Below are 72,089 nucleotides of genomic sequence, written 5' to 3'. Positions count from 1 at the left end.
GGTATACATGCAAAATCCTCATTTAAATAATTGTCAATTGCACACACAGTGTTAGTAGATAACAAGCAACACGCCCACTCATATTACACATTATTTAATTTTTTGCACACGTTGTTTAGGACCTTAGTGCATGTAAAAGCTGTGTGGAGGGCTTATAAAGACTTTAGATGGTCATATTATGATTTAAACCACTTCCTTGTGGTAATGGTGATTCCTTGGTCAAAATTTTGCATAGATAATGTTTTACAGAGCATCTTCAAGCCACATTCTGACCGTCTCTTCAGGATGCGGTGTTTTGTGGGCAGTCTTATTTACGTGCCTCCACTTCAACTGCGTCTTCTCCCTGTCAGCCATGTTGTAGTTTTTAGCGCTTCCATTGGGAGTCTATTGACAGATATATATAATGGCGAACTCGCGTAAAGCTCTTCGGTTAAAACTTTACTAAATATGGTGATATCCACTGACGTCACCAAATAGGAAAAACGTCACAAATTGGGCAAATTCCAAACGGCTCATTCGAAGGAAGTATGAAGGAAGGCAAGATTGTTTTATAAATATCTGCGCCATAGCTCCATGGTCTGCGATGAGGTGGCGACTTGTCCAGGGTGTACCCCGCCTTCTGCCCGATTGTAGCTGAGATAGGCTCCAGCACCCCCCGCGACCCCGAAGGGAATAAGCGGTAGAAAATGGATGGATGGATGGATGGATAGCTCCATGATTTGATTTGAAATTTTTGGGACTTGTAACCTAAATTGACAAAAACAGGTACCAAAAGGTAAGAAAATAGTTTTTTTTGCATAATAGGTCTCCTTTAAAATGCAAATAATATTCATAAAAACTCTTAACTCTTAAAATAAATAGCATAATGTGTGTCCTCAGGAGTTACATACACAGTTTGAGAAACAGCCCAAGTCTTGCTTGTAGGTTTCTCCTTAAATAGGAATTATTTTTAAGTATAAATAACAATGTCACGTTTCATAATTGATGTCACTTTGTGTCAAGGAAAATAAGGGTGAATATCATTTAACAATGATCTTTTCCAACAAGTGCTGTCTTTTCCACCACGCAATGTCATCTCTGTCACAACACATATTTTTCACATAAATTAATTATAATAAGTTAACTGTACATATGAATACATCGATGTGTAATCATATGTGTAACCAAATGTTTCCGAAACATTTTGCTTTTGTAGTCATTTAATTTGAATGATGTTATGGTAATGATACTTTCCTCTACATATTGGACTGAAATGACGAAAAATATACATTATTTTAGTAATTCCAACACAGCCACTATTAAAAAGTGAATCTACACGTGATGTGAAGCAAAACATTTAAAAATAGATCTAAAAGAAGTATGACTGTATTTATACAGCCTGTTTGCCACTGTACTGTATTACAAAACCATGGTCAATTAAACCTTGTGATGCAAGTATTTTGGTGAATACGTTAATAATTTAGGTGTTCTGATTTCTCAATTCTAATAAAACGCTACACACCACTACTGTAAGTCAGAGGTATAAGCGAGGGTTGAATGCAGAAAAATTAAATGATGCGATTGGCAACTTTGATACATTTCGTACATTAAAAATGCCATCCATCCATTTTCTACCGCTTGTGCCTCTCGGGGTCGCGGGGGTGCTGGAGCCTATCCCAGCTGCATTTGGGCGGAATGCGGGGTACACCCTGGACAAGTCGCCACCTCATCGCAGGGCCAACTCAGACAGACAGATAACATTCACACTCACATTCCCACACTAGGACCAATTTTTAGTGTTGCCAATCAACCTAGCATGTCTTCGGAGGTGGGAGGTGGGAGGAGGCCGGAGTACCTGGAGGGAACCCACGCAGTCACAGGAATTATATTAATTCAATATAAGCTATCTAAAAAAAACATTCACGCTTACATTTGCATTATAGTTGAAAAAATTGTCTAATTACTCATCCATCCATCCATTTTTACCGCTTGTCCCTTTTGGGGTCGCGGGGGTGCTGGAGCCTATCTTAGCTGCATTCGGCCGGAAGGCGGGGTACACCCTGGACAAGTCGCCACCTCATCGCAGGGCCAACTCAGACAGACAGATAACATTCACACTCACATTCCCACACTAGGGACCATTTAGTTTTGCAATCAACCTATCCCCAGGTGCAGTCACGGGGGGAACATGCAAACTCCACACAGAAAGATCCCGAGCCCGGGATTGAACTCAGGACTACTCAGGACCTTCGTATTGTGAGGCACATGCACTAACCCCTGTTCCACCGTGCTGCCCCTAATTAATCATAATTTAAGTTATTTAAAAAAACGAGCTGGGTTCCAAAAATGACCCCTGTGCCACACTTTGGACAACAAAGCTGTACACAACCTGACAATGTCAATGATAACTGTTTATTTCTTTTAATACAACTATACAAAGTTATTAAAAAACTATAAATTCCGAATAAATACTGGAAAATAACATTTAGGTTCAAAAGTTCGACAAAACAGTCAAATTTACTCACCTTAGAGTGCGCATGCGTACAGTCTCGGCAACATCTTTGTTTTGTGTCTTGTACATTTTCTAAACTGTTGCCTGGTCGAACGAAAAACCTTCACCTCGTTTGCCCAAAACCCACAGTTTGCGGCTTGAATCCCACCGTCGTTATAATATTCTGCCGGCAATTAAATGACGGCTAAAGTTTCCATAGTGGACGATGTGCTCCTGTGACGTCCGCTTGGGTCTTAAAGCGAATACATGTGATTTTGTATCGCTGTGGCCAATGCTCGTCTGTGCCACTCAGGACAAAATAAACAGGATTATGTGTCCTTCTCAAACCTACTGCTGTATTTCCATCTGTGACAGCAGGACCGTCCTCTTCTTCCTCCTCCTCTTCCACCTCCTCCTCCTCCTCCGCCCGGCACCAACTTGCTTTTCTGCCACACAGAATTTTGACAAGAGAGAGAGCATTTACCATAAACAGAATTCATTTACCTGATTATTGTTTCTAAAGTTGTAACATGTATCTTTTATCCTTCCATTAAACCAGGGGTCCCCAAGCTACGGCCCGCGGGCCGAATACGGCCCGCCAGCATCCAAAATCCGGCCCGCGGGAAGTCCCAAGGACAGATTTCAAAAAGTAATAAGTAAAAAACTTAATTATTATTTTTTTTAATCTGTCCTTTCTAATCCATTTTCTACCGCTTGTTACTCTCTGTGTCTTTGGCGTAGTGTGGTCATGTGACTATCCCAGGATATGGCTTACCCAAAATGGCAGCATGTCAGGTAAGATAGCTCATTTCCAAAATCTTTTTGTTATGATCCGTTGCCCGGATCATAGTTTATTTACGTTTTCATTCACTTGTTGTTTAAGTTCTGTTTCAGCACCCCGGTTTTGTGTCTCCTTGGTTGATATGGCTATTCATTGTTTTCACCTGCCTCTGATTAGTCTTCGTGACGCTCACCTGTTCCCGGGCACTAATCAGAGAGCTATTTAGTCCTGCCTTTTCCCGTCACTCCGTCTGGTGCTTTTGTTTGCTGTCATGCAACTGTTACGTGTATCCCTTGTGTTTCTTGCGCTAAGTTCCGCCTTAGCTTTCCTTGTGAGTTATCCTGTTAGCTTCCCTTGTGTCAGGCACGCTTGTTTTGTTTGTTTCCTGTCTTTTTGTTTGATTTATATAAATAAATCATTCCCTGTCATTCCGCAGCATCCTGGAAGGACGACCTCCGGCATCAACATGCCACGACCACGTCACACTTTTTTTTGCCACTAATGCAAATTTTTAAGTCATTCAACAATTGTATATTTTTAATTCCTTGTCAAATATTACAATTTAACTGTTCTTAATGTAATTAATAATAATATAACCATCACCTAATTTATATCAAATAAGAGTAGGCTAAGAAAATAGGGCTATCTGGCTTTTACTCTTAAAGCAGTCGTGTCAAAATCGTTTTCATTGAGGGTCATATCACAGTTATTGTTGCCCTCAGAGGGCCGCTTGTCACAGTGAATAATGAATATTCATTTGTATACACAAAACATATATTTAATTGCCATTTGATCATTACATACTTTTTTACGTATGCTGTAAAAAAGAAATCTATAGATTTTACTGTGAAAATAACTGTCTCATAAAATGTGCTGTGTTATTTTTTTACAGCATACAATACTGCTGTAAATCAGAGGTGTCCAACTAATTTTAGCTCAGGGGCCACATGGAGGAAAATCTATTCCCAAGTGGGTCGCACCGATAATATCATGTCATAATAACTTAAAAAGAAAGACAACTTCAGATAGTTTTCTTTGTTTTACTTTGGACACAAATAGAACAAGCACATTCTGAAAATGTACATCCATCCATCCATTTTCTGCCGCTTGTCCCGTCGGGGTCGCGGGGGGTGCTGGAGCCTATCTCAGCTGCATATTAAAAAAAAATCATCCTGGCAAAACACTTGAAGTTAGTTTAAAATTCTGAGGAGAAAAAAATTGGTGCAGTTTCAAAAACACAATAAAAAAATAGAATGAACATAGATTTTGTGTCTAAGTGTATCTACAAAGCCGTACCCTTAACTCACAGCCTATCTGGGATTGAGGAAAATACAAAATAAATCATAAGTAATTAAAAACTCTTTTAAGTATCAAATACTTCATTTGCCATTTCCACATATTAATAATGTGCTAACTCAACAAACCATACAAATGGAGGTAGAAATTATTCAACATGGTTGAGTTACAATCAGCGTCCACTTTTCTCATTTTTGACAGAGACATTTTGAGAAAATGAGGGTGCCAAAGCACGATTTGATTGAAGTAGACAATGTAAAATGGCTGGTTTTATGTTTCATTTGGGTCGAGGATGAGGAGACACATTTACAGTTTACTGTGTACCTCTTGCTTGGCATTCTTGCTTTGCCCCGCTTGAAACCGTATGCTTGCCTAACAGCATTGCTATTGCGACATTCAGTGGACACATTTAGAAGAGCAGTTTCTTAAAATAAAAAAAGTGCAGTTCCTTTTTATTATTATTGTTTGCTAAACAGCAAACTCATCTCGCCAGCAACAGCCGTGATTAAACCTGTTCGGGCCGTACGTTTGACACCCCTGCTGTAAATGGAATTGAAAACCACAGTTTTTTTACAATAAAATTCATGCAACGAAGCTACCAGTTTCTACCGTAAAATCTACGATTGTTGTTTTTTTAGTGTATTACTGTATATGGGAAAAGGTATGAAGGTTGTCTTTACAGTAAAAAACTGGCAGCTGAGTTGCCAGAATTTCATCGTAAAGTCACTTTTACAGTGTACAATTTGATGGATAACTGGCTTTTAAATCATAAGTCATGCAGATATTAGAAGTTTTAGTTTTTTTTAACAAAAAATGTTTGGGAAAAATGTTTTGGAAAGATATGCAATTGAATGCAGTACATGTTGTTTTTTGACATCAAAATGGAAAGAAGAAATATATTTAGTAAGAAAAGATAAAGTACTCTAATAACGCATATTAAGTCAAGGCTTAAAATGATGTGTCGGGCCAGATCTAGCCGCCGGACCTTGAGTTTGACACGTGCCTTAAAGGAACTGCACTTTTTGGGGGAATTTTACCGATCATTCACAATCCCTATGTGAGACAAGAACACACATGTGTTTCTCTTTTTGTGCATTCTAAATTAACGCTAGCAAGAGGTGGCTAACAGTATAGCTAACTGGAATCCTCTATTCCGCCCATGAACACCTCTAAAAAACATCTAAAAACCGCCAACAATGCTCCAGTGCTTCAATGCTAAGTTACAAGTATTAACGACATTGTTATTATATTAGCTAACGCAGACAAACTATTTTTAGATTACGGAGGTACTGCAACTATAAACCTACTGAGCTGCTGCATCGCCATTGAGTTGGTGGAAGTATTTGCTAGATTATAAATCATGCCTTGCACTTGTATGGTAGAAGGTTGTGGTCATGAGAAAAGAAGTTGGTCAATTTTAAAATTCTACTTACAATTAAAGACATTGCTAGGAAAACGCAACAAGATGCTCGTTTTCTTCCTGTGTTTTTTTTACCTGAGGAGTGAGGATTATGATAAATTCATCTTCTACAAGTCTTGTGCTGAAAGATACAAACATCCCATCAGTCCTGGTGAGAGCAGACATTGTACAGTAAGTGTTTTTGTTTTTAATGTTCGTGGTTTGTATTTCTTGTTTAGCACTTAGCAATATTGCTACATGATGCTTAGTATTTAAATTGAGATGGATCTGCTTATCATCTAGCTTCTAAAACTTGTAGACTAGCTCATCCTCCTTATATTCCAGCTCAAAAAGACATGGTTTTGTATCATCATTTGTCCCAATGTAGTCAGTGTTATCTCTCATTAAGTCTGTCATGTTTAGTAGTAACTGTTATTGTTGAAAGAAATAATGAACTTTGCGATGCATCTGTGAAACTACTGCGCCCAAAAATAAAAGTCCTAACAATGCTCAAAATGACTAAAATACAGTAAATATTAAATGTTATGAATGTGCCTTCTACTACATTATATACATACTTACAGCATGAATATAAAACGTTGTTGGAAGTTTTTGGATGTTTTTAAAAGGCATTATAGTAATTATTTTGAATTACTGTATGTTTTTTCCTTTGCTTCAAAGTATATTTATATATACACAGTATATTTTTATATACAAACCCCGTTTCCATATGAGTTGGGAAATTGTGTTAGATGTAAATATAAACGGAATACAATGATTTTCAAATCCTTTTCAACCCATATTCAATTGAATGCACTACAAAGACAAGATATTTGATGTTCAAACTCATAAACTTTATTTTTTTTTTGCAAATAATAATTAACTTAGAATTTCATGGCTGCAACACGTGCCAAAGTAGTTGGGAAAGGGCATGTTCACCACTGTGTTACATCATCTTTTCTTTTAACAACACTCAATAAACAATTGGGAACTGAGGAAACTAATTGTTGAAGCTTTGAAAGTGGAATTCTTTCCCATTCTTGTTTTATGTAGAGCTTCAGTCGTTCAACAGTCCGGGGTCTCCGCTGTCGTATTTGCGGCACACATTTTCGATGGGAGACAGGTCTGGACTGCAGACGGGCCAGGAAAGTACCCGCACTCTTTTTTTACGAAGCCACGCTGTTGTAACACGCGCTGAATGTGGCTTGGCATTGTCTTGCTGAAATAAGCAGGGGCGTCCATGAAAAAGACGGCGCTTAGATGGCAGCATATGTTGTTCCAAAACCTGTATGTACCTTTCAGCATTAATGGTGCCTTCACAGATGTGTAAGTTACCCATGCCTTGGGCACTAATGCACCCCCATACCATCACAGATGCTGGCTTTTGAACTTTGCGTCGATAACAGTCTGGATGGTTCGCTTCCCCTTTGGTCCGGATGACACGATGTCGAATATTTCCAAAAACAATTTGAAATGTGGACTTGTCAGACCACATAACACTTTTCCACTTTGCATGAGTCCATCTTAGATGATCTCGGGCCCAGAGAAGCCGTCGGCGTTTCTGGATGTTGTTGATAAATGGCTTTCGCTTTGCATAGTAGAGCTTTAACTTGCACTTACAGATGTAGCGACCAACTGTATTTAGTGAGAGTGATTTTCTGAAGTGTTCCTGAGCCCATGTGGTGATATCCTTTCAAGATTGATGTCGGTTTTTGATACAGTGCCGTCTGAGAGATTGAAGGTCACGGTCATTCAATGTTGGTTTCCGGCCATGCCGCTTACATGGAGTGATTTCTCCAGATTCTCTGAACCTTTTGATGATATTATGGACCCTAAATTTCTTTTAATTGCACTTTGAGAAACGTTGTTCTTAAACTGTTTGACTATTTGCTCACGCAGTTGTGGACAAAGGGGTGTACCTCGCCCCATCCTTTCTTGTGAAAGACTGAGCATTTTTTGAGAAGCTTTTTTTATAGACAATCATGGCACCCACCTGTTCCCAATTAGCCTGCACACCTGTGGAATGTTCCAAATAAGTGTTTGATGAGCATTCCTCAACTTTGTCAGTATTTATTGCCACCTTTCCCAACTTCTTTGTCACGTGTTGCTGGCATCAAATTCTAAAGTTAATGACTATTTGCACAAAAAAAAAAGTTTATCAGTTTAAACATCAAATATGCTGTCTTTGTAGCATATTCAACTGAATATGGGTTGAAAATGACTTGCAAATCATTGTATTCCGTTTATATTTACATCTAACACAATTTCCCAACTCATATGGAAACGGGGTTTGTATATATATATATATATATATATATATATATATATATATATATACAATGTATATTCATACTCTTATTAGAAACTGTGTAACCCTTGTTTTGATGGCTACTGACAAGGAGTGCAGGTGGACATCTACACACATAAAGTGCACACACACATTTTCAGTCCAGACACACATACACGATTAATATCAACGAAATAAAATAAAATAAGAGCCTGTGTGTCAATCCAACACACACAAGCGCACATTACGCACGCATGCACACACATCACTTGTGATTTGCATTGCTGCTTTACAAGAAGCAGGTGGTTGTTTTGGTCCATGTCTAATAAGCAGCACAACAGCTGCAGTAAAGGTGACCTCCACCCACACTGTGTCAAATAAACGTCGGGAACATTTTGTGAAATGACGTAGTAATGTTCATGTTCTGGAAAAATTCTCTTCATTTTTGCATTTACATTCTACTGATGTAAGATGAAAAATGAGCTTTCAGAAATGAGCTATCTTACCTGACATGCTGTCATTCTGGGTAACCCATATCCTCGGATAGGAATGGATATTATTTACATTTTACCCGATACTAGTATCAAACTACTACACCGTCGGTGCTTAATCAGTGCCCAAACAAGTAATGCCTTTTTATATTTATGGAATGTTTTGACATTCCAGTTGAACAGACTGTACTTCAGTTAAATTAATTAAATCATAACCAAGTAATACATTAAAAAAGAAGAAATACAGTCTACAACAAATTGGCATCATTATTGTAACAATACAGAACATACTACCTACTTCTATTGTAATGTTGATGCTCAGAATTCCGGGTGTTTGTGAATGCAACCTCGCTTGATTTATTCGCCATTGGTGCATAATGAGGAAGTGCTGTGTTGTTGTTGAGGCTACTGGCTAGCGGTGTAGTGAACTCCATTAGCTGTTCAAATTGGCAATAAAGTTTAAAAACAGCATCAGACTCTGTGTGCTTCTGTCGAGACGCTACATTACATTCACGATGCTACTTGCACAATACTATTGTGAAACCGATTGTGATACAATGGGTTTTGTGTTAACATATTTGCATGTCTGCAAGGTATTAATTGTATTCACGTGATTCCTTACTGGAAACAATAACTTGGGTTTTATTCATCAAATTATTATGTGGAGGATAATCAGTAAATGAACAAATACTACTAATATTGAATGAGTAGTCGTAAATAATTTTCAGAGTACAGAACGTCGAACTAAACAGATCATCCTTTTGTTGTGAAACTCCTTGCCCAGCTTAGTGTCTCTACACTGAGAGCATTATTTGTAGCATTATAAGAAAATGACCTCTAATCTTTTGGTTTGATGAATACCAGGGATTACATGGTAATCCCAAAGCACAAAGGGTGTAAAGGGCACTGAGAACGTGTCGGGACACTGCAGCACCATAATCATTGTTGCAAAGCAGTTTTGATATGGAAAGTTTAAATACTTACTTCACATTCACAATCTCATAAAATCCTGAAGATTATGTTTCACTAAACTACAAATTTGCAGTCCCAAAGTATTCGGACAATGACAAAAGCGCTGTCACTGTCACAGTACAGAAGAATCAGAGATGAATGGAGCCAGTTTATCAAATAACTGATTGGTGATGGGATGTTTACTATTTACAAGATACATTACGGGCTTCAATTATGTGGGCAGTTCATGATTAAACTTTCAGGAAAGGTCGGAAATGGGATAAAAAACAAGTGATTTCATTTTGAGGGTGATCCAGATCACTGTCTGGAGTCAGAACTTGTTTACTAACTCCGAGTGCTTTTTGAGTTTTAAAAGTCCTTGAAATGAGCAGCGTCATCATTACTGTTTGCGTAGTTTTGCAAATGCAGATTTGTGTTTACGTCAAAATGGATAAAAGCAAAACAGTATAAGAAACACAAGGAAAGGAACTGCCACTTAGCTTTAAAGCAGGGGTGCCAAACAAATTTTAGCTCAGGGTCTGCACGGAGGAAAGTCTATTCCAGAGTGGGCCGGACTGGTAAAATCATGGCATGATAACTTAAAAACAAAGACAATTTCAGATTGTTTTCTTCGTTTTACTCTGGCCGAAAATAGAACTATTCCATTCTGAAAATGTATAAATCACAAATAATACTCTTGACAAAAAATTTCAAGTTAGCTGACAATTCTGAGGGAAAGAATTGGTGCATTTTCAAAAACACAATAAAGAACACAATGAACTCAGACTTCGTCTCAGTGTATCTACAAAGCCATCAAACTTTAAGTCACAGCCTATCTAAGATTGAACGAAATACAAAATAAATAAATAAAAAGTCTTCTAAATATCAAATAACTCATTTGTCATGTCCACGTTTTAATCCTGTGTTAACTCAAAAACACATAAGCAATTCAAGAGGGTTTAGTAATTTTTCACAAAGACTTTTTGGGCAGGAACGGCTTCAGGATTTTTTCTCAACCGAGCTAAGGGGCGGGCTTGACTGACTTGGGTGCTAAGAAAATAATCGATTCTCATGACTTCAGTTCTCATTTTTTCAATAAAACCCTCTCAATGAACCCTTGCATTGTCATTTTGTTCACAAAATAAATCCATAGAAAGTGGATCAAATTAGAGTGAGATTTTGGGGAAAGGAAACATTGTTGTCAGCAGACCATATAAGCGCTATATCAAGCCTCTGCGCATCTGCTCAGCGCAGACGTAATCACATGGACACATCATCTGAGCTGCTACCAAAACAACTAGCCAGTCACTTCCTATTTAATTTCAACAACTAAAGATATCAACTTCATAGTAAACAAACCCACCCTCTATGTTGTGCTCATTCATGTCGTATTTTAATGTTTAGGGGACGTGCTGTAATGAAATAAGCAAACATACTCTGTTGGTGGTGATGAAAAATGGTGTAGCGGCTGGCTACCGGTTCTAGCCAATGGCTTTGACTGAGGGGTTGGACTTCCGGGACAAGGATGTGAAGTGATGTGTGTTGTGGGGTGAAAGGTAGTTTGAGAGTTGCCCGAAAAATTAGAGCCACAGACTTGGTAGGGTGAAACGCTGCATTTTAGTGAAATTAAGAAAGACAAACTGGGAATCTGTCCAAGCCTCCAGTTCTTGGAATGTTACAATACTTTGAATTGTAGTCTCTGTTTTTGTGTTTGTGCTCAAGAAACGGTTGGCAATTCTTGTCACATTGGACTGCTCAGCTAGGCTAACCCAGCAGACGACTAAATAAAAGACTCACCCCCTGCTCCCCTCCACACACGCAACTCAGCACAAACACTCAAGTGGGGATTAGATCGGAACAGAATTACTATTTGTGAACTGTTGAGTGTTTTTTTAACTGAAATAGATACAAATATTTAAAAATCTAAAATAACATTTTGCTGGGGCTTAAGTAGGACTATACAGATTTTTGACAGGTTGTAGTGCTGTCCCTATGAGCACCAAATGAGGGTGCTAAAGAACGATGTGTTCAAAGCAGAGGACGTACAAGGTTTTACGACCTATTTGGGTCTATGGGGAGGAGCCGTAGCCAAGCTTTACTGTGTACCTTTGCTTGGCCCCGGTATAAACCGTTTGCTTGCCCAACAGAATCTAATGTGAATCCAGTGGACACATTAGTTTCTGTCATTCAAAAATGTTAGCTCATTTTTATACTTGGCAAACTCATCTCGCGGCCCAGCCCAGATAAAACCTGTCCGTGGCCCTGATCCAGCCCGCCGGACATACGTTTGACACCCCTGCTTGAAAGCTTTAGCGTTCTTTGATGATTTCTCAGCCATTCTTTTATTCACCTTTTCACCAAAAAAAAAAAGCGTCGATTAAATTTTGCACAATTGGGCGTAAACAATTTCACCAAATTATTTCAAAAATCATTTGTTATTGCAGGTTCTTTTGACATATCTGGCAAAAGTCACCAGTAAATGTGCAAGAAATGGCTAGTTTGGGAATGTTAACATGAGTCAGCCTATGAGCCTAAACAGGTTCCACTGTATAAGTCAGTCGACCATGAAAATGAATACCTAACTGTGTTCTTTAAAGGAGCGTTTTTACCAGTTGCTTTCAGCAGATTGAATAGAATGAAATGTTCCTGATACAGCTGGAGGTTACCATGGTTCAGTCGAATGAGTCTGTCGGAAGAAATTAAACCAAATTCCTAGGGAATAGCTTTCATCTCTCAATTTGTGCCGAATCACCAAGGGAGCTGTGCAGCGAGGCAACTGATAATTCACCCTTGATTCAGCATAATAATTCTTCTCAAACATTGGTTAATTAACTCCTGCTTCAAATCCCAGTCTTATCAGCTGACTGGGAGTCGGCTGCCACAGGCTGCCCTTGCTTTAAAATGTTGTTGTGAACTATACTTCATTAATATGCAGAGCTTTACTTAAGCATGCTGGCGTTGTTGGAGCAGTTATCCTGCTGTCTCCTCTTTCTCGTAATGTAACAAGAAGAGGGAAGTAATAGGAGAAGGAAACACTCAGAAAGGAATCAGATTAATTAAATCTGGAATCGTTTTACAATTATTGATGTTCAGGTCTTTGGACTCATCTTACAAACTGTTTAACAGATACTGCAAACACATGGTGTTGTCCGTTTTGGTTACTCAGATTAGTAGACAATTTTACTGCCAACAGAAATACATAAATTTACTTTTTTAATGTTTTATTAAAGCTCTTTGATATATTTTTTCAAAGTAGGATCAGATGAACAAAATTACATTTTTGGTAGGGGTTTGCGAATTTTAGCATCCATCCAATACCATGTAAATATAGGACCAATATTAACGATACAGAGACTGTACTTTTTATGAGAAAATGTAAGGTCATAAATTATTTTGTGATCAAATGAAAAGGACAGAACAAGATTTAAGTTAAAAATTATCAACAAACCTATTTGTGAATCAATATTAGTTCTCTTCCATATTTATTTTTCACAAACATTTGTGTTTTTGTTATGTTTTCACCTTGTTAGATTGTTGATATAAGGAATACATTTTTGGAATCAAGAAAGTTTTGGGAACAAAAAGAAAAAAATATTTGAATTAGGGCCAGTAGTAGTTTTTACTTTTCACATGTTAATTTTGCACTATTGACTTGATTTTGCTCAAATATTAGTGCAATTGTAACAAAGTTAGTTATTAAAGAATATATTTTGGTTAATCTAATGTCTCACTATGCTGTGTTTTATTCTAGTTATTTACATGATCAACAAATGTAAGGCAAAATCCCTTAAAGATCTTGAAAAATGTAAAGTATTAGCATCAGTGCCGGTATCAAGTCTCAACAATACTGGAACTGTATTTACTTGGTCTCTGATCATTTCAAAATGTTTAGTATCATAGGGACAGCGGTGGAAAATGTATATATATATATATATATATATATATATATATATATATATATATATATATATATATATATATATATATATATATATATATATATATATATATATATATATATATATATATATATATATATTCTGAGTGTTATCGATGGGAAAATGCAGGTTTTGCCTGAGCAGCTATGAGACACAAGCGGTAGAAAATGGATTAGGAAGGACAGATTTTTAAAAAATTGTAATTTAAAAATTTAAAATAAATTAAAAAAAAATTTTTTTTTAAATTAGGACTTCCTGTGGGCCGAATTTTGGACGGTGGCGGGCCGGATCTGGCCCGTGGGCCGTAGTTTGGGGACCCCTAGTATAAGCCGTTTCAATGATAATAGGTTAATTATTCAACGACATTCAGCATCAAAAGACAAATATTGAAGAGGAAGGTTGAAAAGCTATTTTCTAAATTTGAGTCTGGTTTACAACAGATTGCCTTTCAGGCTATTTGGCAGAAACAACAAGTACAAGTCAACAGGGAATGTCAACATTCCTCAGCATGGCACACAAACAGACAGCTCAACAAAGCACACACATGGCATCAGTGATGTGTGTTTGTGTTGTGATGTGGAAGTTTCAAATGTTTTCTATTGGATTATCCAACCACATTTTTTTCATTATATTTTGAACTGAAAGCGACATTTTTTGTTATAGGATTGTTTCCAGTCGTAATTAATCATAGCAAAGTGATTAAAACGATGACTACAAATAATTTGTCGACCAATATGTTACGTGTTATACACCTTCATTCCACGGTCTAGAAGGTATGGTTCTTAAATGTACAACACATTCAAATGTACCCCATGAGGTTGATTGTTATCTCAAAGTACCACTGTGTACCTTTTCCAGGGCATGTCCCTGTGTAATAACTAGGGTTGTCTTTGACTGAGGATTTTTATCATCAAATCTGATTCGTTAGATTTTGTCGACTAATTGACTATGGCAAAACATCAATCAATGTTTACTTATATAGCCCAAAATCACGAGTGTCTAAAAGGGCTGCACAAGCCACAACGACATCCTCGGCTCAGATCCCACATCGGGGCAAGGAAAAACTCAACCCAATGGGACAATGAGAAACCTTGGAGGGGACCGCAGATGTGGGGGACCCCCCAGGCCCCCTGGGCGACCGGTGCAATGGACGTCGAGTGGATCTAGCATAATATTGTGAGTGTCCAGTCCATAGTGGATCCAGCATAATATTGTGAGAGTCCAGTCCATAGTGGATCTAACATAAAATAGTGAGAGTCCAGTCCATAGTGGATCTAACATAATATTGTGAGAGTCCAGTCAATAGTGGATCTAACATAATAGTGAGAGTCCAGTCCATAGTGGGGCCAGCAGGAGACCATCTCGAGCGGAGACAGGTCAGCAGTGCAGAGACGACATGTTTTGTATGCTTGTATGTATGCTACATACAGTGTATATGCTAGCAAGAAAACAGCTAATTGGGATCCCAACCAATAAACAGATCTCACTGGTGACTTTTTCCACCTCCAAAAAGCTTTAACTCTCAAATCAACAAAGAAAAATGGTAGAGATTGGTTAGTTTAGTGAGGTCCCTGGATCAGCCCCACTGGGGTTCAATTTCCAGTAAGTTCCACCAAGGGCCCCCCCACCCCCAGAACGTCCTACCAACCCACAGGGGCTTGCCACCCTCTCCCAGAAGCAGGAGTAGGGTTCAATGTCTGACAATTGAGCTGTGAGGTCGATAGTCGAATCAGACTCCTCCGAATCTGATCTTCTAACAGTTGACATATTACTACCAGTGACGTGCAGTCAGTAGAGGCAGGGGAGGCGGGGCCTCACCTGCCATCATGGAAAGAAAAAAAATGTAAAAAGAAAAAAAAAATTATTAAATTGTTATATGTATCCAGTGATTATACTAAAGTTATTTTCCATTTAACTTCACCAGTTTTAGATTATTTTTATTTTTATTTTCGCATTTGCCGTTCAAATACTGAGAAGAGACGGTGCGGTGATCAGCAGCCAGTTGAGGCACGTCACTCAGTTGAGCCTCAACATGGATTGTGCGCAATGACTCGGCTAACTGCTGGCCTGCTGTGCAGTGAGACCGTATTGCTATATGAATTATATCAGCTAACTAAACTATGGCATAGTTTAGTTAGCTGAGGTATATAATGTACAGTGTATTTTGTCAACAACTGTATGTGTGTCATGTATTTTTTGTGCTGAGCATTCATAAAACTGCTGCAAAAGACGTACTGGCTGAGGCTCGCAGTAATCCGGCCTCCTGGTGGTAGAGGGCGGTAGTGATCCCAGAGATCATTCCTCGGCCGCAGAAGAAAAAAAAAAGAAAAAAAAGTTAAGAAGTCAAGTGCAGCGATTGTTTATTTCCTCTCGCCTGAACTTTTATTAAAAACATGGAGGATTACATATGTAAAATAAAACAGTTTTCTAAACTGGACTTTCAATCGAAGCAGGAGGTAATAATTAAAGGTAGACCAACGCCGGAGCTAAAAGGTTTGCTTTTGACTTCGGGACAGAAGACCCGTTCTTTTCAAACGGCGTGGTACACACGCAAAGGCTGGCTGGGTGGATGTCCAGCAAGAAAGGTAAGACCATATTAATGTTTTTTTTATTAAATGTGCTTTTTTGTGTGCTACAGTTTGTATGTGTAAAGAATGCTGGTATGAGCTTTTAAACATAACCCGTTAACTGCTGCAAATCAAATGGTGAATAAGATACTCTTTAGGGTTCATATGTTTGTAAATCTGACTGTGATGAAGTCAGTGCCTCACCAGCCATGGACCTCACCGCATGTCACTGATTACTACTGTATGTAATAATATATCTCTCATTAATAATTATTTCATTTTATTTTTAGAATATAACAAGGGCCAAATAAAATACGAGCTGCGGGGCAAAATGGCCCCCGGATGCACTTCGGTCACCCCTGATTTAGGATAATAGCAGAAAAAGTTTGTTTATGTCTTTTTTTTTTATCACTCAAATTGGTACTTTCAGTTCATTTTCATGAAAATGTTAGTACAAAACCGAAGTTTGTCATTTGCTCTCGTGTATTGGCATCTTCTAGAACAGAGGTTCTCAAACTTTTTTCACCAAGTACCACCTCAGAAAACACTTGGCTGTCCAAGAACCACCATATAAATGATAAATGGGTTATACTTGTATAGCGCTTTTCTACCTTCAAGGTACTCAAAGCGCTTTGACAGTATTTCCACATTCACCCATTCACACACACATTCACACACTGATGGCGGGAGCTGCCATGCAAGGCGCTAACCAGCAGCCATCAGGAGCAAGGGTGAAGTGTCTTGCCCAAGGACACAACGTACGTGACCAGAAGGTGGGGATTGAACCCCAGTAACCAGCAACCCTCCGATTGCTGGCACGGCCACTCTACCAACTTCGCCACGCCATCCCCATAATGACCAACATTAAAATACAGTAACATAGCAAGCCTAGGTATTCATCAAAAACAAGGCAGACGTTTTATTTACAAGTATATTTAATATTTTTGGCCACTGTAACATTACACACAGTCTGAACGTTAACACTGTGTTTGAAGTTAGGAAAATAAAACTGTACTTTAATCAATTGATTCGTTGGCGTACCACTAGATGGAGCCCACAGTTTGAGAATCACTGTTCTTGTGGCCTTTTATTCTATCATTATACCTGAAATATATTGACTCATTTCTGCTTCTGTATCATGAATTTGTCTCCTTTATGTTGTAAACAAGGAACTCTCCAGCGTTGTCTTCTTCTGTTAAATTGGATGTTGTTGAAGGCTGCACTATTAGTCCTCGCAGCAGACTGGCAGAGAATTATTGCTCTGATGATAAAAGTGTATACTGTACTAGCAAGATAAATCTGGTTTCTGGAATAGTCTGCTTGTGTTAATTTGAATTTTTCACACTGCCGGATTAACTTCCTGCCACCCAGTAATGCATGTTTGTCCTCTTTGCAAGAGACAGGCATTTTTGACAACCTTATTTTGAATGCAAAATACCATATTGTGCTGGTAAGAAGACTTCAGAGGCTTTCCGCCGATGTGTGGTGTGTTGGGGTTTGTCCAATGAAATAGAACATCTCTCTTGCGGAAAATGTTTTATTTATCTTGTGCAGGATATATATATATATATATATATATATATATATATATATATATATATATATATATATATATATATATATATATATATATATATATATATATATATATATATATATATATATATAACAGCAGAATATTTCTGTGTAGCAGAGGAGTGACTGACTGATAACTGTGTGACAATATTCACCAGTTTTATTCTTCTATTTCTGATTGTTAACATGACACAGCGGGTTTGTATGTGTCAAATGTTTTTTGACACAATATTTTAGCTGTAAAAATGTTATGCATTCTGCTGAAGGTGTACTTAGTTCCTTTTTTAAAGAACACTTTAAACATTTGTGTGTTGTTTAGCATTAATGAAAGAAATCCCTAAAATGCTGTAGAAAAGGGTCAAAACTAAACACGCATTACAAACACTCACAATATGACTTATTGAATGCAAAAAATATTGTAACTGACCACCTCTTGAAACTGAATGGAATTTTACAGAATGTTCACTGAATAAAAGAATGTACATGAAACTAAATAATGTGAGGTTTGTAATATTGACTATGAACGATAAATCACTGAATGTTAAGAACATATGAATGTATTTCCTCTCTACTTCTCAAACAACTGTCTCGAGATCAATCTTTTACAAAAAAACTAAATGTAACAAATATACAACAAACACTGGGAAACAAGAACGCAAAGGACAAAAATCACACACAAAACTATATAACATTAATCCATATAATATCATATATATATACAGATATACTGTGTAACAGCAAGAAAAAATTATTGCAGAAAAAAAAACAAAAGACTGAAAAAGGGTTGCATGAAACCAAAATTCTAAGAGCAAGTAAAGTTTGGGATCAAACGACTTTAAAATAACTGTAACATTTGTAATTAAACATATAAAGCAAGTTGTACCATACATTACAGTACATTTATATATACAGTATATATATATATATATATATATATATATATATATATATATATATATATATATATATATATATATATATATATATATATATATATATATATATATATATATATATATATATATATATATACACTACCGTTCAAAAGTTTGGGGTCAACCAAACAATTTTGTGGAATAGCCTTAATTTCTAAGAACAAGAATAGACTGTCGAGTTTCAGATGAAAGTTCTCTTTTTCTGGCCATTTTGAGCGTTTAATTGACCCCACAAATGTGATGCTCCAGAAACTCAATCTGCTCAAAGGAAGGTCAGTTTTGTAGCTTCTGTAACGAGCTAAACGGTTTTCAGATGTGTGAACATGATTGCACAAGGGTTTTCTAATCATCAATTAGCCTTCTGAGCCAATGAGCAAACACATTGTACCATTAGAACACTGGAGTGATAGTTTCTGGAAATGGGCCTCTATAGACCTATGTAGATATTGCACCAAAAACCAGACATTTGCAACTAGAATAGTCATTTACCACATTAGCAATGTATAGAGTGTATTTCTTTAAAGTTAAGACTAGTTTAAAGTTATCTTCATTGAAAAGTACAGTGCTTTTCCTTCAAAAATAAGGACATTTCAATGTGACCCCAAACTTTTGAACGGTAGTGTATATATATATACAGTTTGTATATATATATATATATATATATATATATATATATATATATATATATATATATAATATACACTTCTCAAATGACTGTCTCGAGATCAATCTTTTACAACAAAAACTAAATGTAACAAAAATACAACAAGCACTGGGAAACAAGAACGCAAAGGACAAAAATCACACACAGAATAAATGATAATAAATGGGTTATACTTGTATAGCGCTTTTCTACCTTCAAGGTACTCAAAGCGCTTTGACAGTATTTCCACATTTACCCATTCACACACACATTCACACACTGATGGCGGGAGCTGCCATGCAAGGCGCTAACCAGCAGCCATCAGAGGCAAAGGGTGAAGTGTCTTGCCCAAGGACACAACGGACGTGACTAGGAAGGTAGAAGGTGGGAATTGAACCCCGATTGCTGGCACAGCCACTCTACCAACTTCGCCACGCCGTCCCATATAACATTAATCCATATAATATCATATATATATATATATATATATATATATATATATATATATATATATATATATATATATATATATATATATATATATATATATATATATATATATATATATATATATATTTATATATATATATATATATATATATATATATATATATATATATATATATATATATATATATATATATATATATATGTATATATACTGTGTAACAGGAAGAAAAAATTATTGCAGAAAAAAAAAACAAGACTGAAAAAATGTTGCATGAAACCAATATTCTAAGAGCAAGTAAAGTTTGCGATCAAGCGATTTTAAAATAACTGTAAAAATTGTATATAAACATATAAAGCAAGTTGTACCATACATTACAGTACATTTTTAATACATTGTTGAAAAAAGGTCTTGCTCATCTCAGCAGTATTAGAAAAGAGTATTGACAAGATACAGTTGTCCACTGCAAAGGACATTGCATAAAACACATTTTATGACCCAAAAGCTATTGTGGTGTAATGTTTTCACCCAAAACAACAAATATGCAACTATTAGTTTTCTGAGTCTTTGGTGCATGTAAGTCCACTGACTGTAATTTACTTGGCACTGTGCAAACAAAAACAAAACAAATGAAAAGCCTTGTCCTAGGAAAATAGTGATCAAAATGTTTCAGAATGTAACTTAAAGTCCATGAACTGTCCTAGAAAATGGTGCATGTAATCCCCTGGAGATTTTATTGCCACGGATGGATTGCACTAAATGAGGAGCAGCTTGAACACTGACATCCTTCTTGCAAGTCCAATCACAGCCAAATGAGTCGGGGCAGCCTGATCAATTTGTAATCATTGATGAACTATGGTTGATTGGCAGAAAACAACACAAAAAACATTTTCTTTCCTTCTTTTGAAGCAGGGATTCTCTGAACATAACATTCATGCTTGCAAGAAGAGAAAATACATAAAACAAGACTCACTGTCTTAGCTTCAGGCTCTCACTTTATGCAAAATGAAAGTCTGACACATTCGTCTCCATGTTGTTTTGCGCTTGTAAACACAGTAGAAGCAGGGAATGTAAATTTAATTGCATCTCATGCTGCCCTTTCCTCTGCAGAAATGAAACCGGACCCTTTAATGTTGGTGTAGCACAACAATACAGGGATTTAACACAATAAAGCTGATGTATGACAGACTCTTTATATGGTACTCAAACTTATCCACTTTATCCGCTTTGCTTGTGTTCCTTTTTCTGAGGGATGCGTACCGAAACTATACCATAAAGGCGATGTAAACGGTAGTTAACTGACCAAATAACTAAGTAGATATCTGTGTCTCATTTTGGTGATAAGGGTGCTACAACTATTAAAAGAAAGAGGTATCGTTTACACATAACGTTAGTTTTTGTGAGCATCTAGGGCTGCACATTCCCTGTATTGCTCCTGGTTTTCCTGAGAAAGATGTAACAATTTGTTATGAATTGTATTTCATATGGAAGCACAGTGAAACAGGGGTTAGTGCGTGTGCCTGACAATAAGAAGGTCCTGGGTTCAATCCCTGGGCTCGGGGTCTTTCTGTGTGGAGTTTGTATGTTCTCCCTGTGACTGCGTGGGTTCCCTCCGGGTACTCCAGCTTTCTCCCACCTCCAGAGACATGCACCTGGGGATAGGTTGATTGGCAACACTAACTTGGCTCTAATATGAGTGTGAATGTTGTCTGTCTATCTGTGTTGGCCCTGCGATATGGTGGCAACTTGTCCAGGGTGTACCCCGCCTTCCGCCCGAATGCAGCTGGGATAGGTTCCAGCATCCCAGAGAGGGACAATCGATAGAAAATGGATGGATATATTTAGTATTAGTGAATATATTACTTAGTTATCATTTTATTAACAATACTGAGGTAATTAAATAACTTATGTTCAACTCGCATGTTACAAAATTCCGTAATTTTTGGACAAAATGTGTATGTTTTCCTTTTTTGTAAGTAAGTTTTACCACAGACTACGTTTCAAAAGTACCGATTCTGTAACAAGTATTGCATAATATATGACACAGACCCAACCATACTGTTTCCAAGGACAACCATCTCTTTAACAATCTTCCTGCACAATGGAAGACTAAAACCAGGAAACAAATAATACAATAAAACTAATATATGCATACAGAACAATAACCAATCATCATCTGAAAGGAGAGAGCTTCTGTGGAACCAATATAAGTCAATAAAGAGATGACATACACATACAGTAATTTAATTTTTCAGAGTCACCTCAAAAAAGAAAAAAGTAAAATCCTCACCTTTTTATTCCTTTATGCAATGTTTGTTCTAATCATGTTCTTATTGGTCTTCCTGTGGTATATAATTCAGATAGTATTAAGAGGGCAATTACTAATCGAAATATACATATCACTATTAAGGCCAAGCTTTCGCAATATTGACCTTTCCAATCAATGCATAAAAAAAAACACACGCACACTTTTCTTTCATAATGCAAGATGTGAATTTCTGATCATTGGTGATTTTCATGGTGCATATTAAACAGCTCAACAGTGATGATCTCTGCTTCTCATCCACTTACTCCCTCTTGTGTTATGTTGCTATTCCTGTGGACAAGCACTGAGTCAAAGAGTCAGAAAGGATGAAAAACACACTTTATATGCATTCCATTCAAACATGTATGCGAGGACAACAATAAAATGCTATTCCTTGCGGTTTTGTACACCGCAATCCTGATGCGATGTTGGCCTTCTACTGCTAGGGAGAATGTTCATCCACTTAACACCCACATGCACCACTCTGCTCTTTTTAAGAAGAAACACACAAAAAAGATCATTCTATGCTCAGCTTCCATTCAGCCCAATTCAACACACGAAAAACTCCAGGCTTGATCAGTTCATGCATGTTAAATGTTTCAGAAAATACAAATCACTATCTTTTTGGTGTCTGATTGTTGTTTTGTGTCAAAAAGATAGAAAGTAACCACAGTTTGAATCAAAACACCAGTGTATTTGTAATGCGACAGTTGCATTTGAATTATTTACAAAACACCGTAATACAAAAAGTTATGTTGAACAATATTGTTAGAATTTGCCACATTTGCATTTGAAAATAAGGCACATTTTCCAGAAAATTGGGGAATGTAGCTGAGATAGGCTCCAGCGTCCCCCGCGACCCCGAAGGGAATAAGCGGTAGAAAATGGATGGATGGATGGATGGGGAAAATAAGGGGAATACACACCCTACCCACAGTTGATTTAAAGGTAAACTTGCATTGTAAGCTATCATGTACACCAGGGGTCCCCAAACTACAGCCCGCCAGCATCCACAATCTGACCAGCGGGACTTCCCAAGTTTAAAAAAAAAAATATATATATATATTTATATCAGTGACGTGCAGTCAGTGGAGGCAGGTGAGGCGGGGCCTCACGTGCCATCATGGAAAGAAAAAAATGTAAAAAGAAAAAAAAAAATTAAATTGTTATATGTATCCAGTGATTATACTATTAAGTTATTTTCCATTTAACTTCACCAGTTTTAGATTATTTTTATTCAAAATCGCTGAATTTTCACATTTGCCGTTCAAATACTGAGATCAGCAGCCAGTTGAGGCACGTCACTGCGTTGTGCCTCAACATGGATTGCGGACTCGGCTAACTGCTAGCCTGCTGTGCAGTGAGACCGTATTGCTATATGAACTATATTATACATTTCCATAGTTTAGTTAGCTGAGGTATACAATGTACAGTGTATTTTGTCAACAACTGTATGTGTGTAAGTATTTCTTGTGCTGAGCAATCATAAAACGGCTGCAAAAGACGCACTGGCTGAGGCTCGCAGTAATTCCGCCTCCTGGTGGTAGAGAATGCACCCCCGCCGTAGAATGCACCTCTGACGGGAGTGGTATATCAACTAAAGCCCACACTTAAACTTTCCACGTGCAAGATTGAATCTATTTAAAAAAGTTATTTAATAAGAAGCCAAAAAGTGCAAAACCAATAATTAATAATTATTAATTATTAATTACTATTATTATATTATATAATAAATAAATTATATAATTATATGATTAAATAATAAAAATAAATATCATTATTAATTAATTATTAATTAATTAATAACAATTAATTCAGCACAACAGCGGCGCATGGATTTCATTTATAAGTAAAGGTAAGACCATAATAACGTTTTTTTTTATTAAATGTGCTTTTTTGTGTGCTACAGTTTGTATGTGTACAGTTAAAGCTAAGTTAAAGTACCAATGATTGTCACACACACACTAGGTGTAATGAAATTTGTCCTCTGCATTTGACCCATCCCCTTGTTCACCCCCTGGGAGGTGAGGGGAGCAGTGGGCAGCAGCGGCACCGCGCCCGGGAATAATTTTTTGTGATTTAACCCCCAATTCCAACCCTTGATGCTGAGTGCCAAGCAGGGAAGAATGCTGGTATGAGCTTTTAAACATAACCCGTTAACTGCTGCCAATCAAATGGTGAATAAGATACTCTTTAGGGTTCATATGTTTGTAAGTCTGACTGTGATGAAGTCAGTGCCTCACCAGCCATGAACCTCACCGCACGTCACTGATATATATATATATATATATATATATATATATATATATATATATATATATATATATATATATATATATATATATATATATATATATATATATATATATCCAAATATATATACACATTGTATATATATATATATATATTTGTATATATATATATATATATATATATATATATATATATATATATATATATATATATATATATACACACATACATACATATACATACTGTATATATATTTGCAACATACATATACATACTGTATGCATATATGCATATATATTAGGGCTGTCAACGTTAACGCGATGCCATTCATGTCCCCAATTAACGTCTAGACTTGAGGTAGTTTGTACAAAAAAGAGATCAGCACTGTAATCTGAAAAAGTAAATAAGTTTGTTTGTGTAACCCAGTAGAAAAGACAGACCAAAACAAGGGAATCGAGAGGCATGTTCTTTGTTGACAACCATCACGTCTCTGGTCAAGGCACTTTCTCTCACATACACGCACTTCCAGCACATCAGGTCCAACTGTGCCAAAAAAATTATAATCGGTTTACATTTGTTTAAACAACTGGTTAAACTAAGCAAGAGAAAATACTGATGTAAATGGTGCACTATGTAACGTTGTTTATGGGTGTCTTTATTACATTATCTTAATTAATATAATATAATTATTAATATAATGTACATCTGTATCTAGTGTTCTATATTATTGCAGAGACTTTCAAAATGTGCACTTAATTCTTACTAGGCCTGGGCTGATATTCAATAGGTCAATTAACTGACAATAAATGAAAATTAAGTCGGTAAGTTTTCCAACGTCAATAAATCGCCATGTGCATGTTTCAAGAGCATTCACTCTTTACGTCAGTTTTAGCAGCTGCGCACATTTGTGCCATAGCGAAATGAAAAGAAAGGGGTGACTCCTCTTGTCATCATTAATGCTGCGTTCCATTTACCTCGGAAGTTGGAATGATGTCACAGCCGAGTTGTGAGCATTCCTGTTATGTTCTTTGCTCGCCCGCTTTCCCTATTATTTTGTCCCTGCTGTTTGTCTTTTTGTTTGTCCTCCTTAGTGCTTCCTTTCTCGACAGGGGACGGCCAAATTGTACACACCTGATCCTAGATGAGCGTATCATCACCGAGGATCCAGTTTGACAAATGCGCTCCAACACGACCATAGCTAAACATGTCAAACCTGCACGCCCACTTGAAACACAACCACCTGGCACACTCGCTGAGGCATTTGGTGAACAAGCCAGGACAGTGAAAACAACACAGCGCAAAAAGGGTGTGTGCTCACTGAAATTGTGGTTTGAATCACCACTACATAGCCAAAGACAAGCTGCCATTTAATACTGTTGAAAAGGCAGAATTTCTAAAATCCTGCAAACGTTTGAAAGACGTTTGTCATGTCATGTTGGCGTTTCTCACTCAGAATATGCCAGACTTAAGTTTTGTTTTTGCATATAACCTGTTAATACATCTGCGTATACTGTCGTGTTTATATTGTTACTCTGCACTTTTGTTTAAAAAGGTCCTAACTTGATTGTCAGTTAAGTAACGTACAACTCTACCTCTGCCTAGATGTTCAATAGTGAAGTGTCAATACTTTATAATTTTGCCATTTAATTTATTGATTTTATTTGGTATATTTGAGGGCCTCCAACCCCTCCTCCTCCCCCCAACATATTTTGTTGCTTTTTGTTGTGAAATGCAAAATTTTGCTAACAAAGTAAATGTTAGTTATTGTTTCTTTTATTTAACTTGGAGATTTAAGTTTACATTACAATTACAATGTTAAAATATACGAGAAACACACGTTTATTGCATTTGAAAGGATATATATGCAATATTGTAATGTTTTATCATTACATCAATGGTTAATTTGGTCTCATAAAAATTAAGGCAATAATATTGTTTATCGACATTAATTAGTAGGTCAATATACCAATGTGTTAGCGACCCAGGCATGATTCTTACTATACTTACTGTCATCAAGTTTTGAGCAAATCGATGACCTGCAGTTCAATAAAACATTTTTTAAAAATCTAAATTTATGACATTCTGACTACCAAATTGCATGTGTATCCAGATATTGAGGTATTTTCTTCAATTTCATTTCTGAAACCAAAAAAATAACCTGTGATTAATATGCAAATAAATAATTAAGTCATATTGAAATTAGTCATGTGCCTGAGATCTGCACACCCTGAACGACCACCTCTGTGTGTTGCCAAAGTATCCACTGCATGTAGAAATGTGTGTACATTAAGCATAAAGTTGGTGCGAGGCACCGCACGTTCCCACCTCCAATTCACTACAGACACACATAGACATCTTATAAGTAGACGCAGCATCGACCACTACTGCCTACTGGCGCTGACGAGACGCGGGGTGACCATCTTGGAGTGGTGATCCGCTCCACTCAGTGCAATTTATTTGGCAGGAGCAATGAACTGTCAGCGCATTTAATTCATCTTACCTCACTGAATACCACTGATTTTCACACGCTTTTTTTGTCATACGTGTAGCTATGATAAAGGACACATGTTTTGGCGTGTTTTATTATCCATAGTTTGCTTAACAGTAATAGAATATTCTTATATGCTATAAAACGTCTGAGATCAAAACTGGGAATATAATCCCAGAGAAGGGGGAACAAAAATGGTCAGCTATTTTTAAATTGAAGAAACAATATGATTAGGTTATATATACATGCGTATATCCTACATAAACAATGTATGAATACATTAGATATCTATATATCTTAGGGACCTGTAGACTGTTGCTGCAGCAGCAGAGAGTTTATTCTGTCTTGACACTTTGTATTGATATTTTGTATTACATTCCTCCCTTAAATGATCATGTTTACAGTGATTGTTTTATATGTATTTTTTATGTACGTCACTTTGGATAAAAGCGTCTGCCAAATACTTAAACATAAACATATATAAACACCTGAAAGTCTTTATATTAGCTAAAACCACCAATCTGTTTCACTGGATTCAGAATAAAACCAAATTCTGTTTTACAATCTTTATCTTCATCATTTATTTCAACTTCAACTATAACCTGCTACCCAAGAATATACAACAATTCTTCTAAAAAAAAGAGGAGAAATATAATCTTAGAGAAAAACGTAATTTAAAACATTTGTTTGCACGTACAACACTTAAGACCTTCAGTATATCAGTATGTGGAATTAAATGATTGAATGGATTAAGCAAAGCAATCAAACAATGTACTAATATGATCCACTTCAAGAAACTCTTCAAACTTAAAGTGTTTACAAAGTACAAAGAAGAAGAACCATGACAAACATTCTCAATTTATTTCATCCATCCATTCATTCATTCTTAAAGTAATCTTACTTATCTCATCATATGAAATATGACTTACTTCACCAATTATTATTATTAAATTCTTACTATTATTTATTTATTTATTTTTATTGTGATTACGTATGGAGTTTATTGTGAAAAAATTGTGAACAGGAAGTGAACAAAAAGTTTTGCAACTGTTATGTAAAGAAAAGGGGTAGGATTAAATAAGCTCTGCTTCTTCCTACTCCTTTTCGAACATGTTGAAAAAAACTGGAAATTGTGATGTATCATGTTGTATGCTTGCATGTTCGAAATAAACTCAAACTCAAACTCAAACTCAAACTTTTATGACATTTTTAAATGTAATTAATTTAATTGACAAGCAATTCTATTATGGTCATACTCTTGTTTGCTAGCAGCTATGATTTGTACTATTGAAGATCTTCGCTCCTTCTCAACTCTGTGGTAATATTATTTTCACAAAATACAACCAATAGTACGTTAATGTTAAATCTTACTTGTGAAAAGTAATACCCGATTCCTATTTTCAACAGTCCGCTAATTTGAGCAGGAAAACGCTGAACACCAGCCCGGCGTCTTTGTTTTCTACCTGTCAAATGTCAGTTTAGGCTGCTCGCCGGCTCCTCATCACCACTTCAAGATGGCGGCCGAATTTCTCGCGTCACAGCAGCCAATGCTGCTTCTACTTATAACATGTCTATGCTGACACATCTCAACTTTGCGGTGAAAAAGGGCGTACGTCAAGTTTTTGTGCGTACACACGCTTAATACATGAGCCTCCAGGTCAATGCATACGCCAGTTTAAAGATGAGTGAGGAGACTCCAGCTGGTGTGCTCGATGAAAATGTGGCTTCGAAATACACCCCGGTGTGTCTTTAAAACTGTTACCGGGTTTTGAGCATAAATTATGTGCGATCAAGGAAAACATTTTAAAATGTTCCTTTATGACATTCTGAAAATAAAATGGCATGTGTGTTCAAATATTAGGGTTTTTCTTAAGACAATTTAAATTATGCAAGCAATTAATCCGAATTCAAAAGTGTGATTACTCTGATTGATCATTTGACAGCACAGATACGGTATACATATATACAAACCCCGTTTCCATATGAGTTGGGAAATTGTGTTAGATGTAAATATAAACAGAATACAATGATTTGCAAATCATTTTCAACCCATATTCAGTTGAATATGCTACAAAGACAACATATTTGATGTTCAAACTGATAAACATTTTTTTTTTTGTGCAAATAATCATTAACTTTAGAATTTGATGGTAGCAACACGTGACAAAGAAGTTGGGAAAGGTGGCAATAAATACTGATAAAGTTGAGGAATGCTCATCAAACACTTATTTGGAACATCCCACAGGTGAACAGGCAAATTGGGAACAGGTGGGTGCCATGATTGGGTATAAAAGTAGATTCCATGCAATGCTCAGTCATTCACAAACAAGGATGGGGCGAGGGTCACCACTTTGTCAACAAATGCGTGAGCAAATTGTTGAACAGTTTAAGAAAAACCTTTCTCAACCAGCTATTGCAAGGAATTTAGGGATTTCACCATCTACGGTCCGTAATATCATCAAAGGGTTCAGAGAATCTGGAGAAATCACAGCACGTAAGAAGCTAAGCCCGTGACCTTCGATCCCTCAGGCTGTACTGCATCAACAAGCAACATCAGTGTGTAAAGGATATCACCACATGGGCCCAGGAACACTTCAGAAACCCACTGTCAGTAACTACAGTTGGTCGCTACATCTGTAAGTGCAAGTTAAAACTCTCCTATGCAAGGCGAAATTCGTTTATCAACAACACCCAGAAACGCCGTCGGCTTCGCTGGGCCTGAGCTCATCTAAGATGGACTCATACAAAGTAGAAAAGTGTTCTGTGGTCTGACGAGTCCACGTTTCAAATTGTTTTTGGAAACTGTGGACGTCGTGTCCTCCGGACCAAAGAGGAAAAGAACCATCCGGATTGTTATAAGCGCAAAGTTGAAAAGCCAGCATGTGTGATGGTATGGGGGTGTATTAGTGCCCAAGACATGTGTAACGTACACATCTGTGAAGGCGCCATTAATTCTGAAAGGTACATACAGGTTTTGGAGCAACATATGTTGCCATCCAAGCAACGTTACCATGCCACCATTGTCTTGCTTATTTCAGCAAGACAATGCCAAGCCACGTGTTACATCAACGTGGCTTCATAGTAAAAGAGTGTGGGTACTAGACTGGCCTGCCAGTAGTCCAGACCTGTCTCCCATTGAAAATGTGTGGCGCATTATGAAGCCTAAAATACCACAACGGAGACCCCCGGACTGTTGAACAACTTAAGCTGTACAGTACTGTAAGAATGGGAAATAATTCCACCTGAGAAGCTTAAAAAATGTGTCTCCTCAGTTCCCAAACGTTTACTGAGTGTTGTTAAAAGGAAAGGGCATGTAACACAGTGGTGAACATGCCCTTTCCCAACTACTTTGGCACGAGTTGCAGCCATGAAATTCTAAGTTAATTACTATTTGCAAAAAAAAAAAAAGTTTATGAGTTTGAACAACAAATATCTTGTCTTTGTAGTGCATTCAATTGAATATGGGTTGAAAAGGATTTGCAAATCATTGTATTCCGTTTATATTTACATCTGACACAATTTCCCAACTCATATGGAAACGGTGTTTGTATATATATATATATATATATATATATATATATATATATATATATATATATATATATATATATATATATATATATATATATATATATATATATATATATATATATTGTTGGCATCCGTAAGTCTCGGAAGACAATGGATTGGCGCCCCTTGGATATGATTTAGTTGGTCATGCAGCGTCTGCTGTGGCTGTACAGACCAACACGGGAGTGACAGTCTCTGTTGCACTTGGTGCATTTGTAGGTTGAGTCAGCCACAGGATGTAGTTGCTTGCTCTTTCTCTGAGCTCGCTTCTCATCTGCAAGCTGGCGGAGTTTTGCCTCGCCAGCTTTCAGTCCAGTGTTCACGGTGTGTCTCCAGCTGGATCTGTCCTGAGCAATCTCTAGCCTCTTCCCAGGTGTTTAGGTCCATGTCTAGCGCTTTCAGGTCACGCTTGCAGACATCCTTGAAGCGGAGATGTGGCCGTCCCATTGTCCTCTTGCCAGAGGCAAGCTCTGCGTAGAGGATGTCTTTGGGGATCCGGCCCATGGCCCAGCCACCGTTGACGGAGGAGAGTGACCATGCTGGGAATCTTGGCTTGCATCAGCACTTCATTGTTTGTCACACGATATATATATATATATATATATATATATATATATATATATATATATATATATATATATATATATATATATATATATATATATATATATATATATATATATATATATATATATATATATATAGCTGAGATAGGCTCCAGCACCCGCTGTGACCCCAAAAGGAACAAGCGGTAGAAAAGACCCCAAATGGAACAAGCGGTAGAAAATGGATGGATGGATATTTATATATATATATATATATATATATATATATATATATATATATATATATATATATATATATATATATATATATATATATATATATATATAGTGTTGGGACTAACGCGTTACTTTGTAACGCGTTACTGCAAAGTCGTTACTTTCGGCGGTAAATAGTAATCTAACGCGTTATTTTTTATATTCAGTAACTCAGTTACCGTTACTACATGATGCGCTACTGCGTTATTTTACGTTATTTTTTATGTAATATCGGCTAGAAACTGAGAAGATCTGAGTGTTTTATTGGAGCGCTGCAGAAGAGGTGACCGGAAAAAAAGCGCGCGCTGTGTATGTGTGTGTGTGGGAGGGGGCGTGTCTGTGTTTACATCATGGCGGAGCCAGAAGTCGAGTTTCTTAACATGGAGATATTCTCACTACTTCTCTTTTGTCGACCACAAAGAAAATAACATTTTAGTTAAATGTAAGTTGTGTCTTGGATCAAAGATCCTATCCTAGCAATTCAAACCTGCTGAAACAGCTACAAAAGCAACATGCTTCGACGAAGCGAGTAAGAGAGACACACTTCACATCCTAAGCAACAGCGGCTGGATTTTAACAATGCATCTGCCTCTGCTCATCATTCAACACTGAAGGTACACACACTCTGTCAATTCTCTTATATAAATGATAAATGGGTTATACTTGTATAGCACTTTTCTACCTTCAAGGTACTCAAAGCGCTTTGACAGTATTTCTACATTCACCCATTCACACACACATTCACACACTGATGGCGGGAGCAGCCATGCAAGGCGCTAACCAGCATCCATCAGGAGCAAGGGTGAAGTGTCTTGCCCAAGGACACAACAGACGTGACTATATACTGTTGCTCTTTCATTCTAGACTTCTAGAGTGTTTGATTATCACATTACTCTAAATGTATAGACTATAAAGTTCACAAACATAAAGAGGGATGCTCGTGGGCCAGGCCAATCTTTCCTTGTCTCTAAACTAAAACTGGGGAAATGTGTAGAGTGTTCTGGGCTTCACTGAAGATATGATTTTATTTCAGAATTTCTTGAGAGAAAAAAATGCCTGGTTAGGCTTTGTGTATATAGTGTGTGCCTTCCTTGGTTTACAGCTATGTTGTTATCATGCTGTTTGTTACTTATGTATGTTATGTTGCAGCTATTTAAAATAGTTTTGTCAATTTGTTCTGGCCTGAAACAAATTGGCCCTTTGAAACATATCTTTGTGTTTGTGTGTTGTATGTAGACCACATGGCTTAGCAAAGTTCAGTGATGCAAATGCATGTCAAGTTGATCAACAGATTGTATTATTTTCCAGTGCAATAACAGTACTGAAATGAAGACTAAAAGGGCATTAAAGGGGGCCTTAAAAAAAATTAAAACATAAAAAATATATACAGTATAAGTAATTAGTTACTTTTCACAGTAACGCATTACTTTTTGGTGTAATTAACTGAGTTAGTAACTGAGTTACTTTTGAAATAAAGTAGCTAGTAACTGTAACTAGTTACTGCTTTTCAGTAACCAACCCAACACCATATATTTATATATATATTTTTTTGGTTTGTTTGTTTGTTTGTCTTGTTTTAGGGATGATTGATTTAAGTGCACAAACATTTTTCAATGTTAAATTGACTTCATATATTTAATATGTAAAGGTATTTCCTCATGTTTTGATCAAGACCACTGCAGATTAGCAATGGACAGAATATAAATCTGATTGTACTGTAATGTTGCAGTGCTGTGTTTTACATTTTTATTTTCAACCAAACATGGTTTTCTCAGTTAAAAAAAAATATTATAATAGTTCTAATAGTATATATATATATATATATATATATATATATATATATATATATATATATATATATATATATATATATATATATATATATATATATATATATATATATATATATATATATATATATATATATATATATATATATATATATTTTTTTTTTGTTTTTTTGTTTTTTTGTTTATTTATTTATTTTTTCCACTTTGAAAAAAGGTTGAAAATTCAAGCAAAGGTTAATGTAGTAGATAATAGAATAATGTAAGCAACTTGGCTCCACCCATACACGGTGACGACACATCTCGCGATATTTGGTGCTAGTATATATAAACGATTTCCCTATTTTCTGTCCTTTCTTTTCCACTCTAGCGGTGACGGTGCAACAGTAATCGGTCGTCCCAAACCGGGTTCATCCGACACCATCACCAACCAAACTGAACAGCGCTCAACCTCCAGCTGAACAACATGCCTCCCAAATTCGATCCCAACGAGGTTAAAATTGGTATGTTTATACTGTCAAGTGGTACTTAAAGCAGGCGCTTTCGAGACAGTCAAGATGGCGTCGCTCTGTGTTGGCCTCACCACGGCGGGTTTGCAACGGTAATATTTGGGTCTCAAATGATATGAAAACGCCGATTTATGTTCGCGTTTGATATGTTTAGTGGCGGTTGAGTCAGCGTTGTTGTAGCATTATTTAACGCATAGGATGAATGACACGTGGTTGACACATGCTAGCGGCTAATCACTAGCTAATGGGATTACTTTTTCCCTCTGATTTAGGGGACATGCGGGCCCGTTAACGTTGACTAACGAAAACGTGTCTATGAAAGAGCTACTTACGCAGTTTAAAAGTGTGTCCTGAACAAGCAGAGTGACTGTAAAAGTCAGCAGTCTCAGTACGGCACAGGCCCGTTTTCGGTCCATCGTATGGTTATCGGTGTGCCCTGCCTATTTTGAAAAAGTGAATTCATTTTATGCTGTACTGAATACTATATGCCTGACTAATTTGTTACATTGGTCACATCGTAATGTTGTGTTGCTGATAAGTGTTCAGCATAAATTATTATAGAGTTAAGGTCTTTGTTACATTAAATATAGGGATATTTTGATACTTTTGTTAAAGGCTGAAACAGTCAATGTGTCATAGCTTTAATAGATACAATGCTAAAAAATATGAAACGTTTCATGGAACAAACATGGTAATACGCAAACCAGATGCTGCTTGCCTCACTTCACAATTCTCCTTGAGAATTGGTGACACTCATGATCGTGCTATAAACTTAAAAGAATGATACCGATTGATTGTATATTGTGAATGTAATATAACATCCTACTGCCATTTACAATGCTGTGTTAATACAAGTGTGCATGTTTTCTTGGTCTTGCAGTGTACATGAGATGCACTGGAGGAGAAGTTGGTGCCACCTCTGCCCTGGCCCCCAAAATTGGACCCCTGGGCCTGGTGAGGTTTTTTTTTAATTGTGTAACCGTGAACAAAGCAGCCTCCCGCCACTATGGCAGTCTTCAACATGACTGACTATAATCCAGTGGAGGCTCAGAGTGACCCAGCTTTTAGGAAACGGAACTGCCCAAACAAGTGGGCAACTCTGTGCCGTAAAGTCAGGAACATTATTAGTAAAATGAAAATGTCTTTTTGCCTGTTAAGTATATGTGCAACCTGTTTAAATTGGTACCACTTAAGTCTGTCAGCCAACTCAAGTACCAGTCCGTGTTCATTAAAAAGAAAGTGCTCACTTACACATGCGGCCGCCGTTAACGTTAGGGTTGTACAATATACTGGTACTTATCAACTGAAAAAAAGATACTACACTGCCTTTGAAAAAAACTGGGGTAATGAGTCCACACGCAGAGCACTTAAAAGTAGAAACGTGTGTGGCGAAGAGAGGGAGAATGATTGTATTTTGGCTTAAATTTAGTGATACAGGTGAAGCTCTAAATACTCTGCAAGCGGTGCTTTAAAACAAGTTGGGTGATAAACGTTACTATTGTTAGTGTGATGATGCACGTCTATGCACTGCAATTTTGACTTGACAAGAAAACGACCGCTTCCATAGGGCACTGAAGACTCCATGCTTGCTAGTGGCTAACATTCCTCCAGTGTTTTAGTTACTTAAAAATAACCGTAGGATACAGTAGTTGACCACAAACAGCAAGTTATTGATAGCCTATATGCACACTAATGACAAGTGATGCAGAGAAAACTCTGCCAACAAAAAAAAACTTTGATCAACTTAACCGGATGTAAACAGGATGCATGCCATTGAGTGTTGGCTGCAATGTGGATGTAATTTATAGCCAAGATATACTTGCAGACAGCAAGCTACAAAATTTTCAAATAGGGACTGTGGCAGCTTTTAGGGAGAGACAGTCAACTGGAGCACCAGCATAGGGCAAGTGATGTCATTCTCGCTGTAGCGTGCCTTTTTCGTCAAGGACATTAAGGGACGGAAGTAATCTTTAAAAGAGTACATTCTGTAATAACACCAAATAAAAGACACTTAAGAAAAAAATCTAAGTATGTTGTACAATAAGCAGCAATTGAAAATGTCAACGATAGTTTTTAAATGTATATATAAAAAACATTGAGCCATATTAAAGAAAATTATACAGCCAATTGTGCCAATTATGTGGTGATGTTGTAGTGGCCACTCCCCCAATCACCACAAGTATCTCTGCAATCCAGGGGAAACCCTGCTATTTATCCTGAATTGTTAATCTACTTGCTAAATTGTTTCCTCAGACTTCAGTTGTAGCGTTTGTTCTTTCACAACTTCACATTCAAGCTGTCTTGGCGACAGGGCTACCATAGCTTGTCCTCTCTTCCCTCTCTCTGCACTAGATCTGCAATATGGAACAGTTTATTGCATTATTTAACATGGAAAAAATATTTGGGCATTTGTCCATCACTTCAGAATTCGGATCACTCCAAAAATATAATCTCTCATTGTCCTATTTCCTAAAAGTTTAATTAAAAAATGTAGTCGTTGCAAAGGTCCTTAACTGATGAAGTTATCCCTTTTCATCTTCTAGTCTCCCAAGAAAGTTGGTGATGATATTGCCAAGGCTACTGGTGACTGGAAGGGTCTGAGGATAACTGTGAAGCTGATTATCCAGAACAGACAGGCAGCGGTATGAGCTCTTCAGCCTTCTCAATATTTAGGCTTACAATTGACTGACTTCTTCTTATCAAAGACCAAACACTGAGGTGTGACCGCTGGCTTGGTCCTCATGTTTATTTTTAGGTTGAGGTGGTGCCTTCTGCATCGGCACTGATCATCAAGGCTCTGAAGGAGCCCCCCCGTGACAGGAAGAAGGTCAAAAACAGTGAGTGACTATACAAACAAAACTAGTCTTTCAGTAAGCATGTAAAAACACATTTTGTCTTTCAGTCAAGCACAGTGGAAGTGTGACGTTTGATGATATTTTGGGGATTGCCCGTGTCATGAGGCCTCGCTCCATTTCAAGAGAGATGTCCGGTAAGAACAAATACATTTGGACTGGCAGCAAAACTGCATATATGCCTGAATGATTATTGGGTTTGTTGCTCTTGAGCCTCCCGCCACTATGCCTGTCTGTTTCGTGTGACATGAGTGTAATCCAGTGGAGGCTCAGATTGACCCAGCTTTAGGAAACAGAGCTGCTCAAACATAATGAACAACTTTGTGCCGAAAAGTCTGGAACATTATCAGTAAAATGTTACTTTACTTAGACCTGTTAAATGGTGTTTGGGGGGGAAAAAGTAATTGGATTGTTTTTTTGCCAGGAACCATCAAAGAAATCCTGGGTACAGCTCAGTCTGTCGGCTGCACCATTGATGGTCGTCCTCCCCATGATGTCATCGACGACATTAACAGTGGAAAAATAGAGTGCCCATCTGATTAAATGCACCAATAAAATATTGGGTGAAACAATCACTTGTCTTTTGTTTTTAAGCCAACATTTGTAAGTTACGGCAATATTTTAGTAGGGCAACACTTGGAGGGTTTTCATAAATAAAATAGTTACCAAAATTGTCATACATCTTGTAAAATGTAATGGTGTGAATGTCCAAATGTAAAGCTAATTGACTACTGTTGTGACCTGCTACATATTTAGGTTATTAGTTTGCTGTACTGATTATAGGTTCTTAGGAATGTTTGCAGTCATATCAAAAACATCACATCTGGTGCTGCTGAACAATTTGAGGGACCGGTGTGACTAGCCAACAGGCTTCATCTTTCCGTGCCTAATGCAGTGGTTCTTAACCTGGGTTCGACCGAACCCTAGGGGTTCGGTGAGTCTGCCTCGGGGGTTCGACGGAGCCTGCGCCACAGAGGTCAAAACACACCTGACTCATCGTGTAAATAAAAACTTCTCCCTATCGGCGTATAATGGATACCCCCATACAATGTTCTAATTTTCCATCTGATTTGCAGGTGTGTAATTTGAGTTCTTGCACTGTTTGTTTTGTTCTTTGAACAAGGTGATAATGCACAGTTCATTTTGTGCACCAGTAAAAAAAACAACTGTCTTGAATTTAAAAAAAAAAAAAATTCCACTGAAGGGTTCTGGGAATGTGTGTAAAAGTGGTGGGGTTCGGTACCTCCAAGGTTAAGAACCACTGGCCCAATGACATCCATCCATTTTCTGCTGCTTGTCCCTTTCGGGGTCGCTGGAGCCTCAGCTGCATTCGGGCGGGAGGCGGTGTACACCCTGGACAAGTAGCCACCTAATGCCAAACCGATATTCTTGTTTTCCTGCACTTGTAATCTTGCTTCCCTGAATTTTTACCTGAGTTAATGCCACTGTTCAATGTATTGAACTTGTTCTAGCACCCTTTACCTTTTTCTACAGCTTTAGGTCATTTTAGTATGTGAATTAACTGACTCCAGTACATTTCGACCAGTCAAGAGCGTTTGTGCCCTGTTGGGATTGTTAAAATAAGTGAAAGGCTAAAACATTTGACTTCATGTCAAAAGTATACCACATTTCTACAAACCTCAAGCTTCTGGTGTGGGTGTAGGGATCTTCTATTGTGAATTACTGCACCCATAGGGACAGGTTTTGGCCACAATTCAAACCTATGTTAGGATAGTGATTTAACTTATTTGCACATTTCACACTTTCTTTGGCTTGGGGGACAAAAGGCCTGGGTTCCAACAGATGGGACTACAGCAGGAGTGTATAAAGTGCAGTCCATGGAATTTAAGATATTACACCAGTTTGGAATCCATTTGGTCTTCACTGTGAAATTTGCATGTTCTTGTTACGTGGGGTTTCTCCTAGTATTCTACATTCTGAAAAATGTGTTACTTTAAATTGTCCATATGTCTGAGTGGCTGGCAACCGGAGTGTAACCTGCCTAGGCCAATGTTTAGTTTTTTATTAGTTTATTTCCTCAGTGGTCAACAATATAAACGTCAAATGAGGACAAGCAGGAGAGAAATTGATGTATGTACAGTGATAACTACTAAAATTGTAAACTACAACACAAAGCCAATGTTTTCTTCTAATATTTGAGCATATACAGTATCAGTGCTTCTCAAATATTTTCTGTCCCTAGGAAGAAGAAAAGATTTCGCACCCACCCCCCATTCGCCACCGTGATCACAAATAGCATAATTTGTCTATAAAATTGTTATAACTATACCTCTGCATAACATTGTCAGCTTATTAACAATAAAGGAAAGACACCAGTCTTTCCTTGTCTTCCACCGTGGTTACAGTGAATCCAAGTGCTACATACGCTTCATCATATTCTGGTACGGCAAAAAAAACATGTTCACAGAGGTCACACGCTCCCCCCGAGGGGGGCCCGCCACACTATGTGAGAGGGACTGGCATATGTTGACCTACAGTGATTCCCAAACTGGCACATAGGCTCAATCTAGTATTAATCTAAATAATCACTTAAATATTTAAACAGTGTTACTCTTCAAACAGTTTGTGGTCAAAATTATCAAATATAAAGTTAAAATACCAATGATTGTCACACACACACTAGGTGTGGTGAAATTTGTCCTCTGCATTTTACCCATCCCCTTTGATCATCCCCTGGGAGGTGAGGGGAGCAGTGGGCAGCAGCAGTGCCGCGCTCTGAAATCATTTTTGGTGATTTAACCCCCAATTCCAACCCTTGATGCTGAGTGCCAAGCAGGGAGGTAATGGGTCCCATTTTCATAGTCTTTGGTATGACTCGGCCAGGGTTTGAACTCACAACCTACCGATCTCAGGGCGGCCACTCTAACCACTAGGCCACTGAGTAGCCTTGTTATATAAAATTTCTGTCTTGTTTTTGATGAATATTGAGGCCTACTGCACTACTGTATTTTAATGGTGGTACTTGGAGAGCCAATTGTTTTGAGGTGGTACTTGGTGAAAAATATTTGACAACCACTAGCTTAGCATATATTGACCTACGCTGGATTGGTTTTTAGCTAAAAGACATCCTGAAGCCTGCACACGGCCCTCAATAGAAAACATAAGGAATAGCTTTTACATGTGTAAGTATAATAAGTATATATATATAATAAGTACAAGTATAATAAGTATATTTGTTGTATGAGCTCTTAAGTGCCATCCTAGTTTTAAATCGTGCCAATTGCTTGGTTCATTTTACAACATTTTTCAAAAAGGCAATTCTGAGCATTTTTAAGTTTTACTGAAAATATTTATTGGAAATTTCAGCCACTCACATTTTTTTTTACAAAAGTATAAATTGTTATTGATACAAACATGTCATTGGTGCAGGAAACAAATTTAGGATCCACTTTTTGGTAACCAACTAACAGCATTTTGTGGTCAAGGTTTAGTTTATAATTCTACGTAAAAAAATTACTTTGCTACAAACCAAAACAACTAAGAATTCTTTCCCAAAAGTGGCATTGCAGGTTTTCATATGGTATGGTTCTTCTCTGTTTAGATCATTTACTGTTAGACTGTATCCCATATAGTCATTCATGACTACTGCTCATTTATGCAAATATTTAGCCAGAAGCTATTTTGAAGCTGAACATCTGTAGCTATGTTCTCTGAGACAGATTATATTTTTGCCTGAGAACAGATCAATACCAGTTAGTGCAAGTTTTTGTCACATTTTGTCACACACTAAGACATTGGAAGTACAGTATAACATATGTAAAAGAGACACTACAGACTGAATCCACACCTTGAATAGGACCTTACTGCGACCCTGACCAAGACTTGTCATCCAGACAGTGAAAACTTCTGAAGGGACTAGTGAGAGCTTCTCGTTATTTTAACAGAGCTTCGACCTGTGAGGAACGTCCTCAATTTTCCACTTCTTCATCTTCCACCTCGTTCTCTGCTTCCGGCTCTTCCTCCATTCGCTCCTCCTCTTCTTCCTCCTCCCTGCTCTTATCATTCTCAGAGTCCGTCTTCTTGTCTTTATCTTTGCGCTTTTGCTCAGACACCTCCTTCTTTCCCTTCTGGCCCTTCTTAAACACTGTTGAGAACATATACAACCACCATCAAATTGGAAACATAGCAAAACATAACAGATCTGTCTAGTTGTACAGTCCCGCACTTTTTATATGATTACAGTGGAACCTGTTTAAGTTGACGCCACTCTGACTGACAGACGTTGACATAAACTGCTGTCGACGTAACTGAAATCTAAACTAGCCAATATTTTATACACTTAGGACTTATCCAACGGAGTGTTATGTCTTGACGGAAATGACAACAAAGCTTTTGTACATGCGCAAATCTTTTTTCCGGTGGCTAACAATCTTAAAAATTAAATAATTAAATTGGTGAATTTTGTTTGTTGCTCTGACCAAAGCAATCGGGGTTATTATGCCATGTTTCATTAAATTATTACAAACCACAACAATGGCAAAAAATATCTTAAAAAGAAACAAAATAAAATACGACTACTAAAACAATAGACACCGGGAGAAAAATGATTAAGAAAAAAAAAGTATGCAATGTGTCCAACAAGGAGCCAGGAAGGCAAACGTTTCTGATGTCCTGCCCCCATTATTCACATTACCATTTTCCTAATCCCAAACATACTTACATGATTCATAATACATAATAGGGAGAACAGTTTATTAAAAGAATTTGAACCGTTTGGTTTGACCTGATGAGGATCGGATGCTTTTCATTGTTTAATCAGTTTGGAGCATATATGTGTATTTCTGAACATAACGCTACGGAGTGCATGCTACGCCCCACCCCTCAGTCTCGGCGCGGCTGTCTGTAAAGCATGCATCATGTCAGGTCGTCCGCGGAAGCAAATATGTCACCGTGGTGAGTGAAATGACATAAAATGTAGGAAAAAACATACTGGTGGTGGTGACTTGAACACGGCAAAAACTAAGAAATGAGTGGAGAGAGGAGGCCAGCTGGCAAGAAGGCAGTCCTAGAAAGCCAATAAATGAGCTTGTGGGCGGTCTTAGCCGTGGTTTTTCACCTGGCACAAGCGTTTGACTTGCCTCCATTTAATGGCGTTACATTATTTTTGGACAATAAAAAGTGCAGGGGAGAATAACTGCATTTTGAAAAAGTGTAGGGAATGTAGGTCAAGATCAAGAATACAAACATCTTGACTTTTGACTATTCAAACATCTATTGTTATACATGATCTTCCTTGTTCTGCTTCTTCATACGGACCTTCCAAAGCTTCTCTGAGGGGCTCCATAAAACGCTCAAATTCCATTTCCTCCATTGCGGCTAAGACATCACCTGCATTCAGAGTTTTCCGCTTGGCCTTCATGGCAAAGTTGTTTGCACTGTTAACAGGAAACATTCACCAAAAAATAAGATGAGTGAAGTGTAGTTTGCACATCAAAAGCCATAAGCATACATTTGTTAGTCAAAAATCATGAATGAATGTGCTGAGTAACCACTAATAGAGCTATAAAGTTTGCATACGCCTAAAACAGGGCCACAAAGTTGAGTACAGTGTTTCCACGCAATGTACGTGATCTATGAAAACACAACCTGACGTCAGAATGTGTGCACCAGTACACAAGCTTTGTACCTGCCGTACGTATTTCATGGAAATATGGCAGACACGTTAAGTGCCAATAAGTGGTGTAAGAAATAGATTTTGATCCTACATGCAATGGAAGCGACTGAAGCTTTGTTAATAAATAAAAACACTGGTGTCTTTCTTACTTGTATTAAAAATGTCTCAATCATTCCGTTAATTGTCGCATTGTTATTGACTTACAACGTTAACATGGTGGATATAGTTTGTCAAATGTAATATTCTCTTGATAGATATTGTATGTGCTTTTCAACATAGAAGTGAAGAAAGTAAACCGATTGATCGCCGTGGTAGCAGAAAGTAAACACCATTATTTAAGAGTGTATTAGCATCCTGACAAAAATATAGAGTAAAGAAACAGCTTTGGAATATTTTAGTACTCTATCGATTAGGATGTTCAATAATCGAGTGATGAGATAGAATACACTTTTAGCCTCAATTCGTATTTTAAGGAAAATAGTTTAAATTTTAAAAAAATCTGCTTGCCATAACTTTCATAAATGTTTCTAATAAATGCACAGCGTCAACATTAAAATTGCACTTATAACGTGTGTGCATTAATAAATACAAACATTTTAAAAACAAACAAAACTTCACTGTTCACTGCACCTACACACCACCCCTCTCATGTCTGCTCTGTTGTAGCTGCCGCGCGTAAAATCTAACTGCCGTTTTAAAGTTTTGGGCACTCCAAACGGCCTGGATTTTATCTATTTTATTGGTTACATGCAAACGATTATTGAAAGCAACAGAATATAAATCTAAGCTTTTTTCGAAACAAAATAATTGATTAATCGCTGCCGCCCTAATCACAATATGTCATCATTTTATTTGATCATCATGACAATATTTTTATGTACATGATTAATTTTGATAAACATCAAGTTATCAAATTAATTATATGGGTTTAAGTTTACAAGATATTGTCCTCCAAACTGAGATGGTCCACTTTGAACAATTTATCAAAAAATAGGGCAGCTCTTTGCTGCATTTGTTAAAGTAAAACATTAATACCAACATGTATTTGTTTACCACCACTTTTATTAGTGTGAAGAGCGATAGAGATCTGTGCGTAAAGTTACTCTTAATTTACTAACTAATACACCTAAATATCTCAAAATAATAATAATGGTAATACTTGATATTTCCATGGTGTTAAAATCAGCATAATGGTATATCGCAAATTAATCTGTGGCCTTACTTCATCCATGTTTTGACTTTAAGGACAGCTGTGTCTTACTTATAAATTAAAAAGGTTTGACAACTCTTATTTTAATCAAAAATGCTGTGTCAGTTACATAAAACTCTTAAAACATGCTTACTAAAAATTTAAATGTGCACTGATTTTTTACCTTTTTGTTAAGTTCAGCACAGCGGACCAAAACACTGTACCAAGATTACACCTCTCGAGCTTCTGTCTCCATGAAATTATGCCGCATTCATGAGTCATTTTGCATTGATCTTTTATACCTTCCAGGGGGTGAAACAAGGGGATGGGTCAAATGCAGAGGTTAATTTCACCACACCTAGTGTGTGTGACTATCAGTGGTACTTTAACTTTTTATGGCAAAATCATGCTTGGTGAGGCCATGATGTAGGGTTACCTGCGCACACTTCTACTCAAAATCGGGCGTGCACCACCTTTTATAAGTCGGAACAGTCTTTTTTTTTTTAGATGAGGCCCCTGGTCCGTGTTGCAACAACATACCTTAATGTCTTATAATGACCACTGTTTGATAATGGTTGCCATGACGATGACAGAGATGCTCTTCAGTCAGAAACCATGAACACATTTTTGATTTTTTTTCATTCAAGCAAAATGGAAAGTTGTCTTTGCCAGTCTCTCCAGATTTTTGCTGGCTTTTTTGTATATGTTGAAGCCAAAAATTCTGGACAGCTTTTTTTGAAAGTTGTGGCAAAAGTTGTATCAACTTGTGATTTTATGAATTTGTTATCAATGTTTTAAATGTTCCTTGAAACCTTAACCTTAGAACACACAGGATTTTAACAAAATGGGAAAACAAATACTCTATGAATGTTTTACTCATTTTATACCACACACATTTAAAAGTAAACACTAGATAGCAGTAAAAGCAGTAAGTGCTCATTGTCAAATTATTCTAATTAATCAAAACTAAAAGTGGTAATAATAATGACAGAAAAGAACAACCTAATTGTCTGCTGTCTGCTCTGTTGTGCACAAATTGAAGACACTCTCAATGTGCGTTTTACATTTAAAAAGTGTTGGTCCATCTTAAACTTTTAATTATCTATCTTCCAACACATTAAACCCCTGCACATTAGGAGCATTTGTGAAATGCTGAGAGCAATATTTTTGTTGGTAAATGAGAGACGATGACAGCTTATCATCACACGTCAAGATCGCTGTCATGTAAATGCTGCCTCTTTGCTAGGGTCAGAATTGCAAATAAGAACTTGGTCTTTTTTGTTGCCTTAGTCTGAATAAAAAAACATACAAATAGATGTAAACTGGGGAGTTAGGACGCCTGCTAACTGCAGTGGTGGGTCGTGCGTTTCCCACCTAGGCCTTCAGTGATGTCCGACTTCAATGATTACCTCTCAAAATACCATAATTTATGTCACCACATGAACTTTGCAGGAGATATACTACACAGAAACACATTCACGCACTACTGCGCATTGAATAACCTCAACAGTGTACAAAACGGGCTATTTTCTGGCGCATTTAAAAACCAACAAACCTGCATCTGCCATTAAAATATATGTTATGTGGTACTGTCAAATTAAACATTGTAAAAAACATTAAACGTGAAAAAATAAAGAAATAAAATATTTGAACTCACAATTAGTAGCACCCATTCAACGCCGTATAAGCCAATGGTACCGCTCGTAGTCGATTGATTCGAGTGGAAGTGGCAGGCATTTCCCCATTTCATCACAGCTGAACTAGCTTCTGGGGTTTGCCAACATCGTCTCACAAGATGTAGGTTCTCTTAAATATCCTTCCTGAAAATGGCCTTGAAAATATATATCTGCCACCAAATCAACGTTATAATCAACGGTTTGTTCTCCTGCTTTATGGGTTAAAAAAGGAAGTATGGCTACGGTGCAACACTTCCTGCTTCAGTAAATTGCAACTTGTGAATGGATACTCAATTTGGAGTGACAAGTGAGTATCTAATCACAGTCTCGTTAAAGTCAGGTTACCTAGATAGGCTACTGTCAACTTGTGATCTGATTGGTTTTCACAACTTTCTATCAACTGTATGTGTTCTGTTCATTTCCATTAAATGATTCCGCTAACGGTCCCGGGTGTGGCTCTGCTGATCTGCATAGCACTGTCGTGGCTCAAACCAGTAAGTATCCAATCACAGGACGCGTAAATGTCATGTTTAATGTGAAGCCAACTAGAAGGCCTTACTGACAACAACTCGTGATCTGATTGGCTATCGCAATTATCGCTTACAGTGCACAGACGCCCGCAGTGTTGATTCTGAAGGCCCCGGACAGATTTGGTACAGCGTGGCAACATAAGCTAGCTGAATTCTGATTGGATAAAAAAAAGGAGCATAATATGAGATGAAGAGAATATGAATACTTTTAGCTATTTAGGGAAAGTAAATTAAAAATGTATTTTATCTTTAATTATGATCATGATTTCTGGTTATGTTAGGCCAGCAGAGAAGGCCTTGCTGGCCCTGACGGCCCACCACTGGCTAAATGTTTATATACTACATTACCCAGAAGGATTAGCGCTGTAGATGAGAACCAGAAGTAGGTCTGAGCTTCAAGGGAAGATGACAATTGCTAGGTTTGAGCAATAGTTGATACATTGTTACACACTGTTGTTCCTGCTTCGTCTACAAAAGAAACAAACCTAAGCTTTGATTAGTTTGAACACCACTGCTCAAAGACAAATTTGACTGCTCACAATCTGTAGGGAAGTTGCAAGCATTAGACGAAGTTGTGATGCAATTAATAATTTGCGGGAATTGGTTGAAATTACGTGAACTAGGCGTTATTGCCTTATTGCAAATTCCTGGAGGGACGGGTTTTCACACTTCAGTCAAACTCTTATTTTCTGAATCAGTACACAAGTTCAGTCGTTTTTTCTGTACCCTTACCAAGATGTTGCATATAACACAAACACACTGGCAGCTTGGGATATTGCTCTCCTTGCTTCTTTTGACACGTTCACCCCATCTGGGAGCTGTCGAAAACAAACGGTGCGTGGGAGTTATCTCAAAAACTGCAAAGATGTTCAAGATCACACAAGCTGGCAGATATTTACTTTCATAGGGAGGAAAACACCTTACTGCAAAAAGAACAGTGGCGCTTGGTCAAAGTGAGTTGTCTGGAGTCAAAGAGATAGCAACAGGCGAGTAAGCATGTACTGCGTAATTGATAATCTAACAATTGTCAATTTTGTTCACAATACACGACAACTGTATAGATTTCATAGGACTTTTGAGACTCAGTAATCCTGTGCGACCTCGGTTTTAGTATGCCTTACTTTTTGACTAAAAATTTATTTTCCATTCTTCCCCAACTCCATCACCCCATATGACATTACCGCCAATTAATACTGTAGTTATTGGCTTACTAACACAGTTAAACCACAAGTCTATGTGCTTATTATTTCATAGAGTATGACTGCAAAATAAGCAATCACGAGGCCAAATAAAGTTACAAGTGCCAGCACTTTGATAAAGGTGAGAAACACTATTAAATTCAAGAAATAACTTGTAGCAAAGTACGAAGGTGGCTCATCCCTTCTCTTCCTCTGCCAACCAGCAACAATAGTCTTCAATAAAAGGTAAAATGGATGTCAAATGTTCATTTATCCATTTAATTTGTAATTTATATGTATTTTGTATTGTTTTCTACATGTAAAACTATAATTATAAGATGTGTTTTATGTTAATATTTTTGGGGTCTCAGGAACGGATTAATTGAAAAATTGTTTGGTTTTTAGCTGACCTTTTGGAATGGATTACTAACGAATAAGGAGGTTAACCTGTACATAGTTTGTGAATTAATTTAAACCTAAACCAACTATAACTTCAATAACGTTACTGTTCTACTTGTATAGCTGTAATTGGGGGGCTAAACAAAATATTAGTTATTCGTTGATACTTTGTAAAGTGTATATCAACAAAAAAAGAACGTCAGTTCCTTTTTTAAAGTGCAAACACAAAACACAACACATTGTAAATAACGAAAAACTACATGAATGAAGCCGCAATATTAAAAGTATAAATACAACAAGTATATTACATTAATACGAGAGGGGGAAGCGAATGAGTTTTGATTGACTTCACGTTACAAGTAATGTTACTGGGTTAGCATTTTGATTGATTGATTGAGACTTTTATTAGTAGGTTGCAAAGTGAAGTACATATTCCGTACAATTGACCACTAAATGGTAACACCCGAATAAGTTTTTCAACTTGTTTAAGTCGGGGTCCATGTTTTGAATACATGTGTTTTACTACCTGCTATGTTTTACTTACAGCCTCCTTGATGATGCGAGTGATGACCGCATTGGGAAGGTTCAAATCTTCTGGCCTTTCTGCCATTTTCTCTCAGTTTGTCGTATTCGCAACACGATGAGTTGATAGTTCGCCACCCGACACAAGTCTCACAAACTCGTTTCAAGCTCCAGCGATAACCACACCGACAATGACTTGAAGCTGCTCACTAGCTAGAGCTGTTGGCTCGGATACTTTTAGTCGAACGTTTAACCACTCACAAACTAAATGTAAATGGTGGAGAATCGGTGTAGTTTTAACAGTTAAAAAAGTAATTGCGCTTTCAAAATTACTAGTTTTGATTTTTTTTCCCGCGAACCACCCCCGTGCACTTTCAACTTTGACCTCTAGCGCATGCGCATACTCCGAATTGTGTTTACAATGGCGGTTACTCTTTTTTGCTTCGTCTGGTATAGATATAAAATAAGATACGACTATGTTTATAACCTACTATGCAGTCTGGCCTAAACCTTGAGTCACATTCGTCATGATATTACAAGAACTTGGGTTTACATTTTTGTTTAGTTTTTACTGGAAAAACAATGTACATTGGACGGGTAATCTAAAAACGTCAAATTGATTTGTGACCGTGTTTATTAATTATTTTGACGATATAACTGGTTTATAGCCAATACAATGATGGCTGTGTACTTGTGTGGGTGTGTATGGGGTATTCTACCGAATTAATTCAAAGTGCTGTCCCATTACCAAAAAGGGTTTAACAAAACAAATAAATATTCAGACATGAATATTTACTAAGATGATGTTATGATCTGTTTAAAACCAGGGCATTAATTGAGATAATGAGATAAATAAATACAATGATGTAGCGGCTGGCTACGGGGTGTTAGCCAATGGCTTTGGCTGGGGGGCGGAACTTTCGGGGAAGTTGGGGAAGTGACGTTGTTGACAGGAAGGGTTGGTTCGAGTTTTGCCGGGAAAGGGAATAGACGCACATTGGAGCTGTGTGTGACTTAAATACATCTTGTGCAATAAATACAAGATAAACTAAGAAGTCTATGAGCCTACATTCCTGGGATTGTTACACTGGTGTCAGAAGTAAAACCAGCGATTTTCGAAAGGGACTTTGTCGCGGTAAGGACACGCTGCGTATCGCGCATTAGCCAGTTAGCTTCAGTCTGTGAGTTAGCTAGGACCGCAAGCCGTTTAGCATGTTTAGCTCCGGTGAGCATACATTTAAAGTTGAGCAGGATGACGCTGTTTTGGAGCGGGTGACCGTCGAACAGCCGCGCTCCTGCTCGCACACGAGCGGCTCGTCGGCCGGGAATACGTAAAGGCCGCCGCCGCCCGCAGCTTCCCCGCACGGCGCGTCCCGTCCCCCGCACCGTCCGCTGCCTCAGTGAAGACGCCAAAATTTGCCGGTGGATCAGATTGGGAGGCGTTCCACGCTCAATTTGAACTGTTGGCGGACGCTAGAAAGTGGGAAGCGAGGGACAAAGCATTGCAATTGGCTTTGTGTCTGGAGGGAGAGGCTCTGTCGTGCCTCCTGCTGCTGGATCCTGAACAGCAGCGGTGCTATGCAGCCCTGGTGGGGGCGCTCAACAGGAGGTTTGGGAGATGGTCTCAGCCAGCGCTTTTAAAAACTGAACTGAGAGGGAGGTGCAGGAAGCCTGGCAAGCCACTCCGGGGGCTCGCTAATGACATTGAGGGCCAGGTGCGCTGTGCATATGGTCACCTGCCTGCTGATGCACAGAATGAGCTCGCAACTGACCTGTTTGTTGGAGCCATTACTCCTCCTGACCTGCGCGTGCAGGTGCAGCTTCAGCACCTGAGGTCCCTGCAGGAGGCACTGGAAGCTGCCGTTGAGAGGGAGATGCTGGGGAGTGCAGCTACAGCCGGGGAACTGGAAATGAAACCCCATCCAGTGAGGGCGGCATCGTCACACCCGTCTAGTGACGGGGCTCCGGCTTGGGCGACAGAAATTACCGAACTACTGAGGGCGGTGACTCTGCAAAGTCAAATACTCTAATGACAATTTCAATTTAAAATTAGATGAGTGGGACTGGTCCCCTGTGCTCGCGAGCAACCTGGTCGATGTCGCTTGGGATCGCTTCAAAACGGCGTTCCTAAAGATACTAAATGACATGGCTCCCGTGAAAACAGTCAGGATCAAAGCCCGTTCGGAACCACGGATGAATCCGGACCTATTAGCTGCCATAAAAGACAGAGACAGGAAATACTCTGAATACCAAAAATGTAAAACAGAAGTAGATAAACAACCCAATAATATCAACCTCAAATTACTCCTTTCAACTCTCAAAAAGCAATGCAATAAATTAAGAAATAAGTCAACCAACCTGAATAAATCCTTTAAAAAAAATTACATTAACGACAAAATAGAGGAAAACACAAATAAGCCACGTGAGCTCTGGAAAATTCTCAACAACCAGCTTCCTGGTTGCAGCCAGAAACTTAAAACAAGACTCACCAACATCAGCATCAAGGAGGGTGACTCCCTCATTACAGACAAAATGGAGGTAGCTAGCAGACTTAACATCTTTTTCACCAGCATAGCCGCAACTCTTGTCAACAAGCTGTCCCACCACTCTGGTCGCTTTGGTGTAGAACACATTAAAGCCTTCTACAGAAAGCTAGGAGTATCCAACGATGATTTCAAATTAGAAATGGTCACAGCTGATGAGGTGTTTAAAAAATTGAGCGCGCTCCACCCTAACAAGGCCACGGGCCTTGATAATATTCCCTCCAGATTCCTCAGGGACTCTGCCTCCATCATTGCCCCGATCATCACGCACATAATAAACCTATCAATTACACAAGGCCAAGTACCAAAAGATTTTAAGATAGCAAGAGTAACTCCCCTCTTTAAAAAAGGAAGCAAATTGGAACCTGGCAACTACCGACCTGTTTCTATTCTCAGCTCCATTTCGAAAGTAATGGAGAAAATAGTTTATGAACAGGTCGATAGTTACCTTGCCACTAATAAACTCATGTACAAATTCCAATCCGGCTTCATAACTAACCACTCCACTGACACATGCCTTCTCTATCTGACCGACCACATCAAACATGAGGTGGACGCGGGCAAATACTGCGGCATGGTCATGCTGGACCTTCAGAAGGCCTTTGACACCGTTAACCACGCTATACTGTTGGATAAGCTCAGAGCAATCGGATTTAACAAAACCTCTTGGAGCTGGATGCAATCTTACTTGGAGGGGAGGGAGCAGGTGGTAGAGGTGAACGGCACCGTGCCCCCCCCCCCCCCCTCTCTCTGTGAGCTGTGGAGTCCCCCAAGGCAGTATATTGGGACCTTTACTGTTCCTAATATACATAAACGACATGTCATCTGCATGCGACTGTGAATTGTTTTTGTTTGCGGATGACTCTGCCTTGCTGGTATCCGGCAAGGACAAGTCACAGGTGGAGAAAATCCTCAGTGCTGAGCTCTGTAGAACTTGCACCTGGCTCGCTGACAACAAGCTATCCATACACTTGGGTAAAACAGAATCCATCCTGTTTGGGTCCCACATCAAACTTAAGAAAGTCAATGACTTCACCATTAAAGTAGGTGACAGTGTCATCACCAGGAAAGATGAGGTCACCTACCTAGGTTCCATTCTAGAGGCTAACCTTTCCTGTGATAAAATGGCAACCAAGGTAATCAAAAAGGTTAACCAACGAACGAAATTTCTCTACAGAATTTCCTCTCTGGTCAACAAAAGCACCTTGAGGATTCTGGCGGGAACTCTTGTTCAACCCTTTTTCGATTACGCATGCACCTCCTGGTACCCTAGCACCTCCAAAACCCTCAAATCTAAACTCCAAACATCTCAGAACAAGCTAGTCAGGTTACTTCTAGACCTCCACCCCAGATCCCACCTCACTCCTACCCACTTCTCTAAAGTGGGCTGGCTCAAGGTGGAGGACAGAGTTAAACAACTTGCACTGAGCCTAGTGTATAAAATCCGCTACACCTCCCTGATACCGAAGTACATGTCAAACTACTTCCTTAACGTAAATGACCGCCATAACCACAACACCAGGGGGTGCTCCACTAACCACGTTAAACCCAGATTCCGAACTAACAAAGGTCTTAACTCATTCTCTTTCTATGCCACATCAATGTGGAATGCGCTCCCAACAGGTATAAAAGAAATAGCATCTCTATCCTCCTTCAAAACCGCAATAAAAGTTCACCTCCAGGCAGCTACAACCCTAAACTAACACCCTCCCCGGATTGCTAATAATCAAATGTAAACAATCAAATGCAGATACTTTTTCTTTTTCTTATGCCTTCCGATCTCTCTCTCTCTCTCTCTCTCTCTCTCTCTCTCTCTCTCTCTCTCTCTCTCTCTCTCTCTCTCTCTCTCTCTCTCTCTCTATGTCCACTACTTGATGTCCATATCCCCCCCCCCCCCTCCACACCCCTGATTGTAAATAATGTAAATAATTCAATGTGATTATCTTGTGTGATGACTGTATTATGATGATAGTATATATGATAGTATATATCTGTATCATGAATCAATTTAAGTGGACCCCGACTTAAACAAGTTGAAAAACTTCTTCGGGTGTTACCATTTAGTGGTCAATTGTACGGAATATGTACTTCACTGTGCAACCTACTAATAAAAGTCTCAATCAATCAAAAAAAAGCCCGTGCCCCATGCAGGTCTGCTGGGGATGTGGCCAACCTGGACACTTTCGCAGGGAGTGCCCTGCCACTCGTCCTGAGCCGGAAAACTGCGCCGGGCCCGCATAGTCAGCGGTATGCGGGTCCCTACGTTCATCACGGACCCTGACTCGCCAGTCCAGGCTCGTCAAGCAGGGGAGGGAGCCCGTCAGCACAGCCAGGGGGGAGGGGCTCCATCTCCCCCAGAAGCAGACGACGACTCACCTTCTTCTCGCTTTCGGGCACCCGGAGGAGCCCAGCGGCACAGCCGTAGATGACAGCAGTGTGCCACCTATGGCGGTGGGCTGGACACGGGGGGCCCAAAGGTGGGGGCTCCTGACATGTTGCTGTCTCTGTCCAGGGGGTGCCTACCATGGGCCTGGTGGACACAGGGTCATCGGTAACGCTGGTAAGACCGGACGTTCTACCCAGCAGTACACCACTTGAGCCCACAGCAGTACAGCTACGCACAGTCACGGGCCAGCTAGCTCCTATGGTGGGGAAGGGGTTCCTGTGGTTGTGCGTGGGGGGAAAGAGAGTTCGCCATCTAGTTTGGGTGGCAGACGTGCAAGACTGCTGCATCTTAGGGCTGGACTTCCTCCAAGTCACTGGGTGCCTGCTAGACATGGGGAGGGGTACACTTAACTTCCCGGGGGGGCCCTACAGTTGCCATGGGTACCCTAGTTCCCGGGCCCCTGCCCGTTTCATCGCATGCCTCTACATTCTTGTTGCCTCACACCACACCTAGTTACTACCCCTGCCCTCGCCCTGTCTCCCTTCAGCCAATGAGGGGGGACACAGAGCTGTGTATTACCCACGGCCCCCCACCCGCAGCCAGCACCCCCCGGTCATAGGGGGAGGGGTGTGGAGAGAGGAGTACGGGGACTTGGAGAAACAGCAACAAGAGCAGCTGAAACAGCTGCTGATGGAATTCCAGGGCAGCTTTGCAATGAATGAGAGTGAAGTGGGAAGAACCCACTTGGCAGAGCATGTCATAGACACTGGCTTGGCGCGGCCCATCAAGTGCCACGCGCGCCGCATAACCCTCGCTCGACAGCAGGTATGCGACAAGGCCGTGGATGACCTGCTGCGGGCCGACTTTATTGAGCCGTCTGAGAGCCCCTGGGCGGCACCTGTGGTCATGGTCGCGAAGAAGAAGGCTGGTGATTGGCGATTCTGTGTGGATTACCGACGGCTGAACGAAGTGACCACAAAGGACTCTTACCCCCTCCCCCGTATTGATGAGTCCCTGGACCTAGTTTCCGGCTCCTCGTGGTTCACCACTCTGGACCTTAAAAGCGGATATTATCAAGTACCCCTTTCTCCTGAATCTCGCCCTAAATCCGCCTTCTGTACCGACCGGGGCTTGTGACAATTCAAAGTCCTCAGTTTTGGGCTTTGTAATGCACCCGCCACTTTTGCCCGGCTTATGGACAAAGTGCTAGCTGGTATTCCCCGCCAAGAGTGCCTGGTATACCTGGACGACATCCTGGTACATGGGCGTTCTTTCGAAGCAGCCCTGGGGTCCCTGAGGAGAGTCCTGGAGAGGATTTGAGGCTTTAAACTGCACTCCAAGAAATGCAGTTTCATGCGGCGAGAAGTAACCTTCTTAGGACATAAGCTGGGGGCGGATGGCATCGGCGCCATGGGCGAAAAGGTGCGGGCTGTGAGAGACTGGCCTGCCCCTCGGGACCAAGGACAGCTGAAGAGCTTCATCGGGCTTGCCTCTTACTATCGGAGGCACGTGCGGGGTTTTGCTACATTTGCCACGCCCCTATATCGATTGCTGGAAAAAGGCAAATACTTTTTGTGGTCCGAAGGGTGCCAGGAGGCATTCTGGGGGCTGAAACGCGCCCCGTGTGAGGCCCCGGTACTCCTCCCACCTGACCTCTCCCTGCCCTTCTTACTGGACACCGATGCCAGCGGAGTGGGGGTGGGGGACGTACTTGCACAGCCGTGGCAGGAAGGGGAGAGGGTGGTGGCATACTTCAGCCAAAAACTCACAAAGTCGGAACGGAATTACTGTGTCACCCGCCGAGAACTCCTGGCAGTGGTGCTTTCTATCAGACACTTTAAATACTACCTGTGTGGCCTCCCCTTTGTGATTAGGACTGACCACTCTGCCCTCCAGTGGCTAATGACTTTCCGGGAGCCGGAGGGGCAGGTCGCCAGGTGGTTGTAAGAGCTACAAGGTTACGACTTTGAAATAGAACATCGGCCAGGTGCTCGCCACTCCAACGCGGACGCGCTCTCTCGCCGGCCATGTGCAGCGGATGGCTGTCGTTACTGCGAGCGCAGGGAAGCTCAAGAGCAAGAGCGGCGGGCAGAGGGCGCTGAGTGTGCGGCCATCAGTCAGGCTGATAACGTCTGCAGGGAACTACAGACTGTGACAAATGCTGATTGGAGGCACGCACAGGAGGAGGACACAGACCTTCATCCTGTCTTGCAGTGGGTAAAGGCTCGGCAGCGCCCGCCTTTGGAGGCAGTGGCACCATTCTCCAAGGCTACCAAGGTCCTGTGGGCCATGTTTGACTCACTGCGGGTGTCTCAAGGCGTGCTGCAGCGGGCATTTAAGGCCGCGACCACGGGGGAAGAACAATGGCAGGTGGTGGTGCCAAAGGGATTGCAAGGGGCGGTGGTTAAGGCAGTGCATGGGGAAGGTGGGTCTGGACATTTCGGGGTCGCCAAAACACTTAAGCGGCTGCGACAGGGGTTCTATTGGGGTCGGCAGAAGAGAGATGTGGAAGACTTCTGCCGCCACTGTGACCCCTGCGTTGCCCGCAAAGGCCCCACTGGGCGCTCCAACAGTTCCCAGTGGGGTGCCCCATGGACAGGGTGGGGATTGACATTACAGGGCCGTACCCACGGTCTGACAAGGGGAACCGCTGCGCACACAGATGACGTAGCTTGACCAAAGATTACATAAAAGTCGCAAACAGGTCGCATTGCCGTTTAGACTGCAGTCACATTTGAAGAAATCAGATTCCAAACAGATTCGGACTACCTGCTGATGCAACCAAAATCTGATGCGAAAATAACAGATTTGAAGCACTTCGGAGCGTTTAGACTGGCAAAAAATATATTTTCTGTGTCACTTGAGGGCAAAACAAAATCTGATTTGGTATCCAGTGTACACAGAGGAAAAGTAATGCACAATAATTTTCAGAAGCCTGACAGTAATGTCAAATGTTTTCTGAATACTGAACACACCCATTTTCTACCACTTGCCCCTCTGGCATCACGGGAGGGCTGGAGCCTATCCCAGCTTCATTCGGGTGGAAGGCAGGATACACCCTGGTCAAGTTGCCACCTCATCACAGGGCCAACATAGATAGACAGACAACATTCACACTCACATTCACACACTAGGGGAAATTTAGTGCTGCCAATCAGCCAATCCCCAGGTGCATGTCTTTGGAGGTGGGAGGAAGCCAAATAACCAGAGAGAACCCACACAGTCACGGGGAGAACATGCAAACTCCACACAGAAACATCCAAGCCTGGAAGGCACAAGCACTACTGCGCCACTGCCACTGTACAGTGAGCCCACGTGGGTTGTTATTTTCAACTGATATCAACAGTTTTCTTCAAAAATAAATTATTGTATTGACCACAAAAACTATGTGTTTGTAGTATTTTCAACATCAAGCATGTTATGAGTAATAACTGGAGTAAGAATTAGTTTAAGCTAAGGTAAGAGCATATAATAAGCTATCAAACTATCACTCCATGCTTTATGGAAAACCTCAAGTTTAGTCGCACATCATTTGCGTTCTAGCTTTCTATATGATCATTTAAGAGCTCTGGTTTCTTCCGTGAACCAGGGGATTCGCCTTTTAGGGGCCTTTTTTAGCTTTAGCGGTGCTCTCAGGACTGGACTGTGCACTATTTTTCTTTTTCTTTCCTATGTTTTGCATATTTGTAGACTGTCACACTGATACTGGAGTTGCTTTTAATCTCATTATACCTGTGTATAGTGACAATAAAAGGCATTATTTTCTATTCTATTCATTCTATTCTATACTATTAATGGCGTTGTGCAGAGTATCGTAAAAGTTGTTAATGAGGTTATTGATAGAGCCCACATAATGTGGGAATGGTGCCATTACCGAGGGCAGTAGGCCAGCGAGAGTCGTAGTTGTGGCAGCATTAATGCTAGGACTGCTAAAGCATTGGTTGGCAAAATATGTTTTCTTCTTCCAAGGGGGGGGGGGGGCGTAACAGGAAATAATTGAGAAGCACTGCTTTAGTGTACGGGAGTACTAAAACTTTAGAGGTGGTAACACCCCGGACAAGGATTAGATCCATCGTATTTTCGTTGTGATGCGTGGGTTCATGTATTATTTGTGTGAGGCCACAGATATCAGTTATAGTCTGGAGCGCCACGTACAGAGGATCTGACGGGGTATTCATATGGATATTAAGATCGGCCATTATAACTATATTATTTGCATGCGTCATTAGATTAGTAACAAACTCTGACAATTCACTCATAAAGTCCGAATAAGTAACAGCCAGATGGAGCGGTAGTGGTGTAACAGACCTCATAGTAAGCACCTCAAATGATTTGTATTTATTATTTAGGTTAGGGCTAAGGTTAAAAGTGCCATATGTAGTAATGTGGCCAGAAATGGTACTGCAATCACTGTCAAAATTCTGGAGTCCCCTCCCACTCTCCATGACTGAGGTTGTCAGATAAGCAGCCAAATTCAAATTTTACTCCAAGGAACTTCAAATGGCAATCGACGAGTCCTACGTTGTAGGTTTCCCTTTTTTATGCTTCTTGCAAGATGGTTTACTAAGTAATTGTGCCACATTTTACTGATGTCGATTAGCCACATGTATTTGTAAAGTTATGCAGCAATATTTTCGTCGGGAGTCGGGACAGATTGTTGGCATTACCCTGCTAAAATGTCTAGTTTGACTGCACAGACCACCATCAAAAAAATTATATATAATGATATATAATGATATATAATACATTATATATCGCATAGACGTACTTTGATGGAAAGCCAAGGCCAACAGTAAAATTACTTCCACATTTCGTTCAGCATAACTCCATGTTGCATCCAACCTGACGCACTGCATTCTCTTTCATGTACGCATATCACCATCTTTCAGTGCAGAGTGCAATTCTGTGAGCCAACCCACGTTACGCATAAATAATATAGCCTACTACCATGTCAATACACAAAGTAGAAAATCATTACATGTAATGCATTATATTGTGCGAAGCAAATACCACCCCATATGTGCCTGATGTACACATGCAATTAGCCGTGATAATGTTGGAACACATTTCCTCAGCGCTTCAACATATTGAGAATGAAATAGGCGCTGACACTACACATATCCACATAGGTTTTATTTGTAAAAAATTTACTTTGCTCTGTCAGTTGGATGACACATCGACATACAGGCTAGCGGGTATATATTTCCCCTGTTAGCCTACATGTCGATGTGTCATTGACCGGGCAAGCATTCCAAGCTACACTAGTGTGATGGTGCTTCGCTCCTAAGCATTCGTTGCACGAACATACTAGTTTTGTTAGACAAGATCATAGACTGTCTTGGACAATATAGTTTACAAACGAAATGTCCATTTCCATTTATTACAAGTAATAAGAAAACGTAAATTCCTGATTTACCTATCAAGGAAGAAATTAGCAAGTTTGGCGTCAGATGAAAAAATCTTCTCTGCCCTTAAACGTCTCCATCTTTCAAAGGCATCCCCAATACAAATTCTCATTTTGGATGAATACGTTGAGAATCGTAACGACGCCTTTTAGATTTACTAAGGTCTGACATGTTTAGTAACTTTACCAGTGGTAGTAGCTCGACGAAGAGGGTGGTGCGTAACTGGCATCCTGGATGTGACACACCCACAAACTTTGTAATTGGTCAAACGGTGGAGGGCGGGGCATCAAAATAAAAACAATAACAAGATTTTAGGGCTGTAAATCTAATTTTGAAATGAGCATATCCCGGCTAAATTACTGTTATCAGTTATAAAGGTATTTGAAAACAACATGATTTATTAATGACTTTTGACATATCAGGGCCATTTAACGATGACTTGACATAAAATTATTACATATGGCACCTTTAAGGTTTTCATCGGCGATTAGTGCAACTCCTCCACCCCTTTTAAAAATTAATCTGGTTTTAGCTAAGTCTTACTGAGACCAATGACATTAAGATCATTGTCTCTTACGACCTAATTAACTAATAATGCTTTGGAAAACAATGAACTAATGTTTAAAAAGCCTATATTATAGATAGTGGGCTGTTTTAAGGGCGTTTTTGTCTAACAGGTGCTGTAATTGACTGTGTCCGAGCTTTCTCTCGTGTAGTTAGTCAAACAGTGATCTATGTTTCTAGATGGTGCCTTCCTGGTTAGTGTGAAGGCCGTCCAACCTCAGCATGCCTGGTTTGCCCCAGAAAGAGGGCCAATTTTCAATAAAGGTTTTTCCCTGTTCTCTACAAAAACTAGCCAGCCACCTGTTAAGCAAGACTAATCTGCTATATCTCTCATCATTGCCTCTTGCAGGCAGGGGCCCGAGACAAATACTCAATGTCGAGCCAAATTTCTGGCGTGATTACAAGTCCTAGCTATGTTCCTCTTTGTAATCTCTGATTGTCTCGCCCTAGTGTTGCTGGTTGTTCCATCTCCATCGTTGGGGTCCCTGCGGGTGGGGTGGGTGGTTCCCGTGGCCCCGTGCTGGGTGGTCCTGTGGCGGCCGGCTTGGGTGGGGTGGCCGTGGGCTGGCCTCGCCGCGCTCTCCGGGGGGGGGGGGGGCTCGTGGGGGCCCGGTTGCCGGTGGGGCGGGGGCGGTCTTCCCGTCCGGTTGCGGGGGGTCTCCGGGCCCCTCGGGCGGGGCGTCCCGCCTTTCTGTCCGTGTGGGGTGTGGTCTCTCGCTGGCTTGGGGTCTGGCTGCCCCCTGCTTTTCTCGTGCCTTGTCCTCTGCCGGGTGCGTCTGTCTGCGGCCTGCTGCTGGCCCTTGTGGGCGGCGCGGTGAGCCAGGCTCTGGGGTTCCTGTCGCTGTCCGGCTTGGCTGCGTGGGGGGGGGTGGCCCCTGGTTCCCTGGGCACCACACCTACTGTTTGTGGGATGGGCTCTCGGGGAGGCTGGGGCCGTACTCTGGCTCCCGCACACACTGGGAGTCAAATGTATTGTACATGCAAATTCACATATACTCACACACATACATACAGACATACATAGGTACCTACGCTCCCACATACATATACAAATAAATACAGTACATATTTACACACTCAAAGTTCGTACATCCCCACGCACATTCATTATACAAACATACTGTATACACATACTGTACATATACATTCACTGTAAAAACATACATATACACATACTGTACATATACACTCACTGTACAAACACACACATACACATACTACACATATACATTCACTGTACAAACACACACATACATATACTGTACATATACATTCACTGTACAAACACACATATACACATACTGTACATATACATTCACTGTTCAAACACACATACTGTATACACATACTGTACATATACATTCGCTGTACACACATATACACATACTGTACATATACATTTACTGTACAAGCACACATATACACATACTGTACATATACAAGTACATATGCACACATACACTCATGCACATAATCACGTTTCATCAAACATATATTAACGTTGTTGCCCTAGGGTAAACTGGGTATAACACATGGCACACTGACAAAGCTTAACCTATTGTTACTATAACAATCTACAAGGCTAATGTAGTTTGCTTCTCTTTCTTCCCCTCCATTTTTCTGCATTCTTTCGTATCTCAAGTTATCATTACGTATATGTATTGTTGCATTTGAACAATTGTATTGTTGATAATAAAGGTAAAGTATTGGTATTGTTTATTATCAATAGCACTATTTCTATTGGTATTCATATTGCTCCATTTTTAGTGTAATAATGCTCATTGTCATTTCTGTATTATTTTTTTTATTTTCGCTAACTGCTTATTTGCTATTACTTTTACCATCATATTTGTACATGTCGTATTTGCTGATGTTGCTCTGTTGTTGTTGTTGTTGTTGTTGTGTTTGCTGTTGTTGTTTTTGTCTCTCTGTCTAATCCCCCTCTTGTCCCCACAATTCCCCCCTCTGTCTTCCTTTTTCTCTCTTTCTATCCCCTCCTGCTCTGGCCCGGCTGCACCAAATGATAATATAAATACATTTAATAAAGTCAAAATACAAGTAAGGCAACAAGAGAAGTATCCTACACTTCTCTTTTGTAAAGTAAATCTGAACAGCCGATATGGGCATCTACATCTGCTATATGATTTGCCCGAGAAGCTGGGCAGGACATTATAAAAAAATAAAATAAAAAAATACAAAAATACAAAAAAAGAATGTAGTAGGTAGAATACTGATAGGCCTGTAGTTGGTCACCTCATGACAGTTCGCCCGATTAAAAAATTGGGGTTACAATAGCAGACTTCAGGGCTGATGGAAATACACACTCGTCGATAGTGCAACCCCTGGAAACAATTATGGAGTCATCAGACTTAGAGGATGTTCCTTCATTTGTTTTATTTTAGAGATAAAAAGATAGATAAGCAGATAACAGACACAACACAAAATTATAGTCATTTTAAATGGTAACTTTCTGGCAGTGAGAAAACTTGTGTATTTAAAAAAATAAATGCATTTATTGAGGATGTAACAACAGCCATCGCCCCAGAGCCATGACACAAAGCCCCATATCATCAATGACTGTGGAAATATGTACATTTTCTTCAGGCAGTCGTCTTCATAAATCTCATTGGAACAGCTGAAATTCCAGCATCATCACCTTGCCAAATGTAGACTTTCATCCAGTCATCCATAATCCCTGATTGCTTTTCCTTAGCCTATTGAAACCTTGTTTTTATCCTGTTCAGGTGTTAATGACAGCTTTCATTTAGCTTTTCTGTATTTAAATCCCATTTCCTTTTGGCAGATTCTTACATTTCGGTCACAGACTGTGACTCCAGTTTGTTCTTCATTTGTTTTACTGTTTTCTGTTTTAAAGACATATTGCTTCATGTTTTCTTTCATGGCACTATGATATTTTCCTTAGTTTACCAGTAGGCTTGCCTTTTCCAACATTCCCATGCTGTTTGTATTTGGTCCAGAGTCTAGACAGCTGACTGAACAATCAACCTCTTTTGTAACATTGCCTGATGATATACCTTCTCGAATAAATTTAATAATCCTCTCCTTTGTTTCAATTGACATCTCTTGTGTTGGTGCCATAATTCGTGTCAACAAGCAACAGCTCTCCAAGTTGTTTACAATCCTTTTTAACTGCAGACTATTGAACATATTCAATCTGATACAAGTGTTAGCTTTGGAAATGGAAATGTTCAGGGTGATTAAATATTACTTTGCCTCAGATTTCAGTGATTCCATATTTTCAATCTGATTAATCTAAATATGATACTGTTAAAGACTACCACAATCTATAATATGCTTGATTTCTTGTAGTGTTTCTTTAAGCCAGAAAGTTGAAATGCCTATAGTTGTGTCATGTCTGTTATGAACTTTTTTTCGTCAAGATTATACAACTGAATGAAGATCCTCAGTCTGATGATTCCATAGTTTTACAAAGTTTGTAATATGAGTCAAAGGTGTTACTAAACTACTTTGATACGTTTTTTATACATAGAGTAAAGTTCCCAGATGTCTTTGGCTTTAGAATTAGGCAGAGATAAAAGAGTTTTATGACATCTATCTACATGAGACAAGTTCCCAATTTTACTATTACCCTTAACTTGTTGTGTTACATCCATAAAGAAATTTGCTTTTGCTTCCTAAGATGACTTGTCATTTAGTTTGTCTATAGTTATAAAATATCAATAGACACTGCAGTCATGCCAGCACATTGAAGCAATAAGAACTGACATACTGTATGTATAGAAGAGATGAGTGTTCCAGGGAACCCTTTTAAGTTCTGCTCACACCTTCCTTTTACCCAGGAGAATATCAGCTTTTATGGCATCATACTGGTTTCCATGGCAGTTGGCTTCATTACTAATGGAGCAGAGTGATGCAGCCCACACATTTTACATTACTCCTTTGTGCAGACTATCGGGTGAGTTTCTACACCCACCAAGTTCAAGGTGCTGTATCTTCTAGGCTGTGCTCCAGGATACCAAAGTTTCCTAACAAATCACACAATTGTTGAAGCAAGCCCTACTATTCATTTATTTTCTTTTAGGTAACAAAGGAGGAAATGAATGTATAACCCCATTTTACAGTGTGTGAAATCATGCTTTACATTGAAATTATGTAGATTACAGAGCAAATACTGAATACAAATATGTATAAATTCATTCGTAGTCTACCAATTTCAACTCATTTTCACCTTACCCCTGCTCCTGGTCTCTAAAAAGGTTTTTACACTTCCAAAAGTGCCTACCACTAACATTAGTACCACACTCTCTTGTATGTTTATATTCACAAATAACTGTTTTTGTTGTTGTATTTTTTTGTATTGTTTACATTGCTAATGTTGGTATGTCTATACAATATTTACAAATCCCATTGAAACGTCTCACATTGAAATAAATTGTGTGAAGTGATTTATATTTATATAGTGCTTTTCTCTGGTGACTCAAAGTGCTTTACATAGTAAAACCCATTATCTGAGTTACATTTCAACCATTGTGGGTGGCACTGGGAGCAGGTGGGTAAAGTATCTTGCCCACGGACACAACAGAGGTGACTAATATGGCGGAAGCGGGAATCGAACCTGGAACCCTCACGTTGCTCGGCCCTCCCAAAAACATCGCAATTTTATTATATACAAGACCTTTTAAAAATAAAAACAAACTTTTAGTGAATAAATGTTGTATAAAAACAATACAATGAAATACACTACCAACAACTCAGTAGTTCTACAGAGTAATGTAATATTAATGTACAACGTTAACCCTGGAGAGTGGACTTCTAAGTATCTCCTTCCAGCCGCTTCTTCATCAAACACATCATCAGCAGCCTCTCCATATTTTCAGGGATAAATGTCCGCCGTTTCGAAATTATTTTAACATTCTTGGCTGTCGTTATCGAATCATTTTGTTTCAGTATGGTGCAGACGAGCAGTGATGCGTTTGACTTGCTTCGGCAAGTTGGCGACACACACGGTCATGTTTTTGATTATTTATTTCTTTAATTCAATAAATATTATCAATGTCCTCTTCTCAGCACTGTCCTTTACACTCACTTTATTCCTTACCATGCTTGGAAGACAAAGTTGTGTCAATCTCTAACTATAAACGAATGCTTGCAGGTAAGACCAGATATTTTGGGCAGATCTTATGGGATTCACTGTGACAATTGCTATGCCAACTAAGGAGGATGCTTGTAACTCAAATGTTTGCTTGCAACTGAAAGCATAACAATTAGCTTACAACACTTTTAAAGGGGTCATATTATGTTTTTCTTTCTCCTTGTGGTCCACATAACATGTAATGGTGGTTCTTTGGTCAAAATGTTGTATGGATTATGTTTTACAGACTATCTTCAAGCCGCTTCTCAGACCGTCTCTTCAGGATGCACTGTTTTGTGGGTAGTCTTATTTCCATGCCTCCACTTCAAAACCCTCCTCCCCCGTCACCGATTGTAGTTTTTAGCGCTTTTATATGTAGTTAAAATACCAACTATACACAACTTTGTATTAGAAATGGCAACCGCAGTGAGTGCATGTGCATGTACGAGTCAGTCTGCCCACAACATGACGATATAGAAGAAAAAAAAGGAACTTATTGACTACAGTGTTGCACTACAATGGCCTCAATACTGCTTCTCAACTTCTTTATCCAAGTGCTGGCACTCACAACTTTCTTTGGCCCCATGGTGACCTATTTTGCAGTTGTACTCAATAAAAAAGTACAAAGACTGAGTCACCAACGAGAAGCAAAACTTTGTCTGGGCATTCGATTCTGCAAAACGATATTCGGGCAAAAGGAATAGTTTGTTAGGTACAATTTTTGGCCGTACTAAAATTGGGGGAAACTTTTGACAAAAAAACGAATTATACGAAAAGTGGGACATAAGAAAACTGACGTACCACTGCAATTCTGTGCACCTTCAAGTGTCTAATAAATTGTGTGGTTCAAAGTATCCACTTCTCTTTTTAGGTAATCATTTGCAGGAAAATAAATGATAAGGTGGGATGAAAACTTGAACCGGCATGCAGAGAATGACTTCAGTGTTAGTTAAAAAAAATTATGTAAAAATAATGGCCCTTTATTTCCGTGGTATTGGCTTGATACAAAAATGTGCATTACCGCCCAACACTGGTAACAACCAATAAAATATAAAACTATGAAAGAGCCAAAAGTGATAAAACAGTTGTTTTTTTTATCTCAATACAGTGAGTGTGCCGTTCAACCAAATAATTTGCTTCTTGTTTAAAATAAACAAAACAAATGTTTTCAGTTCTTAATCTGATACACATTGAATTACTCAAAATGTGTATCGTCCCATCTCAGCCCACTATATTATTTTTTTTCCACAAGTTTTCTAAGCCAAACATGACTCATTTGCGTAACAGGACTGAAAATAACTGGGGATAGTTCTCATCTTGGTATAAATACATGAACTATAGCCACATTGTATTTATGCTAATATCAGTACGAAGCACATTTCAGTGATTTAACAAAAAATATATGTTTTAGAAATAAATATAATTAGCAGCTAGCACACAGTTCTCCTGGATTTAAGGGTGGAAATAGATTTTTTTTTTTACAATTATAGTATATTTATATATACATACACACTATATTGCCAAAAGTATTTGGCCACCTGCCTTGATTCACATATGAACTTCAATAAATAAATGGGTTACTTGTATAGCGCTTTTCTACCTTCAAGGTACTCAAAGGGCTTTGACACTTTTTCCACATTCACACACTGATGGCGCGAGCTGCCATGCAAGGCCCTAACCACAACTCATCGGGAGCAAGGGTGAAGTGTCTTGCTCAAGGACACAACAGACGTGACGAGGTTGGCAGAAGGTGGGGATTGAACCAGGAACCCTCAGGTTCCTGGCACGGCCACTCTCCCAACTGCGCCACACCGTCCCCATCACAGCTTCAACTCTTCTGGGAAGGCTGTCCACAAGTTTGCGGAGTGTGTTTATAGGAATTTTCGACCATTCTTCCAAAAGCGCATTGGTGAGGCCACACACTGATGTTGGTCGAGAAGGCCTGGCTCTCAGTCTCTGTTCTAATTCATCCCAAAGGTGTTCTATCGGGTTCAGGTCAGGACTCTGTGCAGGCAAGTCAAGTTCATCCACACCAGACTCTGTCAGCCATGTCTTTATGGACCTTGCTTTGTGCACAGTCAAGATGGAAGAGGAAGGGGCCTGCTCTAAACTGTTCCCACAAGGTTGGGAGCATGGAATTGACCAAAATGTTTTGGTATCCTGGAGCATTCAAAGTTCCTTTCACTGGAACTAAGGGGCCAAGCCCAAATCCTGAAAAACAACCCCACACCATAATTCCTCTTCCACCAAATTTCACACTCGGTACACTGCAGTCTGAAATGTACCATTCTCCTGGCAACCTCCAAACCCAGACTCGTCCATCAGATTGCCAGATGGAAAAGCGTGATTCATCACTCCAGAGAACGCGTCGCCACTGGACTCTAGAGCAGTGGAGACGCTTTACACCACTGCATCCGATGCTTTGCATTGGACTTGATGATGTATGGCTTTGATGAAGCTGCTCGGCCATGGAAACCCATTCCATGAAGCTCTCTGCATACTGTACGTGGGCTAATTGGAAGGTCACATGAAGTTTGGAGCTCTGTAGCAACTGACTGTGTAGATAGTCTTTGCACTATGCGCTTCAGCATCCGCTGACCCCTCTCTGTCAGTTTACGTGGCTCACCACTTGGTGGCTAAGTTGCTGTTCTTCCATCCATCCATCCATTTTCTACCACTTGTCCCTTACGGGGTTGCGGGGAGCTGCTGGAGCCTATCCCAGCTGCACACATTTTCTTATAATAAAGCCGACAGTTGACTTTGGAATATTTATGAGCGAGTAAACTTCACGACTGGATTTGTTGCACAGGTGGCATCCTATGACAGTTCCACGCTGGAAATCACTGAGCTCCTAAGAGCGGCCCATTCTTTCACAAATGTTTGTAGAAACAGTCTCCATGTCTAAGTGCTTGATTTTATACACCTGTGGCCGGTCATTTGGATGGGTGGCCAAATACTTTTGGCAATATAGTGTATATACATATATATATACATACATATATACATACATACAGTCGCGATCAAAAGTTTACATACACTTGTAAAGAACATAATGTCATGGCTGTCTTGAGTTTCCAATACTTTCTACAACTCTTATTTTGTTGTGATTGGAGCACATACTTGTTGGTCACAAAAAATATTCATGAAGTTTGGTTGTTTTATGAATTTATTATGGGTCTACTGAAAATGTGACCAAATCTGCTGGGTCAAAAGTATACATTGGAATACATTGAATTTAGAGGTAATCCTCCTTTTTCATTGTCCCATTTACTCTCTGTAAAGCACCAGTTCCATTGGCAGCAAAACAGGCCCAGGTCATAATACTACCACCACCATGCTTGACGTATGAATGGTGTTCCTGGGATTAAAGGCCTCACCTTTTCTCCTCAAAACATATTGCTGGGTATTGTGGCTAAACAGCTCGATTTTTGTTTCATATGACATCACATAGACAAAGATAAGACCTTCTGGAGGAAAGTTCTGTGGTCAGATGAAACAAAAATTGAGCTGTTTGGCCACAATACCCAGCAATATGTTTGGAGGAGAAAAGGTGAGGCCTTTAATCCCAGGAACACCATTCCTACCGTCAAGCATGGTGGTGGTAGTATTATTCTCTGGGCCTGTTTTGCTGCCAAAAGAACTGGTGCTTTAAATGGGACATTTACAAAGGAGGATTACCTCCAAATTCTTCAGGGCAACCTAAAATCATCAGTCCGGAGGTTGGGTCTTGGGCACAGTTGGGTGTTCCAAGAGGACAATGACCCCAAGCACACGTCAAAAGTGGTAAAGGAATGGCTAAATCAGGCTAGAATTAAGGTTTTGGAATAGTCTTCCCAAAGTCCTGACTTAAACGTGTGGACAATGCTGAAGAAACATTGAAAATTTAGCTGAAATGCACCAATTTTGTCAAGAGGAGTGGTCAAAAATTCAACCAGAAGCTTGCCAGAAGCTTGTGGATGGCTACCAAAAGCGCCATATTGCAGTGAAACTTGCCAAGGGACATGTAACCAAATATTAACATTGCTGTATGTACACTTTTGAACCAGCAGATTTGGTCACATTTTCAGTAGACCCATATTAAATTCATAAAAGAACCAAACTTCATGAATGTTTTTTGTGACCAACAAGTATGTGCTCCAATCACTCTATCACAAACAAATAAGAGTTGTAGAAAGTATTGGAAACTCAAGACAGCCATGATATTATGTTCTTTACAAGTGTATGTAAACTTTTGATCGCGACTGTACATATATATACATATATACAGGTATACATACATATATACATACATACATATATACATACTTACATATATATATATATATATATATTAGGGCTGGGCAACGATTAAAAATTTGAATCAGAATTAATCGCACTATTTCTCCGATTAATCACGATTAACTGCATTGTTTACACAAAACCCAATAATGAATTCAAAAGTAGTGTGTAGTGCGTGGCGAAGTTGGTAGAGTGGCTGTGCCAGCAATCGGAGTGTTGCTGGTTACTGGGGTTCAATTCCCACCTTCTACCTTCCTAGTCACATCCGTTGTGTCCTTGGGCAAGACACTTCACCCTTTGCCTCTGATGGGTGCTGGTTAGCGCCTTGCATGGCAGCTCCCGCCATCAGTGTGTGAATGTGTGTGTGAATGGGTAAATGTGGAAATACTGTCAAAGCGCTTTGAGTACCTTGAAGGTAGAAAAGCGCTATACAAGTATAACCCATTTATCATTATCATTACCTTTATTGGAATATTCTCCCATATGAACAAAAGCGCCAAAACATTTGTTGTGCAAACACAATTTGAATCAGTACTTGTTATACAGTAGAAGTTAAATAGCATATTTTATGAAAATCAACTCAAAAAATTTAAATACAAACATTCAAGCTTATTGCCACTGCCAGTGTATTTAACTTATCCTGTTTGTTATGGAAAATAAATATAATCTACATACAAATCCCTGAGCCACAATCATAACATCCGAACAGGCAATTTCTGAGGTAACAGCAGAAACATTTTCTTTTATCAGGGAGAAAGAAAAGAGAGGGTGAAGCACAAAACACTTCACTGCTGGGATTTCCTTTACAGGGGACTAGAATGTAAAGTCCATGTTAATAATGGGGTTCCTTCAGAGAATCTCACTCAACTCGGTGCAGTTTGTTCATTCTTAGAACTTGACGGCCATTAATTTTAAATGTACTGCCCTATGAATTAAAGTGCCATAACATTTACTGTGCAAACACACTTTTAACAGCATTTTTAAAGTTAGCAGTTAAACAAAATATTTGTAAATCTTCAGCCTCAGCTTCAACAATGTTATCAAAGCAAATACAAAATTAAAGCTTATTGCCTGGGCATCATTGGCGTTGTTAGGCCTATTTTAGGGGGGCTCAATCCCCCCTAAAATATTCTTAAGCCCCCTTAATAATTTGGTGTTAAAAAAAAAATAAAAAAAATAAAAATTTTTTTTTTTACAAATACACACCGACATATTCATTATAAAGTGGCCCGAATATGACTTTAAATAAATAATCATATAAACTGTCATTATTCACTCAGTTTCCCCTCACTTCATAGCGTAAGGTAGAGAGCCCCTTTAGTGTGTCGGTATCCAATCCATTCCACTTGTTCATATAGAAAATGCCCACATCACTCAAAATCCAGTCCGCATTTTCTCTGCGACCTTGTTGCGGAGTTGCGGTCCTGCAGGTGTACAAAGCACATTAGCACACAGCACTGCAGAACAAGAACGTAAGCGGATGCAAAATGGACATAAGAAACTTTGTCAAGAAAGTAAGTATTCATCACTGCTTGTAGTAAAATGTATTAGCTCCACTTTACACCAGGTCTGTGTTTGACAAAAAGTTAAATTCCCGCTCTAAAATAATGCTGCTACTTAGTTAGCTAGTTAGCCTGAAATACATCATGAATGTCCTGGTTATTTATAAAGTTAAATGTGCACTCTTTTTTACCATTTGCTATCTTTGGGGTTACTTCCTTCTGGAGCATCAGCTGTGTTTCTCACTTTACACATGGAGGAGAACAGGAGCTGAGCTCATTCACGTATGACTATCATCAGTAGATAATAATAATAATCACTCCACAACCCCTATTGATCTGTAGGAGTCAGGGCAGAGGAGCACAGAAAGTGAGAGGAGAGAGGCCTCTACTGGAAAGGTGAGTAGGAGAATAATGATACATATAAATAAATATTTAAAAATTTTTTTTAAATGGCTTATTGATAAGCCATTTGTTTTATTTATTTCTGGGTGGATCATGTTGACTATTGGTCCTCCTAATTGTCAATCATTCTGGTGATGTTACGTAAGGACATACATATATATATATATATATATATATATATATATATATATATATATATATATATATATATATATATATATATATATATATATATATATATATATTTTTTTTTTTTTTTTTTTTTTAATTTTTATTATTTTTGTATTTTATTTTATTTTTTTTATTTTTTATTTTATTTTATTTTTTATTTTTTATTTTTTTTATTTTATTTATATAATAGATTGTATTTGTAATCTACTTTACATTTGATTCCAAATCTCAAAGTGCTACAGAATTACAACCATTGGCGTTGTTAGGCCTATTTTGGCGTTGTAATGAATAAATAAATAAAGAATGGCTTATCGATAAGCCATTTGTTTTATTTGATATATATATATATATCCTTACGTAACATCACCAGAATGATTGACAATTAGGAGGACCAATAGTCAACATGATCCACAACATCAATCAATCAATCAATGTTTATTTATACAGCCCTAAATCACAAGTGTCTCAAAGGGCTGCACAAGCCACAACGACATCCTCGGTACAGAGCCCACATACGGGCAAGGAAAAACTCACCCCAGTGGGACGTCGGTGAATGACTATGAGAAACCTTGGAGAGGACCGCATATGTGGGTAACCCCCCCCCCCTCTAGGGGAGACCGAAAGCAATGGATGTCGAGTGGGTCTGACATAACATTGTGAAAGTCCAGTCCACAGTGGATCCAACACATCAGCGAGAGTCCAGTCAACAGCGGGGCCTCTGTACAGATGCCTCTAGTATACCTTTAAGTCTTTCATATATATATATATATACACTACCGTTCAAAAGTTTGGGGTCACATTGAAATGTCCTTATTTTTGAAGGAAAAGCACTGTACTTTTCAATGAAGATAACTTTAAACTAGTCTTAACTTTAAAGAAATACACTCTATACATTCCTAATGTGGTAAATGACTATTCTAGCTGCAAATGTCTGGTTTTTGGTGCAATATCTACATAGGTGTATAGAGGCCCATTTCCAGCAACTATCACTCCAGTGTTCTAATGGTACAATGTGTTTGCTCATTGGCTCAGAAGGCTAATTGATGATTAGAAAACCCTTGTGCAATCATGTTCACACATCTGAAAACAGTTTAGCTCGTTACAGAAGATACAAGACTGACCTTCCTTTGAGCAGATTGAGTTTCTGGAGCATCACATTTGTGGTGTCAATTAAACGCTCAAAATGGCCAGAAAAAGAGAACTTTCATCTGAAACTCAAGTCTATTCTTGTTCTTAGAAATGAAGGCTATTCCAAAAAATTGTTTGGGTGACCCCAAACTTTTGAACGGTAGTGTGTATATATATATATATATATATATATATATATATATATATATATATATATATATATATATATATATATATATATATATATATATATATATGTATATATATATATATATATATATATATATATATATATATATATATATATATTCCGCCCGATTGTAGCTGAGATAGGCTCCAGCGACCCCGCGCTGGGACAAGCGGTAGAAAATGGATGGATGGATGGATATATATATATATATACATATATATATATATATACATATATATATATATATATATATATATATATATATATATATATATATATATATATACATATATATATATATATATATATATATATATATATATATATATATATATATATATATATATATATATATATATATATATATATATTCCGCCCGATTGTAGCTGAGATAGGCTCCAGCGCCCCCGCGCTGGGACAAGCGGTAGAAAATGGATGGATGGATGGATATATATATATATATACATATATATATATATATACATATATATATATATATATATACATATATATACATATATATATATATATATATATATATATATATATATATATATATATATATATATATATATATATATATATATATATATATATATATATATATATATATATATATATATATATATATATATATATTCCGCCCGATTGTAGCTGAGATAGGCTCCAGCGCCCCCGCGCTGGGACAAGCGGTAGAAAATGGATGGATGGATGGATATATATATATATATACATATATATATATATATACATATATATATATATATATATATACATATATATATATAAATATATATATATATATATATATATATATATATATATATATATATATATATATATATATATATATATATATATATATATATATATATATATATATATATATATATTATATGAAAGACATAATAT

At 38.8% G+C, this 72,089-nt stretch overlaps 2 protein-coding genes, 1 long non-coding RNA gene and 2 other non-coding genes across 6 annotated transcripts; 4 read left to right on the top strand and 1 right to left on the bottom strand.

Moving 5' to 3' along the window:
• The first annotated feature begins 2,625 nt into the window (after nt 1-2,625).
• Nucleotides 2,626-3,949, top strand: LOC133663872 (uncharacterized). Its single transcript, XR_009828427.1, has 3 exons — nt 2,626-3,119; nt 3,212-3,265; nt 3,688-3,949. It is a non-coding gene; the product is annotated as an uncharacterized LOC133663872 (long non-coding RNA).
• Nucleotides 3,950-33,349: 29,400 nt separating this feature from the next.
• Nucleotides 33,350-36,938, top strand: rpl12 (ribosomal protein L12). Of its 2 annotated transcripts, none has more exons than XM_062068578.1 (6): nt 33,350-33,508; nt 34,395-34,468; nt 36,058-36,156; nt 36,270-36,351; nt 36,417-36,503; nt 36,791-36,938. In XM_062068578.1, the coding sequence occupies exons 1-6, from the start codon at nt 33,472-33,474 to the stop codon at nt 36,907-36,909; spliced, it is 498 nt and encodes a 165-aa protein (XP_061924562.1). In that variant the 5' UTR covers nt 33,350-33,471; the 3' UTR covers nt 36,910-36,938. The 2 variants fall into 2 exon arrangements, with proteins under 2 accessions (XP_061924562.1, XP_061924566.1); XM_062068582.1 differs by having other exon boundaries at nt 33,458-33,606.
• Nucleotides 34,512-34,638, top strand: LOC133642743 (small nucleolar RNA SNORA65). Its single transcript, XR_009824594.1, has one exon. It is a non-coding gene; the product is annotated as a small nucleolar RNA SNORA65 (small nucleolar RNA).
• Nucleotides 36,583-36,712, top strand: LOC133642740 (small nucleolar RNA SNORA65). Its single transcript, XR_009824593.1, has one exon. It is a non-coding gene; the product is annotated as a small nucleolar RNA SNORA65 (small nucleolar RNA).
• A 2,732-nt stretch (nt 36,939-39,670) lies between the features above and the next one.
• On the bottom strand, nt 39,671-47,913 carry pole3 (polymerase (DNA directed), epsilon 3 (p17 subunit)). Its single transcript, XM_062068573.1, has 4 exons — nt 47,518-47,913; nt 46,129-46,214; nt 41,644-41,762; nt 39,671-40,471 (listed from the first exon to the last, which is right to left on the bottom strand). Exons 1-4 carry the CDS (start codon nt 47,581-47,583, stop codon nt 40,296-40,298), a joined length of 447 nt encoding a protein of 148 aa, XP_061924557.1. The 5' UTR covers nt 47,584-47,913; the 3' UTR covers nt 39,671-40,295.
• Between the last annotated feature and the right edge of the window lie 24,176 nt (nt 47,914-72,089).

Source organism: Entelurus aequoreus, linkage group LG02 (assembly GCF_033978785.1).
Source record: "Entelurus aequoreus isolate RoL-2023_Sb linkage group LG02, RoL_Eaeq_v1.1, whole genome shotgun sequence".
NCBI classification, from domain to species: domain Eukaryota; kingdom Metazoa; phylum Chordata; class Actinopteri; order Syngnathiformes; family Syngnathidae; genus Entelurus; species Entelurus aequoreus.
The sequence above is the reverse complement of the archived record's forward strand: the minus strand, read 5'-3'. Positions and strand labels throughout refer to the sequence as shown.

Bases quoted from the DNA above. Each gene is read 5' to 3' on its own strand.
- pole3 (XM_062068573.1), bottom strand. From the start codon at position 47,583: ATGGCAGAAAGGCCAGAAGATTTGAACCTTCCCAATGCGGTCATCACT. The intron at 46,215-47,517 runs GTAAGTAAAACA...TGTTTTCGACAG, and splicing joins CTCGCATCATCAAGGAGGCT to CTCCCAGATGGGGTGAACGT. The intron at 41,763-46,128 runs GTAAGGGTACAG...TCCTGTTAACAG, and splicing joins GTGTTATATGCAACATCTTG to TGCAAACAACTTTGCCATGA.
- rpl12 (XM_062068578.1), top strand. From the start codon at position 33,472: ATGCCTCCCAAATTCGATCCCAACGAGGTTAAAATTG. The intron at 33,509-34,394 runs GTATGTTTATAC...TTGGTCTTGCAG, and splicing joins TCCCAACGAGGTTAAAATTG to TGTACATGAGATGCACTGGA. The intron at 34,469-36,057 runs GTGAGGTTTTTT...TTCATCTTCTAG, and splicing joins AAATTGGACCCCTGGGCCTG to TCTCCCAAGAAAGTTGGTGA.